General features: G+C 39.1%; 1 protein-coding gene and 1 long non-coding RNA gene across 2 annotated transcripts; both read right to left on the bottom strand.

Moving 5' to 3' along the window:
* Nucleotides 1–12128: 12128 nt before the first annotated feature.
* Nucleotides 12129–39512, bottom strand: LOC133881255 (protein ROOT HAIR DEFECTIVE 3 homolog 2-like). The gene is made up of 12 exons (XM_062320184.1): nt 39450–39512; nt 38899–39057; nt 38739–38807; nt 38554–38645; nt 38044–38122; nt 29666–29831; nt 25164–25288; nt 15085–15347; nt 14881–14929; nt 14623–14793; nt 14411–14536; nt 12129–12254 (listed from the first exon to the last, which is right to left on the bottom strand). Exons 1-12 carry the CDS (start codon nt 39510–39512, stop codon nt 12129–12131), a joined length of 1488 nt encoding a protein of 495 aa, XP_062176168.1.
* A 240-nt stretch (nt 39513–39752) lies between these two features.
* LOC133881624 (uncharacterized) lies at nt 39753–40130 on the bottom strand. Its single transcript, XR_009902563.1, has 3 exons — nt 40063–40130; nt 39917–39982; nt 39753–39800 (listed from the first exon to the last, which is right to left on the bottom strand). It is a non-coding gene; the product is annotated as an uncharacterized LOC133881624 (long non-coding RNA).
* Nucleotides 40131–59845: the final 19715 nt, after the last annotated feature.

The raw sequence follows: 59845 nt of genomic DNA, 5'->3' as shown, positions 1-59845 counted from the left end.
TAGACTCTCAAGCTCATGATTTTGCTAAAGAGATGAAGCAAGAGTTTGAAATGAGTATGATTCGAGAGCTGGCATATTTTCTGGGGCTTCAAGTCAAACAATCATTTAAATGAATCTTTATCTCTTAGTCCAAGTATGCTAAAGACTTGGTCAAAAAGTTTGGACTTGATGGTAAAAGTCATGCTCGCACTCCTATGAACACAGATGTCAAGATTAGTGTTGATCTCACAAGAAAAAGTGTGGATTCTACTCTATATCAGAGTATGATTGGGAGCTTATTGTACCTCGTTGCTAGCAAACTTGACATTGCCTTCAGCGTGGGAGTATGTGCTCGGTTTCAAGCTAATCTAAATGAATTCCATCTCACTGCAGCCAAGTGCATCATCAGGTATGTCAATGACACTATTAATCATGGTCTTTGGTATTCTCGAGAAACAAATCTTGTGCCTGCAAGTTACTTTGATGCAGATTGGGCGGGTAATGCTGATGATAGGAAAAGCACCTCTGATAGATGCTTTTATGTTGGTAACAATCTGGTGGCATGGTTCAGCAAGAAACAGTCTTTTATTTCTTTATCCACGGCAGAGGCTGAATACATTGCTGCTGGTAGTTCCTGCACTGCTATGGATGAAGCAACTTCTCTCGGATTATGGCTTCACACAACGTACCATGGAAATTCATTGTGACAACACTAGTGCCATCAACATCCCCAAGAATCCTGTTCAGCAGTCAAGCACCAAACATATTGACGTCCAGTATCACTTTATTCGTGATCTTGTTGAGTCCCGGGTAATTTCTTTGTCCGTTATGCCCATTGAAAATCAATTGGCTGATATTCTTACAAAACCTCTCAATGGTGGTAGGTTTGATTCTCTAAGACAAGCCATTGGTATTTGTGACATGTCCTAGACATGTCCTAGACATGTCCCGTTGCATGCTAGGATTAAACTTTTGTGTGGTCTTTAGTCTTTTCCGTCAGAGCATGCCCTTTTATTTTTATTTTTTCTTGTCTTTAAAGTTTTTTTTTTTAAAAAAAAGGTTTAGGGGGGGGGGGGGGGGGGGGAGTTTTTGCAGTTTATTCTTTTTACATACTTCAACTATCTTATGTATTTAGAATTGATTTCTCATGTTATGAGCTTTGATAACTTATTCTTAAATATTCTTGAGATGATTTATGTTTGCTATGTACTTAAATAAATCTACTGCATCTTCAAGCTGGATAGTTTATTCCTCTCATGCGATGAATTTGTGCATTATCCAAAGCTCTCCTAAGGTAATTCTTTTCTCTCTAGTTCTTACTTTTGAAAATTCTTTTGTGAGAGATATTTATTGCTTAGATGGTAAAATTAACCAATTCGCTAGTTGAACATAGAACCTATAAATTATGGTATTCTTTCTAGGTTACAACACACTGTATTAAAAAGCATGAATAAATTTTCAGAAAATATAGATTCAAAAAGGATCCATTGCTGAATGTGTTGATATATGCTTTTGGCACTTGTCCCTATAAAAAGAGTCAGTGATCAAATCATTGCGGAAATAGATGATCATTAACGGACTTGTTAAAGAAAAAAAGTGTTGTGACTTAGGGGGAGTATATCATATGAGAGTGATTATGTCCTAGTAAGATATGTTTTACTTTTGACCAATCAAACATTAGATTTTCTCTCATATTAAAAAATTCGGTTGTATGACACCTTATCTGCGAACATATGCCTTACTGAGAAAGCTTTCACACACGACATGTATGGCATGAGTAGAGTAAATTTATCTTAAAATTCTGCAAGGATTTTTACTGCTCATATTTTACTCATATCTCTTGGATATGTTTGGTTATGTTTGATTTGCTTCATAACTGTGTTATCCATTCTTTATACATGTGTGCATTGACTCTATGTGTGAAAGAATCACTCTGCTTGTCTTTCCTTGTTTCAGAAAGTTGCTAGAGGATTAAGTGTTGCGACACTTAATTTCATGTATTTTGATAATTTTTTCGACTGGGCATTTATTTATTTTTGAACATTTATTGTTTTGTTCAAACTTTTAAACCCTTTGTGGTTTATTTTATCTAGCTATTTTTACTCTATTTACCCTTTGTCATGCTGAGATAAAAGGAGGAAGTAATTTTTATTTTTGGTATAAGTCATTTTATCACAGAATGGCCAAAGGGGGAGTTTGTTGGTTTATTTTTATTGGCTCATTCTGTGTTGACAAAAACGCTTCCAAAATAAGGAATTTCTGTTTATAGATTTTCTTTATCAGGGACACCAGTTTATTCAGAATTCTCCAGAATATTGCAGAAGATTTAATTCCTACATGGAAAGTGCTCAACAAGGAAGCAATCTTTTGATATTTTACTTAGAAGATTCTGAAGACTTTATGCTGCACAAAGTTAGTTTTCCCAGATTACCATTTGGACGCTCAGTGCCAGAGTCCGGACGCTCAAGCCAAAAGACTTAGTGTTTCTAGATGGCCCGAACGCTACTCCAAACAATGAATTTAGTAGCTCACGGTCCGGAATCCGTCCGAACGGATTAGTGTACGCTGAATTCAAAGAGTTCCCATCAGCAAGGTGTTCGAATGCTTATACGATAGGTGCAGACGGTGGGACTTCCCAAAGCAACCGTCCGAACGCAAGTTTGCTCCGTCTGGATGCGCACTTCACAAAATCGACACTTGTGCTCCAGATTCTTAGATCTTGAAGTCGGCTGTTGTTCTAAGTCCGGACGCATCAACAATCCGTCCGGATGCACCCGTGGGAATCCGAATTCTTTTAGAACTAGGATTACTAAAGCCTATATATAGAGGATTAAGGGGTGGTTATTTTATAAGGAGCATCATATAAACTCCAGTGTGCTAAGAGATGGTGGTTAGGCAGACATTGTTAGATGTGCTAACTCTCTTAGAGTTTATTTTAGTGTTGTGTTATCAACCATTGAAGTCTATCTTAAGAAGGAGCCCTAAGGTAAAAGATTATATTGAAAAGCTCTTCAAGTATGAGATCTGGTTAAAAGGTTTCCACGTTGGGTTACGTGTTAGAGTGCAACGTACGATTGTCGCATCGGAGTATGTGAGTATTATTGCTTTGTTATTACCTTTGTCTTCTGAATAGTGAATTTTTTGGGTTTGGCTGCGCCGAAATGGTTTTTCTCTTAATTGAGTTTTTACTTCGTTACCAAAATATCTGTGTTATTTAAATTTCGCACCTTTACATATTTTAGTATTTAGTTGATTGTTCACACACACAAAGGGTCACGATTTTTCAACATAAGATAGGTATGTTGGCCATGTATGGGTTTTAAGTTAAGTTGAGCTTGGTCCTGTAGCGCCCTGAATTTGAGCCAGCAAATTCGTAAGCAAAAACCTCTGGTTCCCATGTGACATTACTACATCAGAGATAACTCTCGCAGCAGAATATATATATATATATATATATATATATATATATATATATATATATATATATATATATATATATATATATATATATATATATATATATATATATATATATATATATATATATATATATATATATATTTTCTAAAGACTTGATAGCATAACACATTAGAGTTAACTGAAATACTTCAATACGTTAATTAAAAGTTGCTTAGGTTATCATTATACGCCATTTGCACACTAGGTGCATTAAAAATAAGTGCCACAAACGGCACATAAACATACAACACAAAAATATGCCAAACGAAACATCGTTATAATTATTACAAGCCATGAAATAAAACACACATCAATATGATTATCGTTCTCAAGATAATATAATAAAGGATTGAAACACAGTAGTCCATAAAATGGAGGCAAGCTAGCCTCAAGTATTGTCAACAGGATCGACCTAAGGACCTAGGTAATCCTAGTACTCCTCCTCCTCATATCCTGTAATAATATATAATATAAAGAGGAAAACAGCAATACAAAATACCTAAGTGAGTCCGCTGTTTCCAATAATATAATGAATGTTGATTTATTTAATAAATGCAACATAATGCAGTTATGGCTTTATAGTTTTGTGTATATGCAATATATATAGTAATAATATGACAATTTTATATATGACAGTTTTATATGCAAGGTTTAATTATCATCTTTTGCACTCCTCTCGTGATGGAACATATGGTCCGTATTAGCGTGTTGTGAGAACCTACTGTCCCACTGGCAATACCTTCGCCCCCCGCTGCATTCACCAGCTTTGTTATTAATCAGTTTAATTAAAATATAAAACATGTAAATTCACATGCACAAACAAATTAAATAAAGCCGTAAACACAATATTATGAAAAAATTCACCAGCTTCGTCCTCAGTAAGTATAGATATACTTACTCTCCTTAGTGTAGTTCCTTAGCCTTCTTTTCTGCATATAAATCCATCCACACACACACACACACACATATATATATATATATATATATATATATATATATATATATATATATATATATATATATATATATATCAATTATCTAACAAACAAATTATTGTTTATAAACCCTCATTTCTTTATATTTATTATTATCAATCACTTCATTATGTTTGAGACGATCACTTATAACAATCTTAAAACCTTGGTTCATGATTTGATGACGAGGCTATATGACCAATACCACAAATATGAACTTGAAGGATTAAAATATATCATAAGGACAATAAGAGTAAATACGATTAACTCATGAAATTCATGAGGACATAAAATGTAAAAAGGAAAATATAAATACGATCAACTCATGAAAGTCATGAGGACATTGAAATATAAAATTTGTTTATATTACTTTTTATTTAATTCTTTTTATCTCTTAAGCTTATTGGGTCTTTACATAACTCATAAAACAAGTAACATGAAAATTATATAAAATAAATTAAAGTCTTATTTAACAACTTACCAAAAAGTCCTATTTATTTGAATTCAGGATTCCGTCCAAATGGAGGGCAGCTTACTCCAACGTACTTTTTGATTGTCAAACCTACTCTGATTGATGTGAAATTTTGAGAGTAGATAGAAGATTTCAAGACAAACACTTTCTCTTTTTGGCTCGACTCAATCCGAGTTCGTTATGACTCAGTTCTGGTCAATTAAAGTTTCTGGTTTTCTTTCTATTTTCTGGGTATTGGCCAAGTAAGAAGAGTAGAGAGGGGGAGCTGTTTTGGTTTCTGATCTTTGTTCTATAAAGCTAGGCCATGAAAGATCAAGGTAAGAAGTATATCTAGCTCCCCTAAGGATGCTGGACAAAAATACAAAAGGGAGAAACAGAAAAGTTTCACTTAATCCTTACCTAGGCTAAGTAGTGTAAAAAGGAAATACTAGATTGTTTTTGCATAAAATTTTCACTTGTCATAAGGTAGAATGGAAGGCAAGACTTGACTCATATTTATAGGAGTCTTAGAACATCAAGAAAATGAAAGAAATTCATGCATAAGTGTTGGAGGGTTGCTGGAAAATTCAGATATCAAGGGAAGATTCCTATCATATGGATTATCAAGGCTTTCCATGCCTTTACACTTAAATAATCAAATTGCCAACCACATGGACTATGCTTTCACTATAATTCCAGCACTTGTTGGTGGGTAATGATTTCAGTATATGGGAGGTTGTCCTGGGTGTTGAATCTTCATATCTTTCACTATCCTATTTAATCATATCTAACTAGGATAATTTATTAAACGGCATTCTTAAAGCATAAAAAATAGGTCTTCCACATGTTGAGTTAGGTGATAGCTCATGTAATAATCATGACTATAGGAAGATAACATGTGGTAGGTGGGTTGGGTTTGTGGATAGCAATTGGAATGAGTTGGGTTGAGTTCAAAGATAGGCTTATTAATGATCAATGTGAATTTCCGTCCATAATAGGGGTAATATTTTTCACTGGTGTTTTCATGGCCTTAACGATGTCCAAAAATTATGAAATTCGGAGGGTAGCTAAAGGACTTCGAGAAGAGCGTTCTGGCTTTTGAATCGACCAAAACTGAGTTTGTTTGACCCTGTTTCCGTTATTCCAAAATTTAAGGTCTGTTTTGAACTTATATCAAATTGAAACTATAAATGTTTTTTTTTTAATCAATGAATATTTATTTTCATAAATATTTGTATTTATTCTTTTTTCTTATTAAAAATGTTTTAAATCTAATTTAAACCATTATAATTTATGTCTTAAAATCTGGGGCGCTACAGGTCCTCTGTGAATACTAAATGCTTATTGGCAGTGCACCATCCTGCCTCTGTGATATCTGAATTACTCTTTTTGTAGTAGAGTGAGGTATCATAGGAAACTAATTATGTTTCTGCGTCACTTTCTCGTCCTTAGATCTTTTTTTTTTTTTTTTTCTTTTTCAATTTTGCCCAAGATAAAGTTATATTAAAATGGGATGAATTTTATTGGCAAAACTCAAGTTTGTTTCAGAGTTGGGTTAAGTTCTCTTTAAAAGAACCATCATATTAACTGTAGGACATCAAATCAACTAGCAAAACTAAAAAGAATACAAGCAAGTGTTTCAGAGTTGAGGCGAGGGGCAGTGAGATGCAGTTGTTGGAGCAGAGAAGCAGGTAGAAAGAGATTTCTTATTATTTGGCATGATTGTTGTTGTGGATATTATTATGAAACGACCTGTTTTGCAAACATGAACAAACAAGTCCAGTGTTCTTTTGTTACAACTGAACTGTAATTTAAGTTTAAATAAATAGAAAAGTGATATACAAAGAGTAATTTTTCTTTTATACACACAGTGCCCTTTTGAAACGCTCCATCCATCTATACACATAAGGCTTTCGATAGTAAAAAGGTAATAAATAAAACCATGAGTTAAAGAGAATTCCTGTTTCATTTGAGAACAAGTGTCAATGAACACAATCACCAATTCACTCTAGTGCAGAACCAATACTAGAGCCAATACCAGCGCCAATACCAGCGCCAACCGGACCAAAGACAACCGCCCCCAGTATACCCCCCAGTGTAGCAACTAACCTTTTTTTTCTTCTCTGCTGGGAAAAAAAAAATATCATTCATCAGTGTGCTAGATCATTGCCAAGATAATGTGATAAGAATCAATTAGTGATTCTTTAATATCATGAGCAACTGTAGACAAGGGGGGAAAGAAAATTAGGAATCACATGAAGAAAATTAAATTAGGGGTATTTTCACATCATATGAGCAAGAACTACATACCATTAACTCCCAATAAAAATTTTAGTTTTGTTAGAAGAGTTTGTTGGGATTTTTTATATGGGTATTTGTCAATATTGGCATATTTTTCAACATATATAATAAAATGTGTGAGGTAGGCCGCTATCTGCCAGAGAACGAGCCTCCTATTTTTCTCCATATTTTCTCATGCAAATCGATTTACATGATATGGTTTAATCCCTCTTGGTTGTTCTGATTCCATCTCTCCCTTTCTTCTGGGCTAGATGACAAAACCAAAGCCTAGAAAGAGTCTAGGTCGTGATTTACAGTGGGGGTGTAGGTAGGGTACAATTTTCCCCTAGCCACATGCCCCCTAGTCCTAGTGGTGTTAGGACTCTGCTTCTAATTCCACATGGATGGGAACTGCTTCTCATAGTACCACGTGGGTTAGAACTGCTTTTCTTTCAATATGCTAAGCCTATAAATAGATATCTTGTAGCTCTCACTAATCACCAATTCACTCTAGTTCTTCAATGTTTACTAAGAACGTAGTGTTGCATGTGTAAGAAGAGTAGGGAAACCGTTACCTTTCGCTTTGTCCCCTCTCCACTCTCTCCCTCTCGCAACTCTTGCAACTCTCGTCGCCTGCCATCTCTAGTTGCCCTAGCGATGACGCGTGAAAGCGCATTAAGCTAGAGGTCTGAGTGTCGTTTTTGTTCGATGGTTGCTCAGAGTCAAACCTTCGGCGATGGTTCAAGTATCCTCAAGGTTGGCCGTCTATGTTTGGGAATGGAGAATCGAACTTTCATAGAGGCGAAAGATGATACTGGGAGGCGCATTTTGGAGCGGTGGTTCTCTGTAAAGGTGAAAAAAATTTCTTCTCGGTGCGAGAAGATAGGGCAAAAGTTTGTCTAGAGGAAAGGAGGAAAGATTTTGTTAGGTGGGTGTTTTTGGGTGTACTAAGCTCCATCTTCCTAGTGGATACGATTGAAGAGGCATTGAAGTCTCTAGGTTTAGATGTCTTTCAAGTCTTTTCACAAAGACGAGAAGATGATATTGGTTCGTGGGGGTGGTAACAAGGCAAGCCGTTATTTGGACGTAGCAGTTTCTGCAGAGGGTGGTCGAAAAGGTATTATCCGGCTCCCTAAGGGTCATGGTGGGTGGGGTTGGCATAGGTTTGTGGGTGAGTTACAGCAAACGATGGCTCTCCTTGAAGCTAAAGAGTGTTCTCAAGTTTCTCAAGTGCCTTTCTCGGAAAGGAAACAGAAGGGGGTTCCGATCGCTCCTATACAGCTGTGCTATGTTCGGTGGTCAAAGTGGAAGAGAAGACGATGGGGTTGAAGTCGGTGTTAGCGAATCCTCTCAATCTACTTCCATCGATGTTGGCCAAGGGCAGAGAGGAGGTGCAAACGGCGGTGAACTGCTATGAGTTTGATTTCTCTGGGTCGTCGGCGGCTCGTTCCTGCATTTAGTGAAGAAGATGATAGTTTCCAAGGGCAGTTCCATATTATGCTGGTTGAAGGTGTTCTTAGGGTTCTCTTGTGTAGTGTTGGATCGAGTCAGAGGAGCACGGGATCGGGTAGTTGGGTTGGGTTCTAAGCCCAATGGTTTTAGGTCTAAACCTGTTAGCAAGCCTATTATCCCCCTTAATCCGTTCTGGAAGTCTTCGGGCTAGGGTGTTAAGCTATTCTTCAAGTCTTCCCTTCAGCCCAAAGTCTGAGGGCATGATCCTTAGGCTCCGGTTGGAACTCTTGGAGCTTCTGTTCAATTCCCCTCGCTGAAATTCTTAACGAAGGAATGTTTTGGGTCTGGCTCGGTGGAAGGCTTGGTGTTGGGATAGCCGGCGATTGAGTTCTCAAAGGACCACTGATTAGGTAGTGTGGTTTCGGATTCATCGGTTTGAGATGGGCTTGTCCCTGTGAGCTCCGGCGCCTCTCCTTTGATTTCTCCGTTTGAGTGTGAGTCAACTTTGGCATCTTTAGAAGCTTCTCTCAAGCCATAGGGGCCGGTTTTGAATCCGGTTCACTTGTTCCCAGGTATTTCTTCCTCAGTGGCTGACGAGGTGGGAGAGAGGGCTTTGTCTTTCTTGTCCTTTGGCTTCGTCCTCAAAGTCGTTTCAGAAGTATTATAGGAAGGCTAGGGAAGGTCATGTTGTGAAATTGGATGAGAGCTTATTTTCCAATTTTGTGGCGACTAGGAGATCAGATTTTGCTGGTGGGATTCCTTCTCCTTTCTCAGGTGACACTCCCGAATTAGAGAGCCCTTTGGAGCCCAAGCTAGTGCGAAACTCTTGGGTGTCTCCCCTTGTTGACAAGGCAGAGTCTTTGAAGGAGGTCATTAAGCATATTCCTTCGGCAAAGGGTTTCTTACGGAGGGGATTTCTCAACTGAGGACAGGGCATGTTAAGGAAAATGAGGTGGTAGGGACTCCCTTTCATTTGGGTAGTTACGACTTTTCTTCAGTTGACAAGGGCGAGGACCTAGGGTGAACTGTTTGGTCGAGTCTCAGAAATGGCCGATAGGTCTTGGTCCATCAGGAAAGGTTGTAGTGTGGGATCATGGTGATTAGGTGTGGGATGGGGAGGACAGAGCATCCCTTTTCCCTCTGAGTGTCTATCCGCCTGACGAAGAGGAAAAGGCTTATCTTTTGGCTATACTGGATGCCAGCGTTAGCGAAGAGTTTCATCGGGAAAGGGGGTGATTACGGTGACGATTATGCAACCTTCGGGCATCGAAAAGGCAAGACTCACATGTTGTAGTGTTGAGTGCCTCGCAGGTCTTAGGTCTTTTAGGGTTTGTCGGGTCTCTTTCTATTTGATATGGTTTGATTGCTCCTTTGTATACTCCATGTGTACTTAGGGGCGCTTTTACACTTTGTTAATAAAATTTATTACTTAAAAAAATGTTTACTAATAACTTAATATTCTTGAAGTATTTCTTTTGCATATGCTTTTATCGTTTAATATGTGAGCTCATTTTGATAGAGATTCATCTATATCGTTTAATAAGAAGACTGTTGTTTATTCAATACCCTTTCTCATGAGTAGCGCATGAAGATAGGGGCGGCGCGCAAGAAGTGTCGTGGAGGTCTATTATCAGAATTCTGATGGGTTATATGGGATTTTTCTATGTAGAAGATAAATCTTTTTGAGCTTTATTCTGAGTTTTGTGTAGGGGATGGCATGAGAATAGCAGAGTAGAGGCCTTTTCAGAGAGAAGTGTTCTTGAGTAAGTTGAGTGTAGGATGGTTTAGGAGGTCAATGGAGGAATTGAGGCAAGGTGGGGAGATGCGTGATTTTTGCAGGACAATCCGGGTTGGTTCTGCGGTGCATAATCTACAATGACAAGGTAACACCCATGGAAGATTTTTGGAGTTGTCGGAATATGGTAAGGTGTTCGTCGGACCGTTGTGATTATACCGAAGGGAAGAAAAGGTAGTGGATGGGCTAATTGTCTTGTGCAATCGAGGAAGTTAGAGAAATTCTTTGCAAAGACAGACGATGGGGGGAATAAAGGTGGGAAGATACAAACTGCCTAGACGATGATGATGAAGCCGGCGAACCATGGATGCCGAACATTTGCGGAAGTGCTAGTAAGGACGGGTCATGATCAGGAAAAATGTACGTTGAGTAGGGGCAATTCGAAAACACCCTGAGATCAAGCACTGTAGATTTTGGCAAGAGTGGAAAAGGAGACGAAAGTGGTGGATAGAGGTCGCTTGGTTAATGTTGGCGTGGATTTCACGCAAAACGATTTTGTGGAAGGCAACTTACAACTAGAAAATTTGAAGAAGATGATATCGATTAGAGAGGACGATGCGAGGTGGCTGGGTCTGATCGATTTGGGCTTAGTGAGGGATGAGGCTATGCTTACTGCAGGCCCAATACAAGGTCCAACATACAACAAAGTGGCTTTGTTGGGAGAGGGAGAGAATTGTGGATTCGATCATTTGAAGGAGTAGGCTTTAGGCTTGCGGAAGGCTAAGGGAAAAGAAATACTTGAAGCCCACCAGGAACCAATTTGGAGTCTAGCGATGACAGTATACAGTCGCCAGACTCAACCAAATCAGCCGAACAAGCCTGAAGCGAGGGGCGGGGTGTTGGGCGAGATGGTAGAGAATATCCAAAGGGTGGAGACGACGACAACTACGAAGGCTGATACTAAGCTAGAGGCCGCCGATATAGGGTATGGATGTCTGGGTGTTATGTTTGTGTGAAAGGAGACAACAATGGGAAAAACCCAGACTCAGAGGGCACCAATGGTGTCTTTGGGGGCACGAGGATGGCCAATGAAGGGTTTGCATTGCCTGGGTTTCTGGAGACTATATGTGCAAGGCATGGAGTGGCGGAAATCAACAGGGGGTCTGTGGCAGAGAATGCTGAGAAACAGTTATCCGGTGGAGTTGCGACCGACTTTGATCTTGAGTATCAGTTATTCGAGTGTTGGTGTAGGCAAGGACAGTGATGAGGGTGATTAGGGGGGTGTGAGTCTGAGGGATGTAGCTATCCGGGTGGGGTTGTTTGACTTGGGAGAGATGGGTTCATCACATGTATGTAAGGGGTTAGAAGGGTATAAATATTCTGGATTTTTTAGATTTGTGTTCTTCTTTCTTTTTGGAATAAGGGTATAAAGAATATATCCAATGTACCTTAGGTTGTGCACTCTGCGCTTTTTTGAAATATATATATATATTCTTCTGGAGGTGAGACAAGCCTGGTTCCAGCCTCCAAGCCGTTCGAATTTCCCACTTCGCTGGCGCCGAAGTTACTGGTTTCGATTTCTCTAGCTGCCCCCTGAATTGTCTCCCTTTGCTGAGTAGTTTTGGTGTTGTTTTGGCAGCTCCAGTGTCTCCTGTTTCTGTCGACATTGATAAAAAAAAAAAAAAAAAAAAAAAAAAATTCTGGTGCAAAGCCTCCAGAGAAGAAAACAGCAAAGCCTCAATCTCCAGTGAAGCAGGGTCTATTTAAGAAGGGGTTTCTCAACCCTCGCCAGACTGCATCAGTCACTCCCGTTTCGCCTCGAGAGGTCATCAATGTCGGGGTGGTAGGCTGTAAGGACCCAAGAAAAAGTGCTAGCCACATCTGCACTATCATCCCAAAAGGAGTAGTCAATTTGAAGTTTTTCCTAGAATCCATTATAAAGTCCAGTTTCACCTAATAACTAGGCGATGTGGAACTTAACACTTATCACTAATTTTATAAACCACTCACTCTATGTGGGCTATTCATCTTCCCAATATGGGACAGAGGTGTTATATAGGCCTTTCCTCCCCCCCGGCAAATTGTATCATTTCCTCATCTGTTGAGGAAAATGGTTTTTCCTAATCTCATGCTTGGCCTGTCGGTTTTGATCACAACGAGGAGATCGTTGTATGGGAGGAAGACGTTGATTTTTGGGATGGTTTGGCCATGGAAGAGGATTCTCTGCGAGATAAAATGATAGCACACCAGAAGTCCAAAGGCAAGAGGGAGCTCTTGAATTTGCAAAGCTCCATCAATTATGGCGTCGTTGAAACTTCTTCTAAGCATAGGAAAGGCAAGGCTCACATGATGTAGGATTGTGAGCCTTGGGTTGTTTTGCAGGCCCTTGGTTTTTTTCTTGCGTTTTTGTTTGGGTTCCTCTAGGAGTTGTTTTTGGGTGTTTCTTTCAGGTTCTAGGATTAAGGTTTTGTGGGTTATTTGGGTTGTTGTGGGTTAACTTTGGTTGCTCCTATGTATATTTTTTATATACTTAGGGGTGCCTTACGCTTTTTATTTAATAAAACTTTCCTTATAAAAAAAAAGTTACTATCAAGAATTAGAAAAAGTATTGTGAGGAGCAAATTGAGAGCACACTCTCGGTTATATTTAGTAATTGGTGAGAAGATCCAAAGGTCTCAAGATTCATGAGATAGATCTGAGGAGCAAGAAGAAGTTTCTGCCGCACATCTGTCGTTTATGTAACATCCCCAACATTTGGGTGAGTTGGGCCAAATTTTGATTTGGGGCCATTTAGCCCAGCGTCCAACCCAAAGTCTGTTTAGCTTTGGTTGTGATTTGGGCCAAGTCCAGTACACTATCCACCCCAAACCCACTTCTTATTCATTCAGATCCGCCCAGCCCATCATCAAAGCAGGTTATAGGATCAACCTAACACCAATTGAGTCAACCTGTCTTCTGTCGAACCAGTAGGGTGCCAACAACATTTTTCGGCTAATTTCGATTATCTCTGGCACATTTCGGCTTGCGGCAACTCATTTTGATTGGTTTCAATGATGGCTGACACATTTTGGCCAGTGACTACTCGCTTTTGGCTGGTTTCGATGATCTCCATCATCTTTGAGGAAGTTTCAACCGGTTCAGGTCAGTTTTCTATCTATTTCGGTAGTTCATATCTTTTTTTAGTATTTTTCAGCCGATATAGGCGTATTTCAGACAGTTTTGTTGATTTCCGCAATTTTTGGGTTGTTTTTGCTTTGGTTTGGGCTGTTTCTTGTATTTTTGGCTTATTTCAGCATTGTCACTGGGTTTTTTTGGCTTGTTGGTGTGGTTATCTGGCCTGCTTCAGCACTGTTCGTGGGTCTTTCACCTAGTTGTTGTGGTTATTTTGTACTGTTCTAGTTTGAGTTTCTTGGGGTTAACTATTGTTGTTCGTACACTTTGTGGTGGATTAGACAAACATTATGGCCTGTTAACTAAATCAGATTTGATCACTTCAATTGTATATGGTATCATTCCTACTAGTACTTCCCAATTAATTTTCTAGCTGTGCAGCTCCTCAGCTCAAAATCCCACAGTTCAAATATTCAAAATAGCTTGGATTTGTTTTATGGGATTTGATTCTTGTACAACACCAATACAACAACTGTACAACAACCCCTCACATGAGAGTGGGCCCCAGTATGTAGAATCCACCCTCTTGTGAGGGATTGTTGTACAGTTGTTGTATTGGTGTTGTAAATCTAACATTTTCCTTGTTTCATAGAAACCACAGCTCAAACTTGTGGCAGAAACTCAATATTACATAAACAAATTAAAGTACGTCATGAAACAACTTTATATATTACAAAACCATACTTTGTGTATATTAAAATTTAAAGCTTCCGAATTTGAATCAGCACATAAAATTAAGGGTTAGTTCATGATAGACACAGGAACTTCCCAAATTAATAAAGAAAGTTATCCATTTCTTATGCAACACCATCAGCTAGCTAATAATTTCAGATACAATCAAATTACAGAAGGAAAAAAGAAGAAGCAATAAACAATAAACTGTAGAAGAGTAATAGGAATAGAATGAACCTTTTTCCTCTTCTCAGCTTCCATGATTTTCTCAGCTTCCCTGATTTTATCCTCCGCCCATGCTTTGAACTCTCTCCACAAAGACGCACACTGCTCTAGTGTAATTAACGTATCCTTTGGAGAAACCTATATTATAGTTGCTCTTCAATAAGAAATCTGTTTGGTGATAAGAACATTATGCTATGACCCTACCAGTAACCACTAAATAGTACCTCCTCCCAAGTGCTTGAGGCAAGACCATTTGTAGGAGCTCTGATGCTCCCATCCTCAGAAGATGGAAGAGCAACAGCACCATCCATGAGAGAGGAAAAAAGTAATTCTTCAATCTTATCAGGCTTCTCATCCAAGCGTATGGCAGCCATAACAGATAAAAGCTTTAGAGACTGCAACAGTAAGATATAGATGAATCCATTTAAGCATAACTGGTAATTCATCTTAAACTCCATCAATAAAAGTCCTTTGTAGATTACCGCAGAGAGTGCATCCTTTCCATTGTCTTTTTTGAATACGGTTGAAAACCTGAAAATTGTTAAGCAAAGAAATAAGCCACTAAAAAAGCTAAAGATTTAAACAAAAACAAAAACAAAAAAAAAAAACAAAAAAAGAAAAACAAAAAAAAAGAAAGAAAGAAAAAGAAAAGAAAACTTTCCACTACATAGTTTGCTAGTTCCTACCTAGCTTTCATACGAATCAAAACTTCTCCAGCTTTTTCTCTTGCCTTTTTCTCCACCAAGTCTCTTCCATAGTCCCTCAATTTTTGCACCTTTTTGTCAACTGTCGCTTGGTCCAACTCAAAACCAGCAATGTTAGTTGAAAGCTTTGCTATAGCAACCTGAGTCTCACCTTTAAGAAGTTCTCTTATTGAAGCCCAGGTGTCTGTCTGACCAGCTTCAAGTGAGGATTCTACCGGCTTCGTCAGTGCCAGGTTTAGTTGTTCCTGAAAAAACAAAACAAAAAAAAGCATCAGCATTTTCGCAACTATTGGAAACTATGAATGGGCTAAAATAGCTACCTTGTGTGTGTTTTAGATATGATATTAATGTGTGCATCTGCTTAAAAGGTAAGTTTGTGTCCAACCCAATGATATCGTCCCTGTGTTGGTAGTTCCTGTCTTCTTATTGACTAGCAATGGGTTATTTGGGATATTTTTTTCCGTAAAAGAAAAGTGTTGGGATATTATCGAGCGGTGATCCTGGACAAGCCTTGTAATGTCAAAGAAATTAATTAAGTATTAAAACCATAGATTAGACTAATTAAGTGATTAATTTGATAAAATGTGCAAGAAAAACACTTATGCTCCGTTTATTTCGATGTAAAAACCTTTCTGTCTTAAAATATTTTAATGATTTCATTGAAAATATTTCTCGGCCTTCGGCTTTAACGAAAAAATCACCAGCGGCGAAAAACCATTTGTGACAAGATATATTGTTCATCCCAGCAACAATAAGATGTACTAAGATCTGAAGAAGAAATTTTGTTGGTACGACATGAAGCGCAATGTAGCTGAGTATGTTGCACAATGCCTTTTGCGTCAACTTGTGAAAGCTAAACACCAAAGGCCAGCTGGGTAACTTCAACCTCTCAAAGTGCTAATGTGAAAATAAGATCAAATAGCTATGGATTTTGTCGTTGCTGTACCAAGAGTGCCAAGCAGACAAGATGTCATATGTGTCATTGTTGATAGACTCACAAAGAGCACCCACTTCCTCCCCATCAAGATTACAAATTCTATGGACAAGCTAGTAGAAATGTATATACGAGATATAGTAAGGCCATATGAAGTGCCGGTTTCCATTGTGTTAGACCGTGACTCACGGTTCATATCAAAGTTTTGGAAGAGATTGTATCACAAATTGAACTTTGGCACAACATACCATCCGCAAATCGACGGCCAATTCGAGAGAACCATTCAAACCCTCGAGGATATGCTTAGGTTGTGCGTATTGGATTTCAACTTTTCAAGTGAAGCTGGATATGATACTTGCCTCAATTTCTGTCTCTAACTCACCTTCTCCGAAAGAGTAGCCCAACAGCTTTATCCTCCCTCAACTTCTCCTCAACACAAAAAGCTTTCTCTTCTTCTCAACCATCAAGAACTCGCAATTCATCCAAAAAAAAAAAAAAAAGCTTTTCCTATCTCTTTACATTACCAAACACTTCATTCTAGACTTTAAATCAGCTTTCAATACCTTAAATTTGCGACGAGGCAAAACAAAACTTGGGGAAGGTTGAAAGTAGTAAGATGTCTACCTTTTTTTCACTGAATAATGCTAGAAGTCCCACTTGTGTCACTCTTGTGTGCCTCTAATAATAATGTGACTTTTAAAATTACTATTGGACTTGTGATTGATCATTATTGAACTTTAATCAAATGATGATTTTAAAAGCCACCTCATTTTTGGGGGGACATAATAAAGACTTCTAGAATTACTCTTGATTTAGGCTTCATAAGGAATCGAAATAACAGGACAATCTTTTCAACTCTTTATTCTCTCCTCTCCATTGACAAATTTGGAACTGGAAGCAACAGGGGGCAAGATCATAGCGGCTTACAAAAAATGAGCTCTTCCCCCTATTGATAAAGGGAAAGGAATTGTATCCTTTGATGTGATTGGGAGTCATGTGGGTCGTGGTTTAATATTCTTGAAAATGTGACCCGCCTTTTATGGATCGGATGATATGGACCCACCTATAAGGGTTCTACTTCACAACAGGGAGCACGGACCCATTTTCTGTGAAGGAGTACCCTTATAGGTACATAGAACTTAACCGACATTAAAGCAGTTGTTTTGGCAACAAAACCACCATTTTCTAGAGGGCTCAGTGTTGGCTACAGTGTCATCGCTAGAACCAACTTTTTTTATTTTTTTTTATTTTTTATTTTTTTTTTATAAGTTCAATTTTATTTAAAAAAAAAAAAAAAAAACAACGTAAAAGTGCCCCTAGCACATACAAAGTATACAAGAGGCAACAACCTTAATACCGACCCAACAAGAAACAACCCAGCCCTAAGCCCCTAACACTCACAATCCTTAATTTTATCCCACCACCTATTAGCCTTATAAAAGGCAGAGAGGAAAGCCACAATTTTATCCTTTTCCCCCTCTGTCCCTAACCCAATCGAAGAGAAAAAGAAAGACCACTCCATAGGAGAGATAGGATGAGCTCTACTAGATCAACCCCAACCTGAGAGAGAGGACGAGCTCGCCTCTAGGAACCCCAGCCTAAAACAACCCATCTATTTGAGTCCTCCTTGACCCACTGAAGTCTTCGGTCTTCTCCCATTGGGTTTGTATTGAATCAGAGGCTTGGACATGGGTTCTTCCAAGGATGAGATTGGAACCCTCCCTTTCGGCGAGCCCACCTCAAGCGAATCTTAAGAACCCAAGATAGGCCCGACACAGTCCATAATAGAACCCTCAGCATCCACCATAAAACCATCACCCAAACGACTCCTCGTCTTTGATCCATGCCCTAAATCCACAAGACCAAGTGGCTGGGAATTACTCACTGATAGATTATCAACAAAAAGCTTTCGACCAACCTCCAATGATGCCCACCGAAACCGGAAGACGAAAATGAGAATTGTTACCCCAGATTCGAATCCGAACCCAGTTTAGAACCCGGATCCAAAATCACATTTGGACAAGTACCCAAGATAGACTCCACACCCAGACCCAAACCGAATTCCACAACTGCAAAATTTACAACACGTCCTACCAAGAATGCTCCTCTCTTCTTCTTTAAATGGGTTTAAAACCAACCCGGTACACTTTACACCTAAGGATTGTTTGGGCTTCAGACCTGGCCCAAAAAGTTGGGCCACAAATGCAGCAACTCGGTGCAAGACTGGCCTCAGGAGCCCGAGTAGAACCTTCTAGAATCTAGGGTTCTCCATGTTCATCTCCCTGCTCTTTCCGCCGCCATAACTTCAACTCGTCGATTTCTTCTCTGTCAGCCCTGCTATCTTCTCCACCAGTTCGAAACAATCCACTGCCACTCAAATCTTCTTCAACTCTACGTAATGACATCGGCAACGGATCCATCTCACGCATCTCTATCTTCGGTCCTGACGTTGCTAAGATCTCAGTAGAGAAACCAGCCATCCCACGCACTGCCTCCATGTAAGACATAGCCACCTCGCCCTTCTTGGTTCTAGCCTCGAAGAGAAACCCACCTAGAGAGAGTTGAAACTTCTTCCCAACCGAATTAGCCCCGGCACCCTCCAACGACCCAAATGGCGTCTCAAGGAACGCAACCATCTTGCTCAGATCACTCGCTACTTGTCTCTAACCGCGTCCATCCCGACCATCAGGTAGCCAAATGAACCCTTTCCGGCCACCAACAGCGAAAGAGGCCACCTCAAGAAACCTACCAGACTTCACAAAATCCTCAATCCCCAGCGACTTCATCGCCTCCTTCATCACGTCCACCAAACAAGCAGAACACAGCGAACCCAGAGCCACCACCCCTAAAAAAGACTTCCTTTTCTCCTCCAAGCAAATCACTGAAGAGCCCACCTTCGCCGATAAAAGGAACTCTTTGGCTTCCACAACAAATCTACGCTCCATGACAGGCTTTGAGTGTCAACCTTCGAGAAACCGCATCACAGAGCACGAACAAAGAAGAAACAAAATGGGGAAAGAAACAGCCCTAGCTAATGAAGAGAGAAAAGAAAGGTAGAAAAGGTGATCTAAAGAAATGAGGGAGCTAGCGGGAAGCGCCTTTTCTAGCAGAGGGAGGGAGAGAAAATTTGAAAAAGTTTGAACGACATGTGAGAGAGAGAGAGAGAGAGAACCAGCAAAATGTATTCGCTAGAACCAACTTGCCAAAATAATCAAGGCATCCCTCTAGGAATAGAAACTTCACCACAAACACCCACATTGGGAAGTGTTGGGGATAAAATCCCACTATGGGTCCCACTCTCCCACTCAATCACTATCTCATTCCACTATGGGTCCCACCTTCCCACTCAGTCACTATCTAATCCCACTAAGGGTCCCACTCATCCACTACATGAACGTGGAGCACATCAAACAATGACTGACCCACATGATAATCTTATAAAAATGGAAGGAGGTATCAGGTAAGGAGAAGAAAAATAATTTCTATGAAGAACCTAATTTATTGCTATATTTCAATTCTCAAAATCTCTCGACTCTCAATACTCTCCAAAAAACTGCCCACTGACTTAGGCATCGGAGAGGGGACGTCGGGAGACCCCCCCTCTGACGTATTGTTTATTATTTTACAGATCATGAAGAAGAAGGCAATCATTAGGCTATGTCACCACGCTGAAAACTGTATCAACAGTTTGGCGCCGTCTGTGGGAACAACAAATCGTTCCTTAAAAAAAAAAAAAAAAAATCAGCAATGGTGACTACGTCTTAGGAATGTCAGTTCTCATCTCAAATCTTACGGCTAATTCTGGCTGATGGGTCTTCTTCTCTGACCCTTAGATCCTACCTATCCTACTGGCCAGATCTAAATCCGCACAGATCTACATTCATATGTGACGAAGACATTGGAGGATTTCAAAGAAGATTTCGTTTTTCCTCAAATATGCTGGTGATTGATTTCAGGTTGAAGATGGGCGACGGGAGTCCAGAGAAAAAAAGGGGGGTATCTTAACCCGAATGCCCTGGTTCGGTAGGCCTGATGGGTCGGCCTAACCCACCAAAAAAAAAAGACCCAGTCCAGTGGGTCGACCCAACCTAGTCCAAGTTGTGGATTCGCCTAACCCACACACAAAAAAAGGGACCCAGTCCAGTGGGTCGACCCAACCCAGTCCGATTTGTGGATTCTCCTACGGATGATCCCTCCACTACTTCTCCTCTAAGCACCGAATGCCCAACAATCCAGCCTCGCCGCTGGTTCAGGTGGTGCGAGCGATTCGGCAGTGACTCGGTAAAGGAGAATATGGGCGGGCCTCCTCTGGGATGAACTTCCCAGCAGAAAACAAGTTGGAGATCTCCAGTTAGAAACCCAAGCACAGATTTGGGTATATCCGTCGATCTGTGCACCCACGGTGTGGCCCACACCGGCTTACCTCTCCTGCCTTCACCGAACCCGCTACGGTCACCCTGAGCAGGCGAATTTGGCAACATCGATGCGGCCATCAGATCCGGACCCGACCGCATCAGAGCAAAGTTGGAGTCTCTTGTGCGATTCGGCAGTGACCCGATGAAGAAGGGAGTGAAGGGGTCTCCTTTGAGTTGAACTTCCCGACGTCCTCTGGTGTCCAAAATTCGCAGCGAGGTTTAACTGTTTAAGAGGTCGGTGAATCGCTGTTCAAGGGGTGGACTTTGGAAAGATTCTCCATCGAGTAACTGGTGGACCGCCTCTCCTTCTTCCAGGAAAACTCAGACAAACAAATTCTGTTTAAGATTTCCTCTTCAAATGCCCTAGCGATGATGTTCAGATACAAATGGTGAAGTCGTTATCAACATTTACTGGTCTATCAATATCAAGGTTTAGTTGCTCGAGTTTTGTATTGGAGGTGCGGTCAAAGGAGACTCAAGCTAGATATAGAATGCTCTAGCTCATGCACAGAAGGTGCTTCTTGATGTTAACAGAGGTGAAATTGTGGAATACCTGAAGATGATCCAAAGAATTCCCTACTGCGATTGCAGATCTGGACTTGCAGTTTGTCCTCACCGAATACTCTGGATAAGTTCCCTATCTCTCTTTTCATTCCATTTTGTTAAATTGTAGAAATTATAAATTTATGGCTTGGATAAATATCTGATCTGATATGTCCCTTCGGAAGTGGACAATAATCCAATCTTGCTGCCTTGAGCGTGACTATTTGAAAACATGATAGCAGTAATTCTGTGCCCATAAACTTTTAAAAATTCGTACTCTATGTTGTGATTACAGAAAAGAGTGTCTACTATGCATTTTTAGAACATATTGACTGCTTTATGTGCTCATACTTTTGGCGTCAATGGCACTAAATACTTGTGATCTGAGCAGAAAACCTCCTACTGCTAATCATGGACCCTTCATACGTCCATGGACAAGAAAGATTGTCCGAAGAACAAATTTTGGAATCTTAAAAAGGGCGATCCAAAGTCTGCAGTTAGGCGTTCACTGATCTGGGCGTTAACCCCGTGCACTTCAGCATAAATGGTAGAACCTATCCGGCGATGAGACTTCTCAGTCATTTTCAACATCAGATGGGAACAAACAGAGAATATGCAAGCTTTACAGGGAGATATGGTATTTAAGCATCTATAGTGGGTGCCGTAGAATGGGCAACCTGGGAAGACATTTGGGAACCATTTGGAATCGAAGAATTCAAACTACCCATTGGACTGAGTTATGGATTTGGTGTCCGAGACTGGGCTGGCAAGGCTTGAACCACTATGGAAGCCCAACATGTCTGTGGTGCTTCTGTACAATGCCAACAAATACGCTTGAGATCAAAGAATGGGCATCCTCTGCTTACCTCTCGGCAGTTCCATCATCTCATATTATTAGAGTCGGTAAAAAAAAAAAAAAAAAAAAAAAAAAAAAAAAAAAAAAAAAAAAAAAAAAAAAAAAAAAGGTCGAGGATCCCATCCGAGCCGAGGGACCATCCCGAGCCGAGGATGCATCCCGAGCAGCAGATCATCCCGAGCCAAGGGTCCAATCAAGAACTCATTTCAAGGATCCCATCCGAGCCAACGATTCATCCCGAGTCGAGGATCCACTCCGAGGATTTCAAGGATCCCATTCGAGCCAGTGATCCATCCCGAGCTGAGCCGAGGGTGCATCCCGAGCCAAATATCATTCCGAGTCGTGGATCTCATCCGAGTAGATCATTCCGAGCCAAGGGAGCAATCCGATCGAGGCTCAAATTTAACCAAGGGTCCAATTTTTCGAGGGCCTAATTTGCTGAAGGCACAAATTCGACCGAAGGTCCAATCCGATGGCACATTTCAAAGGTCTCTTCCGAGAAGCCCCAATGCACAACTTCATCAGAATACCGAGATAAGTCCACTCTTTGCGTTTTCGTTTATGCTAGTCTACTCACAACACTTGGTAATTCAAGAAACATGATTTTTAGCAATTCTTTACAAAAAGAATCATCAAATTTTGAGATAGTCAAATGTATCTTGATCAGAGACATTAAAAATTAACTTTTCCCCGCAACACATAAAAATGATAACACACCATTACTTATTTTAGCATACACGAAGCGAAATAATAGCAAATAGAAGGCTTCGAAAACTTTTATACTTAGCCACACTTTATTCTTTCGACAGTCTAACACCAAAATCCTAAAACATCCATACTTAGCTAAAAATCAGCTAAGTATAAATGTTGGGGGGTACCAACCCGGTGAAATAAAACTATGATTGAAATGGAAGACTGTATATCAAGTCGCATGACCAAATCTCAGTGCAATTTTACATATTTTCTCGCACTAATAAATCGCTAATTGCTAGACTCTGCTACATATATGCATACATATGTTCCTTTAAGACGCATGCAAGGCTAATATTTTGGGCCAGAGGTCTCACCATACCCATTATATTCTTTAGAAGACAGGGCATCATCACTAATTTTGCTTTACCATGGTTCTCAGCTTCTCCACAGGCGCTAGAGGAAAGGGGCTACATCACCCCGAGCTTGTACAACACACAAAGGAGCTTTCATGTCGCCTCGTTCGATGAAAACCTCACGAGAATCAATGGTCACTCAAAGCATCTAGTCCAAACTTATATTTTTGATCTGTTTGTCCTATGGTGATGTGTTGATACAGGAACTCCATCGAAAAGCTCAAAAGGAGAAAAAGACAAAAGTCTCATCATGCCTCGAGTAGACTCGGCATGACTCAAGCCCCCGAGCAAAGGCCTCGGCATGCATCGAGCACACATAAGCCTTGGCAATCCCAAGCAAAAGCCTTGACAATACCCGAGCAGAGCCTCATCATGGCCTCCAGCAGACCCGGCAATCCCGAGCAAAAGCCTCGGTACGTCCGAGCACGAAGCTGAGCCGCCGTAAGCCTCGGGCCACCATAAGCCCAGAGCTGCCGTAAGCCTCATACCAGATCAAACCAGACCAGATCAAACTAAACCAGATCAAATCAAAGCATTGCTCCCCTCGGTTCAAAATACAACCGACCCGGAGCATGCACCCGTCATATCCTTAACAATGACTCGGACAAATCACCAAATTTGTCTAAGTCATTAAGGAATGTCTCGGTTCAAATTAAACCAGATCAAACCAGACCAGATCAAATCAACAATAATTGCGCTTTCAAAGTGCATTTCTGTGCTGCAACGCCAACAACCACAGATATTTGGAAATCAGTCTATCAACTCAGGTATGCAAACTAATCATTATTCAATATATATACATTTGTTCTAACAAATTTCAGGGGTTCGGCTCTAGCACATACCATACGGGGAGAAAACCCCTACAACAAACCATACGGGGAGAAAACCCCTACAACAAACCATATGGGGAGGCAACCCCTACAACAAACCCGGTCATGCCCCTCGGTAACACGGGGGGTGACCCGGTTCCACTCAAACCAAATCAACTCAAAGTGCTCTCCCTCGGTTTTAAATACAATCGGCTTGGAACATGGGGGGTGACTCGGATCAACTCAAGGTGTTGTCTCCTTCGATTTGTAATACAACTGGTTCGGGAAGACAACCAAGTCACTCCGATTATTTCCCTCAGTAATGATTCAAGTTGGCCTATTATTACTTTAGTGTTGCTTTGGTTGGCCTTCAGTAATGACTAAAGTAACCTCGGGTACCCGATTATTTCCCTCAGTAATGATTCGATTATTTCCCTCACTCCGAGGTAGAGCAGCATCCCCAAGCACACCACGGTCGTTGGCCTTCTGAGCTTGCAACACTAAAGTAACGGGCCAAGCATAACCCTTTCCAAGAGACGTGGAATCCACCATATACCGCCTTGGTCCAACCAATACCTCATCGTACACCATAAGACATCTTGATAGCTTCCCCTGCTCGCGCACACACCACAGACATCGAAGGCACAGAAGGGTTCACCTTGTGGCCAGAAAAAGAGTACTGACCAAGGGGTTCCCCAGAATGATGAGCTTTCGGGACATCACCAAAGGAAGTCTGAAAGGTTTCTAGAACCTTCTATAACTCAAGCACAAAACCAGCCCATCCCCTACCACCTCTGCCTCCCAGAATAACCACAAAGCCCCTCAGACCGCCACCTCCATATTCTATGATAGCCAAATATCGTCTAAACTTGATGGTACACCACTAGACGATAAAGGCTTTCGAACCCTCCTGGAGGATTTTAGAAACTCCATCAAGGCCACTGCAGCTAGAAGAAACTCTTCCGTGGTAGCCAACAACCAACTCAAAAGTCAAACTCTATCTACCCACAAAATACTCAACTTCCAAATAGAACCAACTTCGTAAACCCATTGCATAATACTAAAAAGGAAAAACTAGACTAACGCCATTGTCGAAGAAGCCAATAGACAACTAAAGAACACCGAGACATGCCTACATGCGCCAACACAAGAGAGAGAGAGAGAGAGAGAGAGAGAGAGAGAGAGAGGCTTCCCAATCCAATCATTCCTAGGTCCATAGTGTTAGTGATATCACTTATATGTAATTTTTCATCATAATGAATTAAATTCAATTCAATTGTGAATTGGTTCCAAACAGAGTGTTGGTGATTTGGCTCAAAATATCATTATGGACATGATTTGAAGAAAACCCTGGTCCAGAAAGCAGTATTCACTCATTGGATTAATCAAGAACAATACCTCATAACTGGCTATCATTTTCAACAACTCTGCACTACGAACAGATGATGCATGTACATCAATATGACGCTGAAGTTCGTCAGAGACTTTTGAAGCATCCCAATTAGCCTGACTTATGGTAGCATCTGAAAATGGAATATATCAAGTCACTTATAGGAGGCATTGACTGTATGATGGATTAACATCCACATAGGATTTGAATATCAATCATCCCAAACAAATAAAAAGCTGGAATTAATAGAAAACATATAAGATATTCAGTTAAAATCTTACATCAGAGGAAATAATGTTCCTTCAAGGCAAGTAAAAGAGGTAGGTTCAAGAAGACCCATAACATCCTTTAAACAAGGATTTAATTGTTACACAACACCATGCAAACATGTAAGAAAAGTAGATACCAAAACTTTCAGCAACACTAAATAATCACATAAAAAGATGCACCAGAAACCCAAAATCTATATCAAACAACCACAACCATCACAAGATGAGTAGAAGAAAATATAAATCAGAAAGAAAATCATGTGCTTTAAGCATTAAAAATAATAATAAAAAAAAAGGATGAGTTCCTATTTCAGGTAAGTAAAGTTTCATGGAAAGAAAAGTTGAGAACACTTAAGGAAGCTTACCAAAGATTCCCTTGGTCATTACAATCTAAAGTTCAAAAGATCAATAAAATCCAAAAAAATGAGTCAAAGGGACATTAACAAAGGCTAGTATCATCCAATTGTACAATAATAAAAAAAAAAAAAAAAAAAAGACTTAGGCAAATTCCAAATCATAAATCTAAACGTTTGCACAAAATAAGTCCCAATTTCTACAAACTATATAGACAACAATAGTAGCTAAGAAAAAGAAATGTACATGGACAGCATAGTTGTCAATTTAACCTTTTTTTCTTTTTATAAGAGAAATTTTATTAAAAACGCAATGAGCGATCAAGTACACAAGGAGTATACAAGAATGGCAGCTAAGAAGAAGAGGAAAACAAGACAAGGAAATCATTATAACTAATCACTAAAGGGGCAAGGACCGCGGCCGTCCAAGAGTACAAAAAATAAAAGAAAAAAGAAATGAGCTCCTCAATGGTTTTTTCTTTGTCCTCGAATTGTCTATCATTACATTCCCTCTACAAGCACTATAAAAGGCAACAAGGAACCATCTTCCACACCACCGCACTCCGAGAGTGACCATCCGTCCACCAACTAGCGAATAGATCTACCACCCAACGAGGCATAACCCATGACAGACTGAAACGACCAAAAATGGCATTCTATAGAACGCAAGGGACCTCACAGTGAAGTAAAAGATGATCCACAGACTCCCCATTCTTTTTACACATACAATATCTATTAATCACAATGACTTGCCTCTTACTAAGATTGTCCAAACTAAGGATCTTCCCTAGCGCTGTTGTCCAAACGAAAAAAGCCACTTTCAAAGGAGCCTTAGTCTACCAAATACATTTTCAAGGGAAAAAAACAATCTCCTTGTAAGCAAGAGTCTTATAGAAAGATCTAATATCAAACTACCCTTTGCGAGAAGGAGACCACCAAAGCTTGTCTTCCCCATCACGATCTAATCTAATAGAATACAATAAGGTGAAAAGAGAAGCCAAGACGTCCACCTCCCAATCGTGGGCCGCTAGAATGAATCTGACATCCCACTAAAAAGATCTGTTCTTCAGAATCAAATGCCCTGCAACAAGCATGTTCTTGTCACAAGCTACGTCATACAAACTTGGAAAAGCTTCCTTAAGGGGCATCTCTCCAACCTACACATCATCCCAGAAGCTAATTCTGGAGCCATTGCCCTAAATAAGTCTAGTATGGCTACTAAACAAACTCCACCCCTTCCTAATGTTCTTCCAAAGCCCTACTCCATGAGACCCAAGGGGGTCCAAGGAACACCAACCAACCGAAGAAGAACCATACTTAGCATCCACAACTGATCTCCGCAAAGCCTCTTTCTCGTACTCATATCACTACAACCACTTCCCTAATAAAGCTTTATTTAAGATCCTCAAATTCTGAATACCCAAACAACCTACTGAAATAGGAGTACAAACCGTGGACCAGCTAACTAGGTGATATTTGAATTTTTCACCTAGACCTTCTCACAATAAATCTCAATGAAGCTTCTCTATATGATTAGCAACACATGAAGGGATAGGGAAAAGAGAAAGAAAATGCGTGGGGAGATTAGATAAAGCACTCTTTATAAAGGTAACTCTATCACCCTTTGACATGTACATCATTTGCCAACTAGCCAGCCATCTTTCAATTTGCCCACTACATCATCCCAAATGGACTTAACCTTAAAAGGGCCCCCAATGAAAGACCAAGATACTTTATACCTAGAGAGGAAACACCACAACCCAATATGCCAGACAATTCATCCATATTGTCCACATCACCCACAGGAACCAACACTGACTTGGCCAAATTGATCTTTAAACCTGAAACAGCTTCAAACAACACAAATAAAACAAGAAGAAAAGCTGATCAAGGTTAGCCCCGCAAAAAACTAAAGTATCATCTGCAAACAGTAAGTGAGAAATATTAACCACTCAGTTACTACCAGAAACCACTAAGAAACCTGAAAGAAAGCCTCTGTGAATAGCAATAGTGAATAACTTGCTTAGGGCCTCCATCATAACGACAAACAAGAGAGGCAATAGAGGATCACCCTGTCTAAGTCCACGATAGCTACTAAAAAAGCCTGAAGGGGTACCATTCACCAAAGTAGAAAAGCGCACCGAGGAAATACAATGTGCTATCCACGAACACCATCTCTCCCCAAAACTACATGTTCTCATCATATATAGTAAGAAAATCCAGTTGACATCATCATATGCCTTCTCAATACCTAGCTTGCAAATTAACCCTAGTTCACCTAATTTAATACGACTATCCAGACATTTGTTAGCAATAAGAACTGAATCAAGAATTTGCCTTCCTTACACAAAAGCATTTTGCAGTTTCGAGATAATCTTATCCACAACCTTTCTAAGTTTGTTAGCAAGAACTTTTACAATGATCTTGTATATCCCACTCACAAGACTAATAGGTCGAAAATCTTTAAGATCCATAGCCCCAGATTTCTTTGGAATAAGGGCAAGAAAAGTTGCATTAATGCTTTTGACAAACTTGCTATGAGTGTGAAAATCTTGGAATACCCCCATAAGATCTGTCTTAATCACATCCCAACAATCTTGGAAGAACGCTATAGAAAACCCATCATGGCCTGGCGCCTTATCACGATTCATGCTCTTAATCACCTCAAAGACCTTTTTTTGAGAAGTTCCAAGGAAGAAGCCTCCACCACATCTAAAGTGTTGAAAGCAAGGTTATCCAACCTAGGCCTACAAGAATAAAGTTTTGAAAAAAGTGACTCAGAAAAATGAGCTACATGATCCCTAATAGCCTGCTGATCGGAAGAAATATAGCCATTGATTGAGAGAGACTCCATGGCATTAGATCTCCTGTTCAAATTAGCAATCCGATGAAAAAAATTTAGTGCATTTATCACCCTCTTTAAGCCAAAGAACCCTAGACTTCTGTCTCCAGCTAATCTCCTCTTACAGAATAGAGTTCTTCAGATCTCTGATGTCCTCACATTTCCTTACCTTTTCTTCGAGAGTTAAAAATCGCGTTGTTCCTCCAACCGATCAAAAGCACACAGTTCTTCCAAATACGTAGTACGTAGTTTTGCAAAGTGCCACATTGCCAAACTCATGTTCGTTCGACCTCTTAAGATCATTCTTTAAAGCCTTGAGTTTTATAGAGAAGATGAAACTAGGAGAGCCTTGAAAGTGGTAAGATGTCCACCAAAGTCGCACCCTTTCCATAAACTCTTCAGCCTTCAACCACATATTCTCAAACTTGAACGGTCTAGGACCCCATTGAATACGTCCACAATCAAGAATGATCAGAACACAATCTAGGAAGCCTTTTCTACAAAGTTCTGGAAACTTAACTTCCCAATCCGGAGAAACAAGAAATTTATCAAGGTGAGACCAAGAAGGATTCTCCTGATTATTAGACCATGTAAACGACCCTCCTGCAAGCGGAAGATCCATAAGACTCTGCTCTAAAATAACGTCCGAAAACTCCATCATGGCGGCATTCAGACAAACATCTCTCAATCTTTTGGCAGGAAAGCAAGTGACATTGAAATTGCCCCCAATACACCAAGGTAACTCCCACCAAGAAGAAAGACCAGCCAATTCATCCCAAAGAGAAATTCTAAGAGCATCAATGTTAGGACTGTAGACTCCAACAAAGGCCCAAGAAAAGTCATCCTCAACACTTCTAATTTGACAACTTGACATGTTGCACATCAAATTTAAAGTATGTCACAAATACATACTACAAAGCAACTAGACAATGTTCCAGAACAGGGAGAGTACAACCCTAATTCCATCTAGAATAAGCATTGACACAAACATAATTTCTACATAAGCATGTGTATGTTGTACAGATTAAATTTTCATTTCTTACTACCTGCACATCCTTGGTCAAACTCGAGCAAACAAGAATGAGTACAAGTACGAACAGATGTAGCAAACCCTTCTCCTTTGTTCAATGACTGCTCCAGTCTACTCTTAAAACTCTCGAGAGCTTTAGAACGCAGATGTCCCAACAAGGTGGTGAATGCAGGGTGAACAAACTGACAAGTCATAAGACAACAAGAATCAATTAAGAAATAAAACATAACCATAGAATTGCAAACTAACAATAAGGCGTACTTCTCTTTAAGTCTTAACTTTAAGCACAAAAACTCTATATTCCACATCAGAATATGAACAGTATTATCTCTAAGACCCAAATGGGCAGTATAACAAGTCCTTGATATAATATAAGTCCAACAACCAGAAAACCTTTTGAAATGTAAAAAAAAAAAAAAATGGTATCTCTTAGTCCATCAAAGGATATCTCTATTTGTTACTTCGGAATTTGAGAAATTGGCAATCATTCTTCATATACACAAGTTAGATATTATGATTGTTAAATCACCAATGCGTGAAATATTTAAATGGTGAATTTAATCATTTAATTAATATTCTTAAACTTCCCCCATATGTGTGGGCCAGAACTTTTCCCTTATTATTAGGTAGAACCCAACATGTGAAATATTTAAATAGGAGCTACAATAGAGAGTCGAGGTACAAACTCGGAACCTCCGTTTTGATACTATATTAAATTGTCAATTGTCCCAAGAGCTTAACTGATAGAAAATGAAAAAAAAAAAATTGATATATAATTTCATTATCATAAATAAAACGTAAAGAGACGTAACTCTAATACACATGGAATATACCCAAAAAAAAAAAAAAAGACACCCTAATCTAAGGAAAAAGAACAAATTCAAAATATTTACAAAACTAGAAACAACCAAACTATGATGTGCATATATATCCAAGTTTAGAAAGTGTTGAACATTATCTTCCACAACTCTATCACCGAAGTCTCTACATCTTCAAAGCTCTGAGCATTCCTTTCTCTTGAAAGACACCACATTAAACACAATGGAGCCAACCTCTTTACTTCCGCAGTTGTAGCACACCCAACAGGCCAACCTGTCCTCTTCAACTGACCAACAAGTGAATCACCCTTCTAGGCATAACCCATTGGCAGAGCTCCATAATTCCTTTGCTCTTCACAATGAATCAGTAAATGACCAATGAATTCCCTACTCTTCTTGCACATGCAACACTACTGAACCACCACAACATTCATCTTTCTCAAATTATCAAGCGTCAATGTTTTCCCTAATATTGTTGTCCACACAAAACGCCACCCACAAAGGATCTTTTACTCTCATATACTTTTCCACGGAAAAAAGGATCCATTTTGGCTAGTTAGTACTTGATAAAACGACTTCACTTCAAACTTGCTCCTTTTGGAAGGACTCCATCCTATTCCATCCTCCTCTCCTTAAGCTAGTTTGAAAGAATACAACATCTCAAAGAAAGACACTACCACCTTCGCCTCCCAATTTGGAACTGGTCAAGTAAAAATTACATTCCACTGAATAATCCTTTCTCATACCTGAATGTTATCTACAACCCACGCATCTTTTCTCTGAGCAATACTAAACAAATCCAAATAAGAAATTTTCAACGAACTATCCTCACACCACACATCATGACAAAAACTAAACTTTGACACATCATCCCCCACCTCAAATCTAACAAATTTTGAAAATATATCCCACCTGCTTCTTATATGTTTCCAAACTCCCACTCGAAATGTCCCCATAGCCTCTTTAGAGCACCAACCACCCTCTATACTATCATATTTGGTCTCTATCATCAATCTCCATAAATTGTCTCTATCCATAGCATACCTGCAACAACTGCTTTCCCAAAAGATGTAAATCCTTACCTAATTCACTAAGTGGAATTTAAACTCATCCCCAATACCACCTAATAAAAAATCCCTACTACAATCTCTCAAGGCTAGTGGCCACTCCCACTGGGATAGGGAAAAGATACAAGTAATACATGGGTAAATTGGATAGAATACTCTTAATTAGCGTCAATCTACCACCTTAATTAAATAATTTTTTTTCCCATCTAGCCAACCAACGCTCCATCTTTTCAATAATGCCATTACAAATAGAAGTGGCCTTATAAGAAGCACCCAATCGGAAACCCAAACAGTTAATTTTTTTTTTATAAGTAATTAAGATTTTATAAAAAAAAAAATTAAAAAAAAAAAGCGTAAGACGCCCTCAAGTACACGGGAACTACCAAAGCAGCCTACAACAAGAAAGAAAACCCAACAACCCTCAAAAACCCAAGCCCTCAAGCCCAAAACCTTAGGGAGAACCCCCACCTTACACCAAGTGCATCTTGTCTTTCATAAGCCATGAGGTAAAACACCCAAAGGGTAAAGGGAATCGCCATCAATGAAGAGACTCTACAACCAAGAATACTTGCCAGTTCTACAGCTTCCACTTCTCCTATAGGAACAATATCTGATTTTGCTAAATTGATTCTCAATTCCGAAGCTACTTCAGAACATAAGAAATTTTTTTTTTTTTTGACAAGTAAGAGAAATTTCATTAAAAGTGTAAAGTGCAATTAAGTACACATGGAGTATACAAGAGTGACAACTAATAAGAAGAGGAAAACAACACAAGAAAATCATTATAACTAATCACTAATAGGGTAAGGAACGCAGCCGTCCAAGAATACAAAGAATAAAAGAAAAAAGAAATGAGCTCCTCAATGATTTTTTTTTCGTCCTCGAACTGTCTATCATTACGTTCCCTCCACAAGCACCATAAGAGGCAACCAGGAACCACCTTCCACACAACCGCACTCTAAGAGCGACCACCCGTCCACCAACATGCAAATAGATCAACCATCGACGAGGCATAACCCAAGATAAACTGAAGTGACTAAAAATGGCATTCCATAGAGGGCAAGCGACCTCACAATGAAGAAGTAGATGATTGTTATGGACCTCCGTAACGGGGATAAATGGTGTATAATTTGGATGGAGAAGTGTGTGGAATAGTAGGGTATTCGAGGTACCCTGGGCCTCCTAAAGTTAGGATTATCCGAGAAACCCTAAAAAACTCCTAATCAACTACAAGAGCTGAATTATAATAATTTTCTTCTTGATATTATTTCATTATTCAATACCCTATTTATAGGGTTACAAAGCTTGAATTACGGAAACAATAATTAAATAAATATTACATAAATATTACTAACCCTAATGGAATAAATAATTCATTTATTCCCTTCCTAATAAAAACGTAACATAATGGGATATACTTCCCTTAATCTAGGGATTCTTGCTTTATGAGCAAGACTCCTTATTTTCCTAATAATAATATTCTCTTATTCTTTCCAAGTAACAATTCGACTATTACCTTATTTAAAACCCTAAACTAATTATTCTATTAAAGATGGCATAAATAGAATTTCAACAATACCCTTATCACATGCCCCAGGTACATAACACTCCTACCCTCTTCAAATGGACCTTGTCCTCAAGGTCCTAAAAATATGCTCCAATTGTTGTCGGTCCATTAATCCACAAAGAAGCAATCCCTTCTCTAAGATATGCCAATACTGTGTCGAGGTGGCCCCATAGACAAAATCCAGCCCAGTGTATGTTCCACAAGTCTTAATGGACTCCAGTTGTCCATCATTTGGTGGAAATTAATCATGCACTGCCACCTGTTCTTCTTATTTATACTTTTTTTTTTCTTTTTCTTCTTTTTTTCCTTTTTTTTTTTTTTTTTTTTTCGTTGATGACTCAGCATCACACGTCGGTTCCCCCAATTCCCAAATAATACCCCTGCTTGCCTGCCGCCCCGATCTCGTCCCTCCTCACCCGATTTCGCTCCTCTTCCAGCCCAAAAAATCAGGAAATCACGGGCGCAACCTTCGGTCTTCCTCCGCCAGAAATTTTGGACGAACTTCCTCCTCCGCCAGTGAAGCCTGACATCTCTCCTCTGTCCATCGCTCGCCCGAAAAAACTCCATGTTTTGGACGGCAAGGTCTGTGCTGCCGCTCTTCATGCCGAAATCTCTGTCCTTTGCATAATCACCGTCTGGGGGACGGCTGGGTGGCCGCCGGTGACCGGAAACGCCATCTGGAGGGGAACCGCACTTCGTCGGATTCTCTGGTTCGCTACCCATCCTCCCGAGCCCTGTTCCCTGCCGCCGGCCAGTGAACTGTGATCTGAGCCACGGCTGGGTCTGCTCCCCGAGCCTTTTCCTTGCTAAACGCCGAATTTCCGGCACCTTGAAGCCCCGGACGTTGTCCCGCCGCACCTGCCTCTTCTTCTTCGGTCCTCTTTTGCCCAAGCCCGGGTCTTTCTTTCCCCGGCCCGACCGGTTCACGCCGAACTTAGACACTGCAAGGGGCTTTCTTTTTGCCAGGAAATGTCTTGTTTTGAACCTTGCTCGTTTCCTTCTTCTGGACCAATCAGTGTGAAAGGGGTAGGGTTTCAACTGTGGGGGTGGTTTTTTTGGTTTGGTCCTTTTGGTTTGTGGTTGACAGTGAGTAGTCTTGAGGTATGGGTGACGCGGGGTTGATGAACTCGTGGAGAGGGTGGCTGGGCTTTGTGGTTTCGGGGATTGACACTGTGGGTGATGGATTGACTTGTTGGTTGGTGAACTTGGTAGAATTTTTGGAGGTGATGGTGGGGGTTGAGCTTCCGGTGTTGGCCAAGAGGTATCGTTTTTCTGGGCTTTGGCTAAAATTTTGGGTAGGGATAGTGTTTGTGCCGATGGGTTGTTAGGTGGTGGTGTTTGTGGAGATGGTGGGAGTTGGTCTTTCTTTTGAACGGTGATTGATTCTGGGTCTTCGCTTGATGGTGGGGTTGGAGTTTCTTTGGTGGGTTGCAGTTCGGGTAGATTTTCAAGGGGTGATGGTAAAGTTTCTTTTGTGGGTTGCTCTTCAGTACGGATGACTTCTGGGCAAGATGGGTCTTCTGCATGGGACGGCTGGAGCTTGATGCCATAGGCAGCCAACAACTCCTCCATTTTTTTGGCCATCCGTTCCATCCGATCTGCGAGCGCCTTCATATCCTTCTCTGCCATGTCGAAACGAGGCTCTGATACCAAGTTGTTATGGACCTCCGTAACGGGGATAAATGGTGTATAATTTGGATGGAGAAGTGTGTGGAATAGTAGGGTATTCGAGGTACCCTGGGCCTCCTAAAGTTAGGATTATCCGAGAAACCCTAAAAAACTCCTAATCAACTACAAGAGCTGAATTATAATAATTTTCTTCTTGATATTATTTCATTATTCAATACCCTATTTATAGGGTTACAAAGCTTGAATTACGGAAACAATAATTAAATAAATATTACATAAATATTACTAACCCTAATGGAATAAATAATTCATTTATTCCCTTCCTAATAAAAACGTAACATAATGGGATATACTTCCCTTAATCTAGGGATTCTTGCTTTATGAGCAAGACTCCTTATTTTCCTAATAATAATATTCTCTTATTCTTTCCAAGTAACAATTCGACTATTACCTTATTTAAAACCCTAAACTAATTATTCTATTAAAGATGGCATAAATAGAATTTCAACAATACCCTTATCACATGCCCCAGGTACATAACAATGATCCACAGACTCCCGACTCTTTGTCCAAAGTAAGGATCTTTCCTAGATCTGCCACCCAAGCGAAAAAGACCACTTTTAAAGGAACCTTGGTCCACCAGATACTTTTCTAGGGGAAATGAACTGTGTCCTTGTAAGCTAAAATGTTATAGAAAGATCTAACATCAAACTTCCCTTTGCGAGAAGGAGACCACCAAAGCTTGTCTTCCCCATCAAGATCTAATCGGATAGTATACAATAAGGTGAAGAATGAAGCCAAGACGTCCACCTCCCAATCGTGTGCCCGCTTGAATGACCCTGACATCCCATTGAAAATATCTGTTCTCCAAAATCAAATGAGCTACAACGAGTGAGTTCTTGTCTCAAGTTATGTCATACAAACCTGGAAAAGCTTCCTTAAGGGGCATCTCTTCTCACCATAAATAATCCCTGAATCTAATCCTGGATCCATCTCCCAAAGCAAATCTGGTATGGCTACTAAACAAACTCTACCCCTTCCTGATGTTCTTCCAAAGCCCTACTCTGTGAGACCTAGGTGGGTCTAAAGAACACCAACTAGCCCAAGTAGAACCGGACTTAGCATCCACAACTAATCTCCACAAAGCCTCTCTCTCATGCTCATAATGCCACAACCACTTCCCTAATAGAGCCTTATTAAAGGTCCTCAAATTCCAGATACCCAAACCACCTTCTGAAATAGGGGGACAAACCTTGGACCACTTAACCAGGTGGTTGATAATTTGTCTGTGGTAGGTGGATTTGTTCATTGGAATGTTGTCTTTACACGTAATGCTTAGGATTGGGAGGTGGAAATGGTTCTTTCCTTTTATGAGCAGTTATATTCTACTTGGATTCGACATGAAGAGGTTGATCGGTTGGTGGAATCTTTCCAAGAGGAGCTTTGAAGTGAAGACTTTTTATAGAGCCTTAGCTTGTCAAGAGGTGGTCTCTTTTCCTTGGAAGGGTATTTGGCTTGTTAAGACTCCAAAGCGGGTGGCATTTTTTGTGTGGACAGTGGCATTAGGAAAGATTTTGACACATAACAATTTGCGTAGGTGTCATATTGTGGTGGTTGAGTGGTGTCATATGTGTAAGAAGAATGGGGAATCTATTGATCACCTTCTACTTCATTGTGATGTGGCATGGGTTGTTTGGAGCTCTTTCTATAGTTTGTTTGGGGTGGAGTGGGTCATAGCAAAAAGAGTGATAGATTTATTGAGTGGTTGGAGCACTTCGCTGGGTCATGGCCATGTTACGCGTCTTTGGAAGCAAGTTCCCTTGTGTGTTATGTGAGGTCTTTGGCTTGAGCGGAATGCAAGGCTACTTGAAGATGTGGAGCTACTGGTTGTGGACTTGTGTCGAAATATGCTTAATATGTTAGATGTTTGGGTCTCGGCTCATAACCTGAGTCATGTTATATTGGCTGAGTTTTTACAATCATGTTATTGAAAGCTTATTACAATCGCCCCTCTGCGCTTTTTATTGAAAGCTTATTACTTATAAAAAAAAAATGTCCAAATTTATGTTATCGTGATTTTATTGTTCTTTTTTCTTCTCTTAGCTAGGTATTTTCTCATGTATACTTCTTGCGTAATTGTGGGGTGGGGGCTTACACTTTTAATGGTATCTCAATTACCAATCAACAAAAAAATAATGCCCAAATTTGAGGCCAACTACAAAAACCAAATATTCTACTAGTTGATGAAATGCTTCTCATCTCTATCTAGCTAAACTTTGTTGGAGACAATAAGTTGGAGCCAGGGTCGTTGGACAACAGACTAATATAGAGAGTTCAAGAAATGTAAGGCTATAGGCATCAGTAGCTGCTATGATTTCTGAAACAAGTCAACTAAATGAAGCCCATTGTTCTTCTATTCAATAAGGCAGATCCCCTTGGCACATCTTTAAAAGATAAATCCCATCCCTAGCCCAAAATGACCAGAGTTGAATAGACCCTTCATGATTGGAGGGCTAATTCCATTTAGGTGAAAGGTCCTTGCAATCAAATGGAACCCACTTAAAGACCATTTTGAGTCTACAAATCAATTCCAGAATGCATTTCTCTCCTTCCTTGCCATTCAAGGCATCCTCAAAAATACTAATCAACATCCTTGAGGCAGACATGAAAGAGTGATGTAAAATTTGTTATGGCAGCAGAATTTCCCAGCATCACATAGTTTGCCTTAACTTTAGATCATATAAGTTACTTGCGGAGTTCAATCAAACTGAAATTATACTTGTGTGTTCAATTACTAAAAATGTGGTGTAATCATTTCAACCTTTTTTCCCCCTTTGTAGTTGTAACATTGAATCTTGCTCAGCAATGATGTTCTCATGCTAAACTCTAGTCTAAATTTCTAGGGTATAGAATATAATGATTCCAACAACTCGCTAGAAAGGCCAAGGGGGCGAAGTCACAATGCTTGATTGTGAAAGCAAGTAAATTGGATAGCTAAACAGTTCGGAATGAATCTATAATAAATAGCGGAAGGAATAAAGGTAGCTTGAAGACGTGCAGAGAGGCAAAAGCAACCTTACCTGTTCAACTTGGATACTGGCTACATTAAAGAATCTAGGAGTATAATCAATAGAAAAACACAACACATGGTGGCCATGTAGCACAAATACAATAGCAGGGTGAAGGGATATAATATAGCAAAGTCCATTACAAGTCATAAAATTATTTATCCAGAAAAATATGCAATAAATTAAATGAATCTGTGTGTAACAGTTGAAACTAAGATAACAATTGAGAAAGAGTGAGGTCTTACATCCAATGCTTTTGACTCCAGTTGCCGTCGTTTTGCATTTCGTACACCTTCATCATAGTATTCTGTCTCCATGTCATATCTATTTGGGTCATGGAGCCGAGGGGGTGGAATTGCGTCCGAAAGCAAGGTTAGAACTCAAATCAATTCTTAAAAAAAAAACATAGTCCAAGACTATACAATCAACAGTTAGATCTATATATAGAACAACCACCCCAGATTGAGGAGCGTCTGGCTGAATCTTGTTGGGGTAAATCAATGATGGTCAATGGGCAGTAGAGGGATGCATCCAGATTCATAGAATAAAGCAAGAGGTGGATAGAGAACTAGATAATTAGAATTCATGCTCAAAGGTCTCTAAACATAGAAGCTCTTCTAAAAAATATATATATTTTTCTTGTCAAGGAGTGTCAAGAAAAAAGAGGATCAGCAACCTCAAAGAAATATTTCCCAGGTAAATTGGGCATATTTAAAGATTTGAATATTAAAAGACACAAGCAGAATGGAACTAACTCTGAAAAATATTTTTCTAAAATTGAGCTGAGCTGTTTCCCAAAACTTGATACTGGAGCTGCTTGAATAGCTTCCTCTAGTGCCAACCAAGCCTGAATTAAATTCAATAATGACTAATATGGAAAAAGAAAATTCCAAATTAATCTAGAAGCAACTCCGGGAAAAGAGGATGGACAAAGGCGTACCTTATCAGAGGTCAAGCGACTTAACTTCTCATTGGCAATCTCTTCACACCGGACAGTGGCAACCATTACCTAATAAACAAACAGATAAATGCATGTGAAGATACCACAATCAGTTCCAAAAGGAAAAAAGAAGAGGGAGTCATAGAATAAAATATAAAACCTTGTGAGCAGGAAGATCCAAATCCTTGTTCTCTTTTATAACTTTCCATATCAGCTGTGCACTAAACGAAAATACAGAAGCAGGGACAACACCACGTCTATCACCAGCAAGCCCTCCAGGAGAAATAGAATGGAAAAATCGCTGCCTCAGTTGAGCAACCTGTATAAGACAGGACATATAGTTGTAAACCTATATATTCCACTCTAAAATCAAGAAGAATGGAAATTTTCTAAGGATTGATCAAATGAGGTCTGGATGTCAAGGAGTTAAGTTCCATTTATTGCAAGAATTTAAACTTCCATAAATAAGATAATTCATTAAACAATCCAAACAATCATCATTGTACTACAAGAGAAGTTTACAAATATCTCAAACAATCAAGGCACAATGTAGTTTACAAGATAAAGAATAAAAAATTTCTAGAAACAAATGGAGAAACAGCACAGGAGGCCTTCAAGTGAATAAGAATAGAGAAAATTATACATGTGTGTGTACATATATAAAAGAATAGAGAAAATTTCTTGAGATTCTTCTTATATTAAATAGATTACCTCCTCTTTGAACTTCTCCTCCTTCTCCTCATAATTGGATAAAGCAGTGATCTCAACCTTCATGTCAAAGAAAGTAAATCAACACATAAAATTAATTACCAAGAAAACAATGTGAACAATCGACCAGTTAGAGAGAGAGAGAGAGTATACTACATTAAAAAATTCACTAAGAGGAGTATTCTCATGGGCCTTGGGCTTGGGCACTTCATCCCATATCTGCAGAATATACAATCTCTGAGAAATACTGAATAAAAATAATAAAGAGAACGGTGCAAAAATCTGACTGTAAAAATAAACGACAACCTTCTGAATATCTTCCCTTAAAACAGGCTTCAAACGTTCAAGTGGGGTCTACATGGAAAGCCATGAAGACTACAAAGATTAATATGAAAAAATAGAGCATTTGAATAAAAGACCCAAAGTATTTGTAAACATGTACATTGAGAAGAAGTTTACTTAGTACAGACCTTTGTTTTATCACGTATAACAAACAACAGGGTTGATTTATGGGGACTGAACAAACGCATCATGACCTACGTATAGCACAGTAACCAGAAGGTCATCATACACCAACCAAGAAATGTTGACTGGAAAGAACATGGCTATACAGTACCTGAAAAACTGTTTTTAGAAGAGGTTTATTGGCAGCATGCTCCCTACCAATATCATGGCACCACCTGTAAAGAATATTCAATCTCTAGTTGCAATTAGGGATGTAATCGAGCCGAGCTGAGTCGAGTTCAAAGATTTCAAGACTGGCTCGTTTATGAGTCGAGCCTAAATAGTCGAGCTCGAATTCGAGCCAAGCTATAAATTACATGTTCAAGCTCGGCTCGTTTAAAACTCGGGCGAGCTCGAGCTCAAGCTCAAGTTCGTTGAAAATGACATTCGAGCTGAACCGGGTTACTGGACAAGCTCGGCTCAACTAGAGCTCGATGTAAACTATTAAATTTTTCAATGAGTGATCAAAGCAGAATTCAAGCCCAAATTTATGAACAACCTCTATGCATTTATTAATAACATAAATATATAATATGTAAGTATATAAGGCATATTATAAAATATATTACATAACTATAGTTTATAAGTAACAAATTAATAATATGTTATTATATATAACTACAGAGTATAAACAATGGTATATGTATAATGTGAACAAATAGTAAGTCTAATATATTCTATATAACTAAGTAACTATAATATAAGTATAATATATAACTATTGTTAACCATGTGTGATGTGATATATGTGTTTATATATATATGCTAACTATTTAATATTGTTATATACTAACTATTAATAACTTCATATGTTAATTTAACATACTCAATATTGTTATCAAAGTATTATAATTAATATGTAATACTATATATATAATACTATGTTTACTATTTACTAATATATATGTAAGATATGAACGAGCTAACGAGTCGAACTAACGAGTCGGGCGAGCGATCCGGTCGAGCTTCAAACGAGTTGAGCTCGCGAGCCCATATCGAGTTTTGTCGAGCGAGTCGGGTATGTATCACTTACTAATTGAGCGGGTTTCAACAGTAACGATCGAGTTTCTACAGTATCGAGCTCGAGTTCGGATCGGACTAAACCGAGCGGGTATCGAGCGGCCTGTCGAACGGACTGGCTTATTTACATCCCTAGTTGCAATCTAACACGATTCCTCATTACATGTGTACATAAACTCCTAAAAAAGCATATTTATATTCCATGTATCTGTATAAGAGATTCCAAACCAAAAGCTCATTTTTTTTTTTTAACAGCCTCTATTTTCACAAAAAGCAGCCATTTCTAAAGACTCAAGGGTTTGATTAAATATTAAAGAAAATGCTTAAATCATAAAAACTTACATATTTATTAGCACAATGTCAGAAATTGCCAAAGCAAATAGAGCACTTTGTTTCTCAAATGTAGTATCATCCTGGAAGTGAGAGAAAACAAATAAAAAAAAAAAAAAAAAACTATGAGAACGGAAGAAATTCCTGTGGAGGTACAAGTTTCATAAAATATCATGTACTTATCCAAAATAAAAATCCTAAATGAAAGTTCAGCTATCCTGCTACTCACACACGGATACCAGTTAAAGGAACTGAGAAATATGAATGGGCTTCAGAATTTCAAAAATATTCAGAAACATACACCATTAAAAAAATTGAAGTGCAAAGGGACTGCAGTGTTATTATTTTATTTTATTTTATAAGTTAGCCTGCAGTGTTAATTACTTAATTAAATTAATGAGAAGAAGAATATCACACCACAATCCATCTTCGGTCAATGCAAGAAAAGGAAAGTGTTAAGCCTCGGACAGTAGCATCCATACAATGCCGAAGATGTAAAGATTTCCATATGAGAAAGCTTCAAATAGATAATGGTAGGGATTTAGTTTCAAATAGTCCACGTAGGATATAATGACCAAATAAATAAAAAGCAATCATCAATTGAGGAAACAAAAGCTCAACTGTTGGGTTTTCTCAAAACCAGAGAAGGAACTATGCTCAAGGGGAAGGAGCAGGAACAATATTAAAAATTTTACAAATAAATATAGGTTTTTGGGGTTAAAGAGGCTGCAATATCTTCCAAATCCACTAATGCAAGTATTTGTCAGCATGCCTCTATGTTCCTAAAACAAACTTCACCATGGAAGAAAAACAACAATCTATGTCAAATAGGTTCAACATCTACCATAAACCAAGCTATCAATAAAACATGAATTCATTGGTCCTAGGAATAATATGGCAAGCTTCCTTTTTAATGCCACCATTATCTAACTTGGGCTAGGATTCTCCAAGAAAGAAAGAGGGAGGGAAAGAGAGGGAGGGAGAGAGAGAGAGAGAGAGAGAGAGAGAGAGAGAGAGAATAAAATTCGTTGAAATTCTTTTGGAATGCTGATATTAACTACTCTTCCTTTGATCACCCTCTACACTTGGAGGATTGGCACTATTCATTTGCATTTTGTCTATTTGGATTTTGGCTGATTCAAAAAAATCGCATCTCTCCTTTTTTCATTCCCGTCTCACTCACCCTAGTAGTGGCGCGTGAAGGCGCATACCACTAGGGTTCCATTCTCTCTCGCTACTTTAAAGCTCAGATGGCATTGGTTTTTCGCCTAGCTCTTTGTTTTTTGGTTGTGTTTCTGGTTTAGTTTTGGCTCTTTAGTTCTGAGCTAGGTTGGTGCTAGCCTCCGGCTGGTAGTGGAGCAGGCTTGCACATGAAGTTACCATGTGGTGCTGATATGGAGTAGTGTTTCTCTGTGAAAGTGAAAAAAAAAAAAAAAAAAAAAAAAAAAAATTCTTCTTTTCAGTGCAAGAAGATAAGGCAAAATTTCGTTTAGAGGAAAGGAATAAAGTTTTTGTTGGGTATGTTTTTTTGGGTGTCCAATGCTCTGTTTGGCTAGTGGATACAGTTGAAGAGGTGTTGAAGTCTCTCAGTAAAGAAGACTTTGCCAAGTCTTACTGCGAGGTTGAGAAGGTGCTAATGGTCCGTGCATGGGGGTGGTAATACGGCCAGTAGGTGAGACCAAAGCTTTGCAACTCTCTAAGGTGGAGGATCCTAGTAAGGTAGTTTCTATGAACACTGTTGTTGAGCAAACTTTTCTAGTGAGGGGATTCCTTTGGAGGGAATTTCTCAATTGGTCAGTGCAACCCACACTCTTGCCCAAAGTGTTGGTCGCGTCGTCATCGACTCTTGTTGCTAAGGATGTTGGGGTGGAAGGGACTCCTACTCTCTTGGGTGGTTGCGGGTCTCCTAACATTGAAAAGGATAAGTATTCCAGGTTTAATGATCTAATCCAGTCTCAAAAGTAGTTGATAGGCTTTGGCCCAGATGGGAAGAGCATAATGTGGAATCGGGGCGACGAGATTTGGTATAGGGAGGATGGAGAATCCCCTTACCCTTTAGGTGTTTTACATCCCGACATACCCTTGGATTTGGCATTGGATGGTGACTAGGGCGAGGATCCGTACTTCGCAATCCTGGATTGCATTGATGAGGAGTTTCATCGGAAAACTATGGTTGCGTGCCAAAAGACCAAAGGTATGAGAGAACTGTTAAACTTGAAAAACTCCATTAACTACGGCGATGCAAGCGCACCCTTTCTATGTTGAAAAGGGATGGCTCACATGATGTAGTGTTGAGTGCCTCATGTGGGCCTTGGGTTTTAAGGTCTAGTGGGTTTGTTGGTTTTCTTTCTTTTTTTGGGCTGGTTTGGTTGTTCTAGTGTATACTGCATGTGTACTTAGGGGTGCCTTATACTTTTTTTTAATATATTTTTATTACTTATCAAAAAAACATCTTGCCCAAAATTGACTAAAACTTGTTCGCAAGAACCTTGGAAATAATATTATACACCCACCCTGCCCCCCCCCCCCCCCCCAAACTAAAAGGGCGAAAATCCTTCACATCCACAGCACACGTCTTCTCTGTAATCAAAGAAACAAAAGTATCATTAAGACTCTTCTTAAACTGTCATCTATTATGGAATTCCGCAAACACAACAATAAGATCCTTCTTTAGTAATCCCCAACACTTCTAAAAGAAAGCCATTTTGAAGCCGTCCAGACCTAGCGCCTTATCTCCATTCAAATCCCTTACCACTTCCCACATCTCATTCTCCTCAAACTCTCTTTCTAACCAAGTCCTCTCATCCGCATCAATGGATAGGAAAGATAGATCATTCACCCTTGGCCTCCAAGAACACTGCTCAAAATATAGATTATTGTAAAAATGTAATATATGCTGCTCCTTTATCTCCATAGGATTCTTAGACAATGCTTCATTTATATTCAAAGAGTCCACATGATTGAATTTGCGATGTGAATTGGCCACCCTGTGAAAAAAAATTTGTGTTTTTGTCCACGTCCTTCAACCACAAAGCTCATGATTTCTATCTTCAGTTCATTTCCCCAAAAAGGAGAGTTTTCTCCAACTCCCTCTACATATCTCTCTTTCTTACCCTCTCCTCCTCCACTAAGCAATAGCACTCTTCAATTATAACCAGCTCTTGAATGCCCTCCAATAATTCTTTCTTTTTCTTCCCTACATCACCAAACACTTCATCATTCCATTTCTTCAAATCCGCCTTCAGAGTTTTCAACTTATTAGCCAAAACGTAACTTGGTAATCCCTAAAGCTCATAGGACATCCACCAAGTTTTAACCTGATCAACAAAACCATCAGATTTCAAACACATGTTTTCAAATTTAAAATACGTCTCCCTCCTCTAGGCGCCCTACAATCCAACAGCAAAGGAAAGTGATCTGACAGAAGTCTTGCCAAGTTCCTCTGTGTCACTTTTGGAAAATGTTCTACCCATTCCGAAGAAATTAAGAATCTATCAATTCTAGACCATGTTTGATTTTCTTGATTATTCGACCAAGTAAACTGACCACCTTCAAGCGAAAGATCCATCAACTCCTCCATTGTTGCAGAATAACCGGAAACACTTGATCTCTCACTTGGAAATCAAACCACGTACATTAAAATCTCCCCCAATACACCAAGGCATCTCCCACCAGCTCATCATCCCAGCTAACTCATCCCACAGCTCCCTCTTATCTACTTCTATTTCTTCTGGACATATACCTTCTGGTTCTGATTCCCATGACGCACTCAATAGTCAGCTTAGAGAACTTGTTCAGTGCCTGTGTACTACACTTCCTTCTTCCACTGCTACATTTGCTGATTCAGATAATGTTGCATGTGTGGCCAATTCATCCCCATCTTGGGTCATTGACTCCGCCGCTAATAAACATATATATGGTATATTATCTCCCTTTTCTAATTTGATTCCTGCTCAACACCACATTGTTTTAGCTGATGGTTCTTCTCGACCCATTGTTGGAAAAGGTGTTCTTCATCCTACCAATTCTTTATCCTAACCATCTAGTCTCTATGTTCCAAATTTTCCTTTTAATTTGCTTTATGTTAGCCAATTAACTAAAGCCTTACAATGTAAAATTCTTTTTCCCCTACTTGACTCTTTCAAGATCTCAAGATCAAGAAGATGATTGGTTCGGGACATGAGAAGGACATCCTTTATTGTGTGGATCTTAATGGCTCCTTTTCTCTCGTTTCATCGAACTTGAGTGGGTGAGTTACATTAGATGCTGGCTTTCCTCGAAGTAAATGAGTGGCATCTAGTTTTTATGGCGCTTGTTTCGGAGGGGAAACAGAAGGGGTGTCTATCCGGTCGCTCTTACATGGCAGTATTACACTCGGTGGACAGAGTTGATGAGAGGATGGTGTGGTCAAACCTGGTGTCCGTGACTCCTCTCGATTTGCTTCTATTAGTGTTGGCGTATGGTGGTGAGGAGGTGGAAACAACGATGAATTGCTACGAGCTTGATATCTCTAGGTTGTCAATGGTGATTTCCAGTGATGCAACGAAAAAGACGATAGATATATAGCTGAAGGGCAGTTCTGTCATTTAATGGTTGAAGGTGTTTCTAGGGCTTTCTCGGTTAGTGATGGATCAGGTCAGAGGATATGTGGGTCAGTTAGTTGGGTTGGGTTCTAAGTTCAATGGGTTCAAGCCTAAGAATATCAGCAAGAAACCCATTATCTGCCTTAAACCAGTTTGCAAGTCTTCAGGTCAGGGCTTTAAGGTTTATTCAGATCTTCCCTTCATCCCGAATTCTCTAGGCCTAGTCCTTTGGTTTTGGCAAGTACTCATGGAGCTTTCGATGAGGTTTCTTCATCAGTGATCTTGACAGAGGAAGGTTTTGGGTCTGACTCGGTGCATGGCTTGGTGTTGGGGTTGCTAGAGGTTTGGTCTGAGTTGTTCTCAAAGGACCACTGATTGGGTAATGAGGTTTTGGTTTCCACTGCTCGAGATGGGCTTGTCCATGTGAATTTCGGTCTTTCTTCTTCGACATCTCAGCTTGAGCAAGAATCAGCTGTCTTTAGAAGCTTCTCTCAAGTCTAAGGAGTTTGCTATGACTCCAGTTCACCTTTTCCCCAGTGGTTCTTCCTAAGGGGCTGCTGAGTTGGGAGAGAGGCTTCGTCTTTCTCATCCAATGGCATCGACCTTAAAACCATTCTAGAAGTATTATAGGACGGCTAAGGAAGGTCAAATAGTAAAAATGGATGAGCCTTTTTTTTCCGATTCTGTGGCGGCGAGTTTGCTGATGGGATTCCTTTTCCTCCCTTGGGTGCCACTCCTGAGCCAGAGCTTCCTTTGGAGTCAAATTTAGTGCAAAGCTCTCAGGTGCCACCCCTTGTTGACAAGGCAACTTCTATGAAGGATGTCATTAAGCAAACTCCTCCGGTGAGGGGATTCTTATGGAGGGGTTTTTTTCGCCTAAAGTGCCGATCATGTTGCCGACGACCCTAATTGTTAAGGAAGATGAGGTGGTAGGGACTCCCTCTTATTTGGGTCGTTGTGTCTCTCCATTAGCTGATAAGGGTGAGGACCTTAAGGTGAACTGTCTGGTCGAGTCTCAGAAGTTGTTGGTTGGTTTTAGTCGGTCTAGGGAGGATGGCATAGCCCTTTTCCCTTTGGGTGTTTATCCATCCAATGAAGTGGATGAGCCTTTGCTTTTGGCTATCGTGGATTCCAGCATTAGCGAAGAGGAGTTTCATCAAGAATCTGTGGTTGCCTGTCAAAAGAATAAAGGTCGAAGGGAGATGTTGAATTTGAAAAGCTCCGTCAATTATGGAAATGATTATGCAACCTCCCGGCGTTGGAAATGCAAGTTTCACATGATGTAGTGTTCAGTGCCTCATGGGTCTTAGGTCTTTTGGGTTTTAGAGTTTTTAGTGTCTCGCGGGTTTGTTGGGTCCCTTTATTTTTGGGCTAGTTTGGTTGCTTCCCTGTATATTTCCTATGTATTTAGGGGCACCTTTAAGCTTTTTAATTAAATTTATTACTTATAAAAAAATAAAAAAAAAATCTACACTTATCAAAAAAAAATATTCAAATTGTGATTCTCAACGAACATTAACTAGTGAAAAATAAGAGTTAACAGAATAAAATTGCTCAAAAGAATCACTAATTTGTTATAAAAGGTACACATAACTTAGAGGAGGGAAGATGAATTAGAAAAGTGATAAATGAAAAAATACTTCAAAAAAAAGGAACAAAGAAAAAGGAGAGATGGGAAGCACAGCTCAGGACACATCTAATTTGCTTTTGAGTTTTACATTTAGGTGATGTAAATCTCATTTCACCCCCCCATAAAGGCCTAAATATAGGCCTAGTAGACCTACTAAATCCCTAAAAACAAGAAGAAGAAAAAGTACTTCAAGACTCATCCAAACCATAAAGTTCATTTAGTAGGACCCAAATTCTAATTTCTAACACCACTAGACTTCCAAAAACAATAAAATTCCACCATTATATTTTCTCATGAGTCTCATATCAATTAGGGTGTATCACATCAGGCCACAAATGTACCACTTACAGTCGAAAATGAAGCAACAAACTTGTTAGAGTATACGAAAATATATGAAGATTCCGTCCCAAATTCTAATTTCTAACACCACTAGACTTCCAAAAACAATAAAATTCCACCATTATATTTTCTCATGAGTCTCATATCAATTGGGGTGTATCACATTAGGCCACAAATGTACCACTTACAGTCGAAAATGAAGCAACAAACTTGTTAAAGTATACGAAAATATATGAAGGTTTGGTCAAGTAACAGGTTTTTAATTGTGGATGTGTGTGCATGAGCATGTGAAAGTGAATGTGCCTAAAATTGGTTATTTTCCTTGCATTCAAAATGAATAGAGCCGTGTTGGATTAAATTTTGACATCTAATATACCACTCTTATCACAAAAACACCATAACTTTTGCCACATAAAGTGTATGAAAGCGTAACAGCCCTCCTATTTGGTAATAACTATGCTTCATTTCTCCTATTGTATCTTCTTAAATAAAATCAGAAATTCTAATGAAAATCTCATTACCTCATAAGTCTACAAGTAATGATGAAGTAAAGGCATCTTGAATCCCGCTCACCCACGGTGCACAATAGCACGTGCCCCAAGTCACAGCTCTAGAAGCTGAAACCCGTCCCGGTTTTGTGGATTATGGACTCTCACTTGCCAGAGTCGCTATCCAGGTTCTTCAACCTCGTCTTCCTCACTCACCTGTTCTGGCTGTGTGCATGCGATGCTCCCAGCAAAGTGGGATGGTTCTACTTCCATTCCTTGGCTCCAAACATCGAAGCCTTGTCGTGTAAGGACGTGCCGGCTCTGAGAACGTTTTTAGTCACAGTGGGTGTGGATGCCGAGCTGTGCTTTATGCGCGCCCTTGGGTACATGTTAGCAAAATGGTTGATTTTGAACTAGATGCGCATGGGATTACAAACGTTAACGCCAGCTCAAAACTTCGGGTTCTCTTTCGCTACGGAGGCTCATAGGTTCTGGGTGTTGAACGGTTACTCGCCGATGTTGGGGATGAAATTCACGCGCTCCAACTGCCAGAGTATTCAGTTTCCTGCTATTGAACTAAAGGAGTCTGTGCTAAGATACGCCCTGGCGCACCACCAGTTAGAGGCCGTTATCCAGTTTGAATATTCAGTTGGATTCTACGACGGGTTTCTTCAGGTGAACGCACGTGTCGATAACATGAGATTCCACGTGGCGAAGTTGGGGTTCAACGAAAGAGATGACATGGACTTCGCCGACGAGAGGCACTTCCCGTCAAGGATTCGGGTTTGGATCGGGTCGGAAGTCGGGGCGACATACATGGCCGGAGTGAGCTTAGGTCGATCCACGAACAATGAGGAGAAAGAAGTGGAAGTGCAAAAGACAATGAAGGGTAGTTTGAGGAAATCAAAGGCTCCGAGGGTGAAGCCATGGCGAGGACTTTGACGAGGACGAGGAAGAGGAATGGGAGGTGGGAGCAGGACACGGAGGGAAACGCAACAACTTTTGATGCTGTTTTTTACGACAACGTGATGGGCCTCAAAGTTGCCACATGAAAGCTCCCAGTTTCTGGTGGTGGTAATCTGGGACACGGTTTTGAGAACCGATATATCTGGTCGAGTAGACAGCTTATGAAAACCGGAGGGTTGGTTTTGCTAGGGATGAGTATTGAGAGGGAGTGAGTTGGAGGTTGAGCAAAGAGATGGAAGGGAGTGTGTTGAAGTGGAGGATAGGAGGGCAGGTTTGGGTGAGTTATTTCCATAACGAGGTGAAGAGTTCATATTTTGAGACAAGGTGTGTGGAGTGGTGTGATGAGGTTGATTTTTAAATTGTGTGTGTAATTGTAACTCTATAAGAAAGTCTGTAATGTTAATATATAAATTTGAGGTTTTATATGTTTTAGTTTTAATTTGATGAGTACCTATTTATTTATTTGCATATGGTAGTCAATCGCTTGCATTAATTAAGCCAATTCTCTAATAAAATTGGCTTGAATGTAGAATATGTTTTGCAAATTAAGTTAAACATCATAAATAAGTTTGAAGAGAAATGAACTCATGTTGATACAATTTTTGCACGGCCAAATTGGATAACGAGTACTTGAAAAACTAGTAAAGAACCTTGAAAAACAAGGAATGAGCCTCCTATCAATACTTTTTGTCTTATGCTTAGTTTGTTTCGACGTAAAATGGTTTTCGTCATAAAATAGTTTCAAGGAAGTCATTTTTTTAGAAAATATTTTTCGGCCAAAGCATTTTTCGGTGTTTGGCGCGCACGAAAAATCACAAATATTTTTTATTTTTTATTCAATCATATTAACCTATAAAAATCAATTTTTATTCGAAACATATAAATATTAATGTAAAATAATATAAAAATCATCGGTGACGAGATTCCGTCATTGACCGACAAAACTCCAGCTATTATAGCTAGAATCCGAGATAAAGGCAGGAATCCGAACAATTTCGGCAGAATCAAGGTTAGCCAGATTCCAGCGAAAGTGGCCGGATTCTGACAAGTGACCGAATTCAGACCAAAACTACCGAAATCCAGCACAGAACGGCCGGACTCCAGCCTACTGGTTGGAATCCTACCAAAACCGTTGGAATCTGACCGTTCTAGTCAGATCCCAGCCAGTCGGCAGGGATCCGACCGTTCTGGCCGGAATTTTTGGGCCAGATCTGTCCGACCAGCCACCATTCTGGCCAAGATGTTTCGGCCAGTCAGCCGAGATCCGGCCAGCCAACAGAAATCCGGTCGTTCTGGCCAGATCCCGGCCAGATGGCTGGAATACGGTCGAAATACGACCAGAATAGTCACCAAAATCTAGGCTGACCGGATTCCAGCGAAGATGGCCGGATTTCGTCGCCAGATTCCAATGACATTGACCGGATGTTGTCGGATTTCGGTACGGGCAAGATTTTGGTAATAGTTGACTGCTTGAACGTGATGGTCGACTGTGTCATTTAAAAGGGGTCGAATGCGTCTGGCGTCTTCCAAAAATGATTTACGCTTTACAAAAGTGTAAATCATTTTCTGAAATTTACTAAGCATTTTTTGTCAAACTGAAATCATTTTTCGGTTGACTATTATTTTCGCTCTTATCAAACACCAGAAAAATGCCGAAATCATTTTCCAGAAATTATTTTGCACCGAAACAAACGGAGCAAAGAAAAATGAGAGGGGGCAATTCCTTTTGAGGTAGAAAATATATCTCCAAAATAGGGTTTTGGAAAGGAGAAGTCTTTCATTTAAGGTTGCCTAGGGGCTTTCTTAGGCTTTGTGAGGGTGGGCCTTTAGATCTAATGGTCCTAAACACCCAAATGAATGTGATCTTATGCCTCTTGTTGATAGATTCTCCAATATAATGCATACGATAATTCAGATGCTGCTATTGTGATACATACTCTATACGCAATCAGAATATATAATTATTATATATAGATTAGAATTACCTTTCTATCACTTGGATAATGTTAGAGAATATATTTCGAAACGAAATATATTAAAATGATATGGTAGGTTACTTACCTTTTATATGATTAATTGTAATCAGATTTGATTGATTACCATACTTATCTATCTCAATTCTCCTATAAATAAGAATATTATGTATTGTAAAATCATCAATAAATTAATAAAAGAAAAATGTAGACCTTTGGACTTTATCATGTGAACATAGGTTATAGACCGAACCACGTAAAATTGCTTGTCTTTATTCTATTTCATTTCCGCTATTGTCTTTATTTTTCTATTTATTTATCTTTTCATTCGATCCTTTTAGTTCACGTTATAAAGCTATAACTTATCAAAGTTTCACTGTTAAATTAGAATTTTGGGATTCAAATTATGTGGGATCCATGGGAGATTGATTTGTTAGAGCATGCAGCTATTGAATTATTACCAAAAACATACATCTTGGCAAAGTCACAAAGTCCTAAGATCATACACGAAGACTAAGGAGAGCTAGCGATCGAAGATCCGTTGAACGGCTATCGTAATTATAATAGTCCTAAGATGACAAAACCTTGTCGGATAAATTTCGACGCGCATAAAAGGCGAAATGATTTGAGTACTATATTAAAGAAAAATTTGGTGAAATAGACACGTGTGAAGATGCACTGATTCACACTGTCTGCTATTAGAATTGGCTATGGCAGCACCAGATATTATTCATCAAACAACATGCATTCTATGGTACTGCTTCTTGGACTCCATGGTCACGTGGGACTGTTTAAGGTGTCCAAATTTTTTTTTTTTGAAATATCATATTTTAACTTTATTGATCAAGATTAAAAGAGTAGAACATTTAGTTCTAACATAACAGTATCATAGATACAACATGGAATGACCTTCCTCTATATCTTATCATGGACATGCCGTACTGGCCTCTTTTGTAAAAGGTCATGAGCATTTCTCACTCTCAAAAGACTGTCTTGAGAGAGGAGGGGGCATCCATGACTTACAAAATCCCCAAGTCATGTATCTCTTGTTGATGTGAACACGCGGAAAGGCCTGTAATCGTCCAAGGAACCTGCTCTGATGCCATGTAAAAGTCTATGGGCCTTACTCTTAAAAGACCCATTGAGAGAGGAGGGGTGTCTATAGCTTATAAAGTCTCTAGGTCATATGTCTCTTGGCGATGTGGGACACTTTAACACCTTTATCAATGACATAGGCTGCCTATATGAGAATCCCTCCAGATGCAGTCTTTAATTTTTTCTTTTTCTTTAATTTTTTCTGATTATTTTCTTTTCTTTTCCATAAGAAAATGACAAACTTCTTTAATTAATGTTACCCTGTGATCCATTGGGCATGGACATAGTGAATCTGAATTTCAGATACTAATTTGCTTCCTTTAGACGATATAAGTTTTGATTAGATTATTTTCCCTCCATACTTTGTATGTTTTAATCTAATAAGTCCATATATATATATATATATACACACACACACACACAATTCTGCCGTGTTAATAAGTTCATCAAGAAGTGAAAATTATCACTGTAACGAATAACACAACATATTTTACACACAATTAAATACCTCTCCGACCCATGTAATCCCATATTTGTCTACCTAGTGTGTGTTCTAGCCAAGCTTATAAATAAATGAGAAATAATTGTTGAACAACAACTTTCCCTACATGGCAATTTATTTTATTTTATTTTTTCAAGAAAATGACTTAACATTAATTTCCCCAATAGTGATTTTATTGCTTTTTTTTTTAAAATTAAAAAAAAAAAAAAAAAATTCTGTCTCGTAGTTAAAGTTGGACGAAAGTTGTGTCTACAGTAGGGGTGTACAAGCAAGGCGGTTACTAACCCCTAAAATTGCCAACAAATGCTAACCGGATAACCGAAAAATCGAAAATAACCGCAACCGGATAACCGAGTACCCCTGATTGCAGTTACTGGTTATAGGGTTTTAAGAAACCGGGTAATAACCCGGAAACCGATTAAATTCAAGGAATGAATCATTTTAAATTTTTTAATATGAAGATTTGTTAATTGGTAATTTTTTTTAATTGTCATCGTATTTTAATTACAATACAATTGTAATTATATTTTATAATATTTGTTTGTTTGATTTTCTTTGGAATCATTTTATTTAATCTATGGACGTGATTGTGAGCTCATTCACATGAATGAATAGAGAATGGTAAATGAAATTATGCACATCCAATAGTATTTACTATATAGCATTAAATATTGAATGATTGGATATTGGTTAAAAAAAAAAAGGAAAAAAATCAACAATATGAAAACCGGTTGCCCAGATAACTGGCGATTGGTAATAACCGGGTACACTAGTTGCGGATATGAGAAAATAACCGCAACCCCAACCGGTTATACAACCCTAATCTACGATTTTACACCAATTAATCATCTCATTCTCATAAATAAATGGTCTTTCAATAATATAGGCAGAATTTGGTGAATATTTCCCTAAGAACTTTCTTTTTGTATAATAGGAATTTTTACTTAGAATCAAAAGCAAGCCTAGTATAATTTTTTTTTTTTTTTTTTTTTGCTTCGAATGAGGAGCAAGCTTGGACAATCACGACCATTAAGTTAACAAGTCAAGCCTCCAATTGATCTCGATTGAAATTTTGTAAAATTTTAACTAAAAAATATAGAAAAATAAACAGTGGCTACCCCATCACTGATTTCTCGATCCCACGACGGTGGGCTGGTGGCAGTAGCCACTTCCCCTTGCCACCGGTTGCTCCTCCTTTTACACCCATTTCTCTTCTCACACGACAACAGATCTGCAAGTCATGCACCCCACTGCTCCATATCTCCTACACTGCCACACATGACAATTGGCGACCATCGACAGTGAAAATGAGTAATTTGTTATTGTATCTTGATTCTTGACCAACAAGGCAATATGGTTCTTGGTGTTAAGTGAAAATGAAAGAGGTTATGGTTGACAGCTATGCTTATAGCCGTTGTTGAATCTCTTCAGCCTTTGAATTTGTTTGTTCCCCATATTGGCCTTGTGTCATAAGGGTGCCTACATGTGCATACATGAGTCGTGCACGTTAGGCATAACGTATGCACCCATATATATATATACACATACATGAGCGACTTAATGATTCGAGTCGAACTTATAGAAGGTAAGCTCACAAACTTCTTTTAAGTCGGGTCGAGTTTATAAGAGTATGTCTCATTTATATTCGAGCTGATTATTGTGTTTACGAATGACTCATTTGTTATTCAAACCAATATCGAATCAAGTTTAACCGAGTTGAATCAAGTAAAGTTCATGAGCAGCTGAGCTCATCTAACACCCCTATTAATGGTTGACATGTTATCAGTATTAGAGCCATTTTTCTAAATTATGCTAATTTGTTTATATTGATGAAATACACCCGACCTTTATTTATAATATCTGTTAGGACCTTTAATTAGAATTTTCATTAATAATATTTTTATTGGAATAAATTATCAAATATATTTAATTTCTATTTTATTAAACCATACTAAATTACATGCGACATATGAACCACACTTTAGGATATCAATCACCTTGTCCCATGCATATTTATTTACTTGGTATTTTTTTATTCATCGCCTTTTCTTCTGGGTTGGAAGGGCAGAGCATAAAAAAGTTAGAATTTCTGACAGTGGGAAAGACAAAAGAATCTGTGATGTCCCTAATATTATTAGTCATTTTAAGAATAAAACTTAATGTGATAAACGACTAAAGTTAATTAGACAACTGGAAAATACAATAGGATGCGCATAGAATATTTTATGGGTCAAAGAAATAAATTATACAAGGAGAAAATATGTAAGAAATGGAATAAAATGCAAAAAAAAATGGATTAAATAAATAAAAATTAATGTGGGGCATCTGGACAGCTCAACGGGCTCATCCGAACAGTACCTTATCATCACGTGGTGGACGCCTCATTCCACGCTCGTCCGGACGCCTGCTTTAAAGCGTCCGGACGGTTCGAAACGAATAGTGCACGATCCTCTTAAACGACGCGCGTCCGGACGGTAGTCGATGTATGTCCTAACGGTCTACTATGTGGCGTATGCCTTCTTAAATGGTACGCGTCCAAACGGTGGTTAGTGCCCATCCGAATGGCCTTCTTAAATGGCGTGCGTCCGGACGGTTTGTGATGCCCGTCCAGACGGGGTCCGAATTAAAATGGGCAGTACGCCCATTTCTTTCTATTTCTTTGGTTTTTCTTCTCTATTTCCTACGGTTTTTCCACCTAAAAACCGTGATATCTTCAAATCCAGCCATCCAATCTTACATCCGACTTCGATAACGTAATCCTCGAAGCCTAATCTACATTTTGACCGAACGTTTTGAGGTAAATAGTTAAACTCGCAATTTTTGGAGGTTTTTAATAAATCTTGTAGAAATGAGTTTAACTTGGTATTTTCTCTAGGTTTGGTGTGGTTTGGAGCTGCCAGGAGCATCCCAAGCATTTGGTCACTGCTTGGTGAATTTTTGGTGAGTTGTCCATAGACGTTAGTTTTGGGTATGTGTTAAAATGCTATTTTATTGTGATTAACCCTAAGCAATGCTTATGGGTTAGCAATATTAGGTTTAATAGAGTGAATAGAAATTTTAGATAAATGTTTAAGAATTTTAGAATTATATGGGTAAATAACAATGTGGCTTTTGAGTGATTCAAAAGCTACCTAATGTGATTATTAGTTAGAATGCTAACTAATACAATGTATTGTATTTTAGCAGCACTTTACGGTTGAGCTTAGAGTCGTTTGGATATTTGGGAATACAAGCGACTTGAGGTGGGTATTGTACTCACTGAGAAAAATTATATTTTTATGTATTATGGATTTGTAAAATGTATATTATTTTATGAATCTAAACCAACCATATGATGAATTATATGTTTTGGAGATAATTTTATTAGTTTCAATTATGTATAAACTATATCAATGTTGTTTAAGAAATAGTGCAAGAGTGAAAAGTATTGAATTGATTTAAAGTGTTAAGTTCTGCGGTTGAGATTGAAAGTATGCAAAATTGTTTGAGAACATGTCATGTTGAAACTGTTTATGTTTTATGAAACTATGTTTTGAGTTTGAGAACATGTCATGTTGAAACTGGTTATGTTTTATGAAGAAACTATGTTTTGAATGATTTCAAAGTGTTGGTTCAAATGTTGGATTGGTTTAGTTTTAAGAGAACGTGATTTAGCAACTGCATGATTTCAGCATGATACAAAAGTGAAATATATATTGGTCAAGCACAAAACATAGAGCATGTAGTATAAAGCATACATACCAGCAGTGTCAGTATAACAGTATCAACAGCATATCAGTATCAGTATATCAGTATCAGCAGTATCAGCAGCATATCAATATCAACAACATATCAGTATTAGCAGTATAACAGTATTAACAGCATATCAGTATCAACAACATTATTAGCCCCAGTTCATGCATATCATGTATAACATTGTTTTATGAGTGATGTTTTTATGTTATGAGTAGCTTTTACTAGACGTATTAGTATGCATAAGAGTTTTAATGGAAAAGAGCTTATGTATATTTTTATCGGATAGTCGCATGTGTTAAGATGTCATACATTGAACTTGAAAGTACATGGATACACGACTACCCAGGTGCGAGTAATGGCATGTCTATGAGTAGGAAGGTTGACTGTTCTTGTTCTTCAGGAAAGACATGTTAGCATGATTGAGTTTAAGTCTAGTGCTCTCATGATCTACTGACGTTCAATACACGAAACTGAAATACGATTAGAGATGGTGTTGCAAATGTTTTGTTGAAGGATGTTATCCTAGTATGGAAGAGTAAGATGCCATGTTCCTTGCTTAAGATTTGTGTGTATACGTGATATCTGTGATGGAGTGATCGTGTGCACATATGTCTGAGCGACCGATGAAAAGTATTATTATAGAGGGGACTATATGTAGAAACTTCCAAGGTGGGATGACTGGAATTTCTACATATATTCACAGTTATATAGTATGTTTTAAATGTTTTCTGAATAGTCAGTGTTTGCTGTATTAGCTATTAGTAAATTGTGTTTGATATAGTGCTCGCGTGACTAAAATTAAATAAAGGTTAGTTCTTTATGAAAACTCTGTTAGTTTTATACCACTGAGGTCTTAGTGTGTTGCATGCTATGTAAAGACCAAGAAATTAAATAGGGAATTTAACAATTAATAAATTGTATTATTAAATATGGGATTGAATATTAATTGATAAAAGATAAAAATAAACTTAGATGGGGTCCTATTGTAATTAATAGTAGTAGGGGGCTTTAAATAAAAGGAAAATCTCTCTCAGCCATTCACAATTCGCCACATGTCCCTTATCCCTTTCACTTTTCCTTTTCTTTTCTTTCTTTTCCTTTTTCCCTTTTCTCTTCTCGATGGACAGCAGTCCACGACTGCTTCTTCTCTTCTTTTTGTTCTTCTTTGTTCTTCTTTCTACTTCTTCTCTGTTCTTCATTTCTTCTCCTTTCTTCTTCTCTTCACCGAAGAATGAGAGAGTTGAGAGCAGGGAATGAAATTGAGAAGAGAGGATCCGGTGGATCTGTGAGGGGAGCCTCGGAACCCAGGGGACCCGATCCTCGATGGACAGTGGCTGGAGTTGATGGTGCCGGTGGAACCAAGACCCAAATTCCAGCGGGTCTGGCAAAGGCGAGACAGAGAGTTGAGACCAAGAGAGATTCAGGGAGAATGAGAGGGAAAGAGAGACCGAGAGCTGAGAGATTGAGGGAGAGATCGGGAGAGAAGGAGTGATCGAAGCCTGATCCTTCGGTGGGTGGCGCCGATGAGACCAGAGGATGCCGGTGACGCGATCTCTGGTGAGCCCGTGGCCCGCAACCTGAAGAGACCCGGTGACCCGAGCAACCCAGAACCCGACGGCTTGAAGGCTAGTTTTTCCTGCAAATCTCCGGCGGTTCTGTGGCGAGTCGGAGCAGTTGCTAGAGTGTGAGTTCCGGCGGTCCAGTGTGTGAATTCCAGTGATTCACCCCTGTGACCGATCTCACTGTTTTGATGGATTTTTGTGAAAATCCCCATAGGTAAATCCCAATGAGATTTGGGGGTTTTCAATTGATGGTGATTTGTTGTGTGTGTGTGTCTCGGTTGGTTGTGTTCTGAGTGCCGGTTATGTGTGTTTAATATGCTAAGGTTGGGTGGCTTGTTTAGTTTGGTTGTGTAATGCTTTGGGTTGAGGATTTGGAGTTGGAAATTTTGGAGATATGATTTAGGCTTTCTGGAAGATGTTGAAGGGGATGGCTGAATGGGGCTGATTTGTGGTTATGTAATGAGGTTTTAGGCCAAGCCCTTTGTAGAGATGGGTTGTTTGATTGTGATTGTGCGGAGTTGAAGTTGATACCAGTTGGGGCCTTGATGTAATAGTTGACTAAATATGGGTATGGAAGTTTGAGATAGGTTTTGTTAGATATTCCATTAGCATTAGTTGATTATGGAGACCTCGTGTGAGTAATGATAATAAACACATGAATGGATAGAAATTAAAATAAATAAGTAAAAGAAATACAAGAATTGATACCGAGTGAGTCAAACAAACATTGATAATGTTTTGGATTACATGATATTGGTAAGACCGAAGGAGATGAGGGCTAAAATCAAATAAATAGATTCACATAAATTGCAATATGGGTTATTAAGTTAACATGTTAAATAAGATTAGGCTCTACAATTTAAGTGCTCAAGTATTTATGTAATGAAAGAATAAGAGTTGCGTAGATGACTAATAATTAGCAAGGATTAAGTGTTAAGTGTAATGCTTTAAAATGGTAGTTGTCCAAATAATCTTAAGACAACAAGTATAAAATAGTGACATTATAAATATACATGAATAGGCTCCAAAGTCTAGTGGTAATATAATTAGGTGATTAATGTACTTATGCAATATAAAATACCTAAGTGCTTAATGAGGTTATGCGTAGCTTGATAAACATTTTATATATACATATATAAATGGACCAAATGCATTTAGCTTAAATGGATAAACAAATTATAAGACTTAATAGTTAATAATGATAACAAGGTGACTTGTTGCTTAATTCACCTATCCATGTACACCAAGTGTTTTAGTGTACCATTGGTTAAATTTGAGAGTTGTATATGTATATGTATATGTATATGTATATATGAATATATATACATACACATGTATATGCGTTAAAAATATATTGTTAACTTAGCAAATAAGCAACACGCTATAAAAAGGGTTAACATAGATGATGAGGTGCAACAATAATAAATAAGATACAATAGGAACCAAGAACCAATGGTAAATTTAATAATAGCTTAAGGTGTCTAGCTAGCTTTAGAAGCGAGTGATGTGACGTGTGAGCAAGTGGGTAGTTTCTGTGTCATAGAGTTTAGGTTCAATAGCATAGTCTAATGCTACCAATGTTTGCAAGATTGTGTTGTAATTGGAGACTTCAATGGGTTCTCCAAGGTAGAGTTCGAGTAATTGGAATCTAGTGGGAGTTCGAGTTAGGAGTC

The sequence above is a fragment of the Alnus glutinosa genome, chromosome 11, assembly GCF_958979055.1.
Source record: "Alnus glutinosa chromosome 11, dhAlnGlut1.1, whole genome shotgun sequence".
Taxonomy (NCBI): Eukaryota; Viridiplantae; Streptophyta; class Magnoliopsida; order Fagales; family Betulaceae; genus Alnus; species Alnus glutinosa.
This window is presented reverse-complemented; position numbering and strand designations above follow the sequence as displayed.

Bases quoted from the DNA above. Each gene is read 5' to 3' on its own strand.
- LOC133881255 (XM_062320184.1), bottom strand. From the start codon at position 39,512: ATGAAGGTTGAGATCACTGCTTTATCCAATTATGAGGAGAAGGAGGAG. The intron at 14,930-15,084 runs GTAGGAACTAGC...AACAATTTTCAG, and splicing joins TTGATTCGTATGAAAGCTAG to GTTTTCAACCGTATTCAAAA. The intron at 12,255-14,410 runs GTTCATTCTATT...AATGGATTCTAG, and splicing joins AAGCTGAGAAGAGGAAAAAG to GAAAAACTTCAAATTGACTA.